At 41.9% G+C, this 72,089-nt stretch overlaps 1 protein-coding gene across 1 annotated transcript; it reads right to left on the reverse strand.

The window, feature by feature from the left end:
- Positions 1-25,311: 25,311 nt before the first annotated feature.
- Positions 25,312-46,556, reverse strand: LOC122812880. Its single transcript, XM_044084920.1, has 5 exons — positions 45,600-46,556; positions 42,321-42,563; positions 36,772-37,014; positions 33,069-33,199; positions 25,312-25,401 (listed from the first exon to the last, which is right to left on the reverse strand). The coding sequence occupies exons 1-4, from the start codon at positions 46,399-46,401 to the stop codon at positions 33,108-33,110; spliced, it is 1,380 nt and encodes a 459-aa protein (XP_043940855.1). The 5' UTR covers positions 46,402-46,556; the 3' UTR covers positions 25,312-25,401; positions 33,069-33,107.
- Positions 46,557-72,089: the final 25,533 nt, after the last annotated feature.

Below are 72,089 nucleotides of genomic sequence, written 5' to 3' on the forward strand. Positions count from 1 at the left end.
TGTGGGGTGTAGGCTCACCGTGTCCCGTTGCACACCATGGTTATAAGGATAATTGTTGCACAGCATCCCATGCAAGCCCACTCATCTAGACTTAGAGAGCCTGAAACCAGCATATTGGAGGTGTAGGGCTTTAAAAAGAAAACCCACACATCTGCAGTATGCTGGTCACCCATGGAGCCAAAGGGAATGAATAAGTTAAATGTGAGAGTGTTCGATCTCGCCGTTTGTTCTTACACCTGGGTTCAGAGCCGATCCTCGGCTCCGTGTCGGCCGCTTGCAAGTTCTGCATCGAGAAGAAGCTAACTCCCACAATCCCCCTCTGCCTTTACCTCAGATCTAGTTTGCCGCTGCAGCGTTCGCATCACTTGATCGAGCCCGAGCACCTAAAGCTAAGATTTAAAGATTTTTTCTTCTGTTCTTGAGAACTATATTTTTCTATATCATTGTTTGTTGACTGTGTGTCTGTGTGATACTGTCTTGAGGATATTCTCGGTACCAGTTAAAGTTGTTTAACTTGTTTAGAGTTTCTCTCAGGCCTATCCCACCCTTTACAGGAGTTGACTACCGGATTAGACTTTTCTTGCTGGATTTGACAATTTTATCAGATTTGACTTTCATAACTGGACTTGACCTTTTCTTGTTACTATCCCTATTGTTAGCTTTACAAATATGTCTGAGCAGGGGCGGCTCGTGGCATCGGGCTGCCGGACTGCAGCCCCCTCAGCTAGACAGCTGAGTAGTTTATTTTGTTTTTTTTTAAATATAAAAAAAAAAAAAATCTATTCTTCGTACCTTTTAATTTCGAGTCCGCAACCAAATTACGCGATGCGCATTGCGCCGCATCAATCGCAACCGCGTTTTCTAATTATTGCTGCAATATTTTCATTGCAGCCCGGAGGAGCCAAGAAGGCATCATTGTGATGCCCAGAACCTCCCAGAAGTCTATGCGATTGAGACACAAACCGCATAGACATGGAAGGGCTCGGACTGCGACGCTCGCAGGCACGCCATGACGTGCTTGCTGGGCAAATGCTGCTGATTGGTTTTCGCTCTTTTCCCGGGCTGTATGTGCTGGGATAAGAGCGAATCAGTCAGTCGTTTTCGTTGGATGATTGACTACACCTACACACCTGACCTATAACTGAGTTTAGTTACTAAAACATTTTTTTTTTTCTGTGAACTGAAGTCCAGTAATAATTTACTTTTAAAGTAGCGAGGGGAGGCAATCCGGACAGGAGGATTAGTCTGTGGTGGACCGTGGATTTATCATTTGCTGACAGTGCTTCTCATCAGTGGAATCGACGACAACAGGTGAGTAAGGACTAATAATGTGCTCCGTTTTTACCTTGCTCGTTCAATTTTCGTCTGCAACTCTTGCACTGTTTACACTCATTATGTTACTGTATTTTTTTATTGTATTTATTGCGCACTGATGTGTACGGCATATTTTTATTGGTATGTATTTGTGTGCTTGTCTGGTTCCCCTTTTGTCTGTTTCTCTATGTTGAGTGAGGAGGCTGCTTCAGATGGACCCTTTTCAGTCATGATGCAGATTTGTTCACATAGTGTGATAGTTAGTGGTTTAAAATGTTGTTGTGTACACGCGTTTGGTCATTATTCAATGACAGCATTATCTTATTCTTTTTCAGAGCATTGTCTTATTAATTTCACAGCAATCCACACCCTAGTTTTGCAAGCAACCTGTTTAAGATAGAGAAACAGTGTGCGGGACAAAAAAATCCACTCACACATGCACACCAGTGTGCATGGTATTGCCAGTTCACCTAACAACATGCCTTTAGGATATGGGAGGAAACTGCAGCTCCCAACAATATGATTAACTTTCTTTACTTTCAAGAAGAGATCTTATATGATGGATGATTGCTTTTTATTAGAAAAGAATGACTTTTTCAAATACAGTATTTTGTAAACTTAAAGGTGGTTCACTGGTGAATAGTCCAGGTCTTCTGTTACTGGTCTAAATTTTGTTGGATGCTTGGCAGATTAACTGCCTTATCCTAATTAGCATGGCTGCTAATGTTGACCAGTAGGTTGTTCTTATGCTGAAGGAACATCAGGCGGTCTATCTTTACCAAGGATGGGTTCTTTTTCTTGTCAGATTTGACTGAGGGAGACAAAATAGCTGGGAAGGCATCAGGTGTGCTTGTTGCAGACAAAGGCACTGATGTAGGAAGAATATGGTGAGTTCATGGTATTGAAGAAATTCTGGAAAACCAGGTTATGACCGGGGGGGGTGGGTAGGACATTGCACAGGTTGTTGTTAGCAAGGATGTACAAACCTAGAGAAGTCGTAGGGAAATTAAAGGAACTTTGTGAGTAACTACAGAACTCAATGACGTGCTTCCTTGTGGGGCAGTGCCAGTTACAGCTGTCAGAATTGAGCTCAAACCTGTAGTTGAGGCAATTGAATAATTTAAAATAATTTTTTTATGATTTGATTATTATATTTAGAGAGTTTTATTGATAACTGCTGGCACCTGGTCCTTTACTGTCAAAATGCTACTAAGTGCTACACCTAGATCTTTAGATGTGAAAAATGTTATTATTTCAAAGGAAGATAGAGTTGGGTAAGTAGTCTACAAAGGGTGAATGGTAGCACACACCAGTGTAGCCACTGAATTAACCATTACTTGACTATTAATCATGGCTAGCTCCTTTGGTGAAGAGAAATAAAGGCCTAACTGCAGTCCAGGTGATCAAAGTTTGACTACAGTAGAGAGTCGATTGTCTGAATGCTGATTATCTGAAACAATTATCCGAACACAGCCTTCAAAAGCTTTGTGGTAGGAAAAATCATAAAGTCCAAATATGTAAACATTATATGTATTTGCTTGTGTTTTTGAGCTTGTATCCCACTCGTGTGAAAACTATTCTTTACTGTCCACTAGAATTGCTGAATCGTTGAAAAGTGTATTCCCTGTGTGCAGAAAAAACAGGATTTTAGAAGTTTCATATCCAGTTCAGTGTATGTTTGATTATCTGAACAGTTTGATTATTCAAACTACCCTAGGTTCCAGTTAGCTTGGATAATTGACTCTCTATTGTAGTTCCCCTGATATCAGACAAAGCATGTTTGACTAGTAGCTTGAACCCCTTTGGAGTTGGAATGGGGGGTAGAATGGTGAAGCTCCCTTTACCAGGATGGCGACTGTGAGGAATACATTGGGGTCAAACAATTGATTTCCCATTGTGCCTGTTGTGCTGAAGTGTTATGTATTGCAGTTACCAGTACAAAGTGCAAATGCATTTAGTTTATTGACTAATCTTGTGTTACACCTGTTCTTGTTATTACATTTACTTGCTTGGGTAATAAGTGTTTCATTTTGATGCTTATAGTTATGTTGACGTGGTCGCTTGGGTGAATGTTTATGATTTTGGTGTTGTATTGTACTTTATGTTATTGAAGGAAAGGGCAAACTTTTCATTTTGGTGCTTGGGGATACCGCAGCATTTTTCTGAAGAGGTCACTTGGGTGAATGTTTCATTTTGGTGCTTGTATGTTATTGAAGGGGTCACATGGGCAAATGTTTAATTTTAGTGCTTTTGTATATTGTAATTGGACATTTTACTGAAGGGATCTTTTTTCTTTAGGGGAATGTTTCATTTCAGTGCTTGTGTATACCTGGACATAGTAATAGGTTCATAGGTTTATACTAGGCTATCTGCCCTAAGACATTTATAAGCCTAGCCTAAATTTTTGTGGCTTTACGCCCTTATATGAAAAATACTGTGCCCATTAGTTTGTTGTGCCTCTGTCCAGCAGTGACACAGAGATGATTCCAGTAAACCTACGATCTCCCATCCACAGGTCTAGATTTCTCTTGAACAGAGTCAGCGAGGTGCTCTGCCTCACATGGACCGGGATTTTATTCCACAGCATAGGAGTCCCTGAGTGATAAATCTATCCCTCCAGCACATCCTATTTATATCCGTGCTAAGGTTTAAGTCACTTGCTCTAGTGGTTTTGGTGGATTTGGATTTTTGAGGTGGAGCATGTCCATTAATTCGGTTGGACATGGCCTTGTATGTCAGGCACATGTCACCTCTGAGCAGACGGTATCGACTGAATAGAGCTGTAGTTTTGATTTTGCTTGTAATTGGACATTTTACTGAAGAGGTCTTTTTCTTTTAGGAAATGTTTCATTTCAGTGCTTGTGTATACCTGGACATAGTAATGAAGATTTTACTGAAGGGTCTTTTTCTTTAGGGAAATGTTTCATTTCAGTGCTTGTGTATACCTGGACATAGTAATGAAGATTATACTGAAGGGGTCTATTTTCTTTTTGGGAAATGTTTCATTTCAGTGCTTGTGTATACCTGGACATAGTAATGAAGATTTTGCGTAGGGAATTTGTGTATCAGGGAAGTGCTTGTGGTTACATGGTCAGACTGCTGAAGTGAAAACTGTGCAAAATAATTTATTGTGTCATTTTAGTGCTTGTGCATACAGAGTACAAACTAATGAAGGGTTACTTGGGAAAATTATTCATTACTGTGTTAGTATTTGTGAAGTGTTTAATTTTGGTGCTTGTGTATACCTGGACATAGTAATGAAGATTTTGCTTGGGGAAATTCATTCATGTATCAGGGAAGTGCTTGTGCATACATGGTCAGACAGCTGAAGTGACCACTGGGCAAAATAATTTGTGTCATTTCAGTGCTTGTGCATACACAATACAATACACAATACAAACTAATGAATGGGTTACTGGGGAAAATTATTCATTACTGTGTCAGTGTTTGGGAAATGTTTCATTTTGGTGCTTGTGTATACCTGGATATGTGTAACGTGTGTGTGTGTGTATGTATGTATATATATATATATATATATATATATATATATATATATATAGATAGATAGATAGATATACACTCCAGTGAATCATACTGGCTTCAGGCTACACCTGGCAAAACAATACTGTCTGAGGTAGTTAAACATTCATTTGGCCCTCCCCCAAGACCCACTTCAGATTGCACCAACTTTACAGAAAGGATGCAGATTAATTATATAGTGTGGAGAGACTCTTAACTTAAGAGCAGAATAACCCTTATTAGATTCTGGAAGATCAGAAGGCTAGGAATTCTATTCCCTCCCCAAAAATAGCAGCACAAAGTAAATGGCTTTAAGTTATAAAAATTTCACACTCTTAAATGAAGTTGAAGACCGAGTGTCTACAGGCTGAATAGATTGGTAGTTACAACATGCAGAAAATGCTGACTTTTATGGGTTTATGGCAGTCCAGGTGTTTACCCTGCCCCGAGGCCCTGAGGATTAATGTTTCATGTGTTTTAGTGTACTTGTGATCATATTCAGTGGTTAACTTGGCAACAGCAAGCAGTCCAGTGACACGTTTATCTAAGTTAGCTGATGTGCTTCCCTCTTAAACTTGCACTGCAGTGTTATAGTTTTCTTTGTTGTACTCTTAACATTTTCCCAGAACAAGACGTCTGAGTGTAAATAATTATTTTTTAGGGGGTGGGTCATTAGCACTACTACTACTGCACTTCTATATTGTCTGAGAGTAGCTATAATTATAAGAAAATGAAAAACATAACAACATTTTCAATTAGGGTAGAATGCTTGCATTAGAATAATCTAAATAAGCAGGCAGTTTGTATGTGTGTGGTGGTGGGGGGGTCAAGGAATTTTTGTTAAACCATGTTTTATTGTAGAAAGTCTGGTAAGTAAAATTAAATGTTACTTGGCTGATGCACACAAGCTGTGATAGTGAGTCTGTCAGCAAAATTAAAGTATGCAATGCAGTTGTTAGTATTTGTACTTTAATCCTGACCAGTAAAACGCAGCTACTTCATTAGGTAATGGGGGTGTTTGTGAATTCATTGAGGTGACTGCCCTTGTTTACTGTCAGTTATGGCTTTGCAAGATGACTGTTTGGGTAAAGTCTGCTGTTGGGCAAACCTGTAACTACCATTTCTGTGCAATGGACTAAATTAATGCAGCCATTTGCAGTTCATTACTGTTTGCTTTCTGATTTCAGAGGTTTTGAGCCAGGTACTTTGGTAGGCTGTTGGGATGGGGGACTCATGTCGCCAGTGTTGGAATGAAATAACCATTTAGTGTTGTAATTCTGGCTTTGCAAAACTCTGAGGGAGTAAGCAATATGCATACAGGCTGTGGGACTACAGTCTCTGTGCAGCAGATATGTTAATGCTGGAAGGATCAATGCAGAAAGTATAGTGGAGGCAATGGAATGACTGCCCATTTTAGTCCTGCAAAGACAATGTAAGCTGTGACAGTGTGTGCATCACAAATGCATTAGTAGTCTTTAATCCTGGCAAGGCCAAGCCAGATAGTTGGTAGATCATGGCTGTGGCACTGTCAATGAAATGAGTGCTGTTTCTGAAGCTGTAAATCATTACATGTATACAACAGTGGCACTTAAATAATTTCTGCAATATCTTCATTTCAGAGTTGCAACAACTCAACTACAACCAGAATGAGTGAACAGAGTGAGCAGAGTGTTACAGTGGCCTATCTGAAATCTATTAATTTTAAAGAGTTGACTCTTAATGAGAAGTTAAGAATCAAGAGGACTGGAAGACCCACACCTGATCTGAAGATAGAGTCTGCAGGTACAAGTAGGTCAAGAACATACACACGCAGCTTCAACAGGTCAGTGTATGACAAACACACCTGGATCTGTGGTTGTGAGGAAACAAACAGCTTGTACTGCTTCCCATGTTTGTTATTTGGTGGAGAGGAAGCCTGGACATCAAAGGGTATGGATGACCTGAAGAGACTGGAAGAAAAGTCCAGAAGGCATGAACAGTCTGCTAAACATCTAGACAATGAAATGAGTCTAGCAGTGTTGGGAACTGTGGATATCCGGTCTCAGTTAAGTAGTGGATACCAGTTATCAGTAGAAAGACACAACAAGAAAGTGGCTGACAACCGTCATGTTCTGTCTATTTTAATAGAATGCATGAAGACGTGTGGTGCACAAGAACTAGCTTTCAGAGGTCATGATGAGTCTGAAGAGTCAAGGAATCCAGGAAACTTCCGGCAATAGTAGAATTAGTCAGCCAGTTTGATAAGAAGTTGTTAGACCACATGACAGCTTCAACTGTTTTCAAAGGAACATCAAAAACTATTCAGAATGAACTCCTGGACTGCATGCTGACAGTATGCAGAGAAGAAATAAAAAAAGAGATTTGTACTGCAAAATTTATAGCAGTAATTGCAGATGAAACCACTGATTTTGCTGCGACGTGGCAGATAGCTATTGTGTTCCGTTACATTGTCAATGGACAGGTGGTGGAGCGTTTTTGGATACTTTACACCACTTGGACAGACAGCACAACATATTGCTGTTGTGATAGAACAACAGTTGAAGGAAGTAGTGGGAGACCAGCATGAAAAAGTGATTGCTCAGAGTTATGATGGTGCATCGGTTATGAGTGGTATTCAGCATGGGGTCCAGGCCATCATAAGAGAAAAGTTTAAATATGCCTACTATGTACACTGCTATGCCCACCAACTTAATCTGGTAATGCAAAGAGCCGCACAACAGAATACTGAGGCAAGGATATTTTTTGTAACACTTGGTGGAATTCCAGCCTTTTTCAGTCGTTCAGCTCAAAGACAAGCTGCTCTGGATAATATAGTATCACGACGCATGCCAAGAGTGTCAGGAACAGTGGAATTTTAACATCCGTACTGTAAATGCAGTGTACGAGAACTTGGAGTCGCTGGAAGAGTGCTTTGATTATTTGAGCAGGAATCCTACATCTGGTGCAGCAACAGTACTGGAAGCAAATGGGCTACTGCAATCAATTGAAGATGACCAATTTAAATTTTGGCTTGCTGTCTTCCATTGTATAATGCCCCATGTTGATGTTCTGTACAGGCAACTTCAGTGTCGTACCACAGATGCAACTGCTGTTGAAAAGGATGTTCGTACATTTTTGGATGCAATTGACATTGTCAGATCGGTATCGATGGTATTGCAGAACAGTACCTACATACAGAGAACATCCGGTCAAAGCGTGACGAGGGCCATCAGCTTCCCGACCACTGCATGAGACCTTGTCAATTGCTGCAAAGGAAGTGTGTGATGTCATAAGGTTCCAGGCAACATCACGATTTCAACAAACCAGCCATCTTCAAGCTTCTCAGTTACTTCTGCCTGGAAAGTTTTCAACATACATGAGAGAGTTTCCAGAAAATCTGTTCACAGGAACAATGGACAGCTATCCATTCCTGATGAGGGGACAACTTAGAACAGAACTTGGAGTGGTGTATCAACGTGAAGACTTTAAAGCAGCTGGCAGTGCAGTCAAGATGTTAAAATTCTTGTTGGACAACTCCTTAACCCGTGTGTTTTCACAGACTTACAGTGTTGTTAATTATAGCCACCACACCAATGTCAACTGCTGAGGCAGAAAGGTGTTTCTCAACACTGAAAAGGATTAAAACATTTCTTCATTCTACAATGGGGCAAGACAGATTAAATGCTTTGGCTATGCTTTCCATAGGAAAGGAGTTAATGCAGAGTATACCCAACTTCAACCAGAGGGTTATTGATTATTTTGCACAAAATAAAGAGAGCGAATGGACTTCATCTATAAGTAATGGAAGCGGAACACCATACAGGAAGCGGAACACCATACAGGAAGCGGAACACCATACAGAAGAACACAAGAGGCACTTATTTGGTACTATACTAGTGCTACAAGCACTTGTGTAACCAACCACTGGGGATGCACAAGCCAGTGCATTTCTTTGTGCGGTCCCAAGCCGGATAAATGGGGAGGGTTATATCAGGAAGCCTGGGCATCACCACATATAACCTCCCTGACAAAATTGTGGGCAATACAGATTTTGTTACAGGATTGGTCGAGGCCCAAAATAAAGAGACGAATGGACTTCATCTATAAGTAATGGAAGCGGAACACCATACAGGAAAAGGAACACCATACAGGAAGCGGAACGGGAAGCGGAACACCATACAGAAGAACACAAGAGGCACTTATTTGGTACTATACTAGTGCTACAAGCACTTGTGTAACCCAGCCACTGGGGATGCACAAGCCAGTGCATTTCTTTGTGCGGTCCCAAGCCCAGATAAATGGGGAGGGTTATATCAGGAAGCCTGGGCATCACCACATATAACCTCCTGACAAAATTGTGGGGCAATACAGATTTTGTTACAGGATTGGTCGAGCCCCAAGTTAACAATCACCACCACCAGTACTACTATTTTCCAAAAGGGTGCTGGCAGAAATTGGGGAGGTACTGTTGGCTCTAGAAGGGGAAGGCAGAAATTGCGGGGAGGCTACTGTTGGCTCTAGAAGAAGGGGAAGGCATGCCCAAAGGTAGTGTGATTTGGACATGTGCTGAGGAGGGATGCTACTAGGTATATGCTACTAGGTATATTGGGAGAAGGATGCTAAGGATGGAGCTGCCAGGGAAGAAAAAAGGAAGGACTTGTAATTAGATTTATGGATGTGGTACAGGTAGTGATGTGGTGACAGAGCAAGATGCAGAGGACAGGAACCAATGGAAACAGATCTGATGTGGCAAACCCCTAACTGGAACAACTGAAAGACTGCAAGCACCTATTTGGAACCAGCTGGGGGTCATGTGAATATTATTTGCTTTGGGAAACTTAAAACTGTCCCTTTTGAGCCTCCATGAAAAAGGGGGTAGGAGAAATCCAGTATGACCTGATGTGTTCCAGACCACAGCTTCTAAGGTGCACGACAGCTTCTCCTCAGGTGCAGAAACTGAGTATGAACTACTGTTTGCAGTATACCGCAGAGGTAAGTGTTCAAACCAATGTGTGTGTGTGTATGTAACAATGTGTGCTGTGTAGACTATTCAGCATGTGCCATACTGACTGAGCATTTATTTCATGTAAATAAGTATGTGAAGCATTGATCCCATTGCACCATAGCCACCCCGTCTTGTTGGCCACACCCCATCTTGTTGGCCACACCCCATCTTGTTGGCCACACCCATCCAGCTGTCTCCTGCAGCCCCCCTATGATTTGAAGTCACCAGCCGCCACTGTGTCTGAGAAAGCTAAATCGGGGTTTAAACGTTGCCAATGTGGGCAAAAGATGTCAGTTACTGACAATCATAGTTCCTGCGTCTACTGTCTTGGCCCTCTCCATCTGCAAGAAGACTGTTCAATTTGTCATTCTTTCAGTGGGAGGGTCATGACAGATAGGCGCAGGAAACTCATGGATAGGGGTTTGTTAAAACCTACTTTTCAAGAGGCTCTGGATGCTTCAGACCAGGCATCCAAATCCTCGAAGGAATCGAAGACGTCGGAGCCCAAGTCATCGGCTCCGAGCTCTTCAGCTAAGGTTCGATCACGGTTCCACAGACTTCGGGACCGAGTGTTCAACTGTTGTCAGTTTCTGAGCCTCGAGTCTTGGAACCGGTGACGGATCTCCCTCCCCCGACACTGTTGAGGTCGGCTCCGTCTTCGATTCCTTCGACCCGTTCTTCCAGACCCCTCTCCGACACCGATGTAGACCGTGGTGCAGAAGTTAATGGAGAATACGGCCTTATCCAAACTCATCTCGGTCTCCTCTCAATTGGTGTCGAGACTTGAAGGCCTTCCATTATCTCCATCTGTTCCTCCTCCAAGACCTGTCCAGTCTTTGGAGCCGGAAGAAGCTGATCTGCTGATTGTGGAGCCCTCGGTGCCAGAACCGTCCTTTTCGGTCGGCTCCGTTCACCTCGACTCCGTCGGATCCGTACCGAGTCTCGGGCGAAGATCCATCCTTGGTTCGGGACCGAGAGTCGGACCGATGTTTGGTTCCGACGCTCCCTCTCGGGGCCTCGGCTCGGATCGACTCGGTTCCGTCCTCGGGGTCGATGCCTTCGGTGCCTGTTTTGGGGATTCTTCCCATTTCTTCGGAACCGGGAGATACCTCGACTCGGGACCCTGGGGCCTTCGACCTCATGAGGAAGGTGTTGTCTACCCAGACAACCACATCAGTAGAAGCAGCCTCTCCTCCCCATAAAGGACCGTTATCCTCCTCTGCACCCACGGCTACATCTAAGCGTCGAGCACCTGTGTCTCAGCCACCCCTGGAGGTGCCCCTCTTCCTCGGAGGCTTTTGGATGCTCCCCGAAGAAGTCCCTAGGAAAAGATTGTGTAAGAGGAGACACTTAGATTCTCCACAAGAATCATTGACATCGGACACTGACTTGGATGAGTCAGAAGGGTCCCCAAAGTCACCTTCAGAGGATGTCTCTTTTCTGACATCTTGGAGATCCTAAAGCAGAGAGGTGATTGGCAATCCCTCCCCTTCTGAGGATGAGTCAGTCTTGCTGAAGGCATTTGGTGCTCGCCCTTCCTCCTCCTGGGTCACTCCGCCTTGATGAGTTAATGGAGCTGATTGCTCGAAGGGTGGGAGACACCTGACACGGTGGAACCAGTCCCTAGAAAGCCTAATAAGTATATTACTGCACCCCAAAACAAGGCTTATCTCACAAAGGAGTTCCAGTGGGCGCTATGGTGGTGGCAGCGGCCACGAAAAGGAGATGTCGGAATTTTCCTCATCTGTCCATCCGCCTAACAAAGATTCTAGGACTATGGACAGATGGGAGCGCATTTTAGTTCAGCGGCTTTTTCTATGCGATCCCTGAACTATTTGACCCACTTTACACAACTACAGAGGGATCTAATCAAAGAGTTGGGAGATACCCTCCAGGGTACTACAGATGCTGCTGTTTCAGAGAAAGTTACAGCACATCTCAATACCCTTACATCCATTGTTAACTCGTCCATGAGGCTGATCTCATACGCAGCCGAAGGATCGAGTAGGGCAGCAGCTTCAGCGATTGCTCTTCGTAGACAATCCTGGATGCGCTTATGTTCATTTGGAAGCCTTCAAGTCTTCCTTTACTAACGCCCCATTTGACGGTGCCACTCTCTTTGGCCCCAAAGTAAAGGAGACCCTTACCCGGTGTGAACAGGAGGGAAAGACTCTGTCTGCTGTCGGAGTCCGTTTTTCCACCCCATCCAGACCGTACCCCAAAGGGCAACGTGGTGGAAAAATGTGGTTTGAAAACCCCAAGGATCTTTCCCAGGCACACAGGGTGATGCCCCTCTAGAGGCAGAGGAGGGGCAGAGGTGGAAGACGCGCCCGGCAGAGAGGTCCGCAAAACCAAGGTGACAGGGATACACCCCCTGGAAAACCTTTCCAGCACTCCTGAGAGGAGGCCCGACTGTCCTGCTCTGGAGGCAGTCGGGGGTCACTTAGCTTTATACCCTCAGGCCTGGCAAAATCTTACATCAGACAACTGGGTAAAAAGCGTTGTTACCAGAGGCTACAGAATACCCTTCCTACTGCCCCCCATTCCAATAAAAGACTCCCAGATGTGCCCCATCTGCGAGATCCTGCAGCTATAGAAATTTCAAAGCTGCTAGAAAAAAGAGTCATCCAACCAGTCCCAGCGGACCAAAAAGGATTCTGAACTTACTCAAGGTTCTTTTTAGTTCCAAAGAAGACAGGGGACTGGAGGCCGATTCTGGACCTAAGCAACCTCAATACCTTCGTCAAGAAAGAAAAGTTCCAAATGGTCACGCTTCAATCGATCCTTCCATTTTTACAGAAGGACGACTGGATGTGCTCAATAGATCTAAAGGACGCGTACTACCATATCAAAATGGCCAGGGCGTCCAGGGATCACTTGCGCTTCCGGCTGGGAGCCAGCCACTTTCAGTTTCGAGCCCTGCCCTTTGGTCTGACCTCAGCCCCCAGGGTTTTCACCAAATGCATGGCAGTGGTGGCGTCTCACCTGAGACGTCTGGGATTCCAGGTGTTTCCGTATCTGGACGACTGGCTCCTATCTGCCACCACCCAGCGTCAACTGATACAGGCCAGGGATTACACACTACAGCTTTGTGTTCACCTCGGAATTTCCGTAAATTTCGAAAAATCTTCACTGCAGCCATCACAGCATATCTTATTCATAGGAGCAGAATTGGATATGCATCATTTAATTCTAAGACTTCCTCCAGAAAGGATAGCCTCACTACAAAGCCACATATCTCTTCTTCTGTCATCCAGAAAATCCCCAGCAAAACTGGTTCTGAAGGTTTTGGGTCTCATGGCAGCTTCCCTCATTGCGATGCCATTGGGAAGACTGCACATGAGAGTTCTGCAATGGCTACTGTTTGCACAATGGTCGTTCCAACAACTTCCTCTGACACACAAAATTCTGATCACGAACACATGCAAATCACACCTAGCCTGGTAGCTTCAAACTTGCAACCTTTCCAGCGGAAGACCATTTGTGCTACCCACGCCGACAGCTACGGTGACCACGGACGCTTCCCTGATAGGGTGGGGGGGCATCTTTCAGGGACAGACAATCCAAGGCGAATGGACCGAGTTACAGTACAATCTGCACATCAATGTTCTAGAGTTGAGGGCAGTGTTTCTAGCGTTGCAACACTTTGCTCCCCTTCTTCCTCTAGGGACTATTGCAGTACAGACGGACAACATGTCCGTAGTCTGGTACATAAACAAGCAAGGGGGAACCAAGTCTTATCAACTATGCAGAGAGGCCATGAGAATCTGGCAATGGGTGGAGTCCACAGGTCGCTTTCTGATCGCAACGCATATCCCGGGGTCGTCCAACGTCATAGCCGACAGGCTGAGCAGAGCAATCCTGTTGCCTCACGAGTGGTCCCTCAAACAGTCAGTTGCGAAGAGAATTTTTCGCAAGTGGGGCCAGCCTTCCTGCGATCTTTCGCGTCTCCAATGAACGCCAAATGCAGGAGCTACTTTGCCCTATTACCCCCTCCAGGGGAAGTCCCCAGGGACGCGCTGGTTCACGATTGGCCCCCGGGTCTCCTGTACGCTTTTCCTCCCTTTCCCCTGATTGCAAAGTTTCTGCAGAAAGCCAACAACTTGCAAAGGACGATAATCCTCATTGCCCCATTCTGGCCTCGTCAAATTTGGTTTCCCTTTCTTCTGGCACATCGCATTCGGGGACCCTGGATGCTGGACCCGGAACCAGATCTACTGACCCATTCGTCAGGGGCTCCCCACCCCTCGCTCTTGTCACTCCACCTAGCAGCTTGGCTGCTCCGCTTCCCTACTTAGCCAGGTCTGACCTTCTCTCACCTGCAGTTCAGAATATACTAGTGGCTTCTCATAAAGCATCCACTACAAAGACCTACACTAGTAAATGGAAGCGTTTTGTGTTCTGGGCAAATACACACCATTTGGACCCTGTTATAGCTCCTTTAAACAAGATCTTGGAGTTTTTGACAGAATTGTTTCACCAAGGAGCTTCTCCAGCCACTTTAAGGGTGCAATTGGCTGCCATTTCCAACTTTCATGTGGAAGAATGTGGGGCACCTGTTATGGCTCACAGACTTTGTAAGGCCTTTTTGAAAGGATCTTTCCATATTAGACCACCAGTTAGAACTCCTACATCTCCTTGGAATCTAAATCTCTTATTATCTAAGTTGATGTTACCTCCATTTGAGCCAGCCTCCTCTTGTTCATTGAAGTATTTGTCGTGGAAGACCCTCTTTTGGTAGCCATTACATCCGCTAGGCGAGTGTCTGAGCTTCAGGCTCTTTCCATTAAACACCCTTATCTGATCTTTCATTCTGACAGAGTATCTCTTCGCACTAATCCATCCTTTCTCCCCAAAGTCTGCTCTATTAATAACATTAATCAATCCATTGAACTGCCTACCTTTTTCAAAAATCACTCCAATAAGTTGGAGTATATGTTACACAAGTTGGATATTCATAGACAACTTAGATTTTACTTGGATAGAACAAAGGATCACAGGAAATCTGATCAACTTTTTGTAGCTTTCGCTGATAGCAGGAAAGGTGTAGCAGTTACTAAACGAACCCTTTCCAAATGGCTAACTGATTGCATTATATTTGTTTATGATTCTTCAGAACAAACTTTACCTGTCAAACCCAAGGGGCACTCTACAAGATCAGTTTCTACATCCCTGGCTCATGCAGCTCGCCTACCATTAGACACTATTTGTGCAGCTGCCACTTGGTCTAAACCACATACGTTCATTTCTCATTACAAGGTAGACAGGGTTTCTAGGGACAGGGCAACCTTTGGTTCCACTGTGCTCAAGAACGTTCTCCCGTGAGTTCCTCAGGAACATGGAGCTAGGGACGCTACCCAGGTGTAAGAACAAACGGCGAGATCGAACACTCTCACATTTAGAAGTTATGTCCTTACCATAACGTTCCATGTGGAGTGTTCATCTCGCCTTTGTTCTTACATTCCCACCCTCCACCCTCAGGAAGAATGTACAGTTTGGTGCCTGGTCTGGATTATTTGGCTTCTGCTTTGCAGTGGTTGTATATATATGTATATCTTGTATATATATATGGATAAATGCTTGTACAGTATGTTGTTTGTTTTTGCATGAATATGCTCTCTCTCTGACTCCTGGTTTGCTTGCAAACTAGATCTGAGGTAAAGGCAGAGGGGGATTGTGGGAGTTAGGTTAGTCTCGAGCTTCTTCTCGATGCAGAGCTTGCAAGCGGCCGACACGGAGCCGAGGATCGGCTCCGAACCCAGGTGTAAGAACAAAGGCGAGATGAACACTCCACATGGAACGTTATGGTAAGGACATAACTTCTAATTAGGGTGTCCCAGGGAGTACAGTTAATAGTCAGTAGAGGGAGGAAAAAATACCCTGCTGTTTAGCATAACTAAGTAAGATAGTATCTTATTGTAACTCCATTGCCACTGACCATAGTAGCCAAAACAAGGCCACTCATTTAGTGCATCTTATGGTCAGAATCATGTGGATGATCCTAATGCTCTTCGACAAGAAATTGTCTGACTCATCACGATCTACATTTCACAGCTAGGAGTTTGGCTGTGCTATATTTTCTGGAATCAGTACTGGAAGTGAAGTTGCAGTTTTAAATAATCCTGAAGAACTTCATGCTTATAAAACACACTTATATAAAAGGAAAAAAATAATATGACACTATTAACAAAAAACATTTAATGCATATAAAAGAAATAAGTGCTTTTGTCTCTGTCAGACATCTTCAGAATAAATTCTGTCATTCAGCTAACCATTTTAAAAGCTTAACAACGTTACGTGAGCAATGAGAGGATAACGGTGAGCTGCCTATTGGGGGCTAGGATTCGACACATAACACACGCACTCAGGTCACTCAAGAGCACGTACAAATATGACTCTGTCATTGTCCATGCCGGCGTGAATGACCTGAGATGTACCTCCTTGGACTAAATGAAAAGAGACATAGAGGAGCTCTCTGATTATGTAGCCCAGGCTGATATGACCCTGACCCTGAGCAGCATCTTGCCCTCACCAAGAATGATGCCACAATACAAAGACAAGATGATCAGCTTTAATAATCAACTCAATTACTGGTGTCATTCTAGGGGGATCCAATGTCTGTCTGCTTGGGATGACATGCTGGACAAGCCACGCTGCTTCACAAGGGACGGCTTGCACCTGTCACCACTGGGCTTCCGGATATTGGCTAAGGCTCTTGCCACCCCCATAGTGCCTTTTTTAGGCAAGGCTCAAAAGATGAGCCCACCTCCTTAGAAAACAAAAATGGAAAAAAATTAAGGGTAATGCTGCTCAACGCCAGAAGTCTAAATCTCAAGATGCAGGCTCTCGAAGCACTCCTCAGTATGGAGAACATCGATGTCTGCGCAGTAACTGAGACCTGGTTCAAGACTCCAGAGAGCACCCCAGCGCTACCAGGCTTTACCTCGTATCATGCTTTTTGGCCCCAAAACCCAGGCCAAACCACAAAGGGAGGGGAAGTGTCCATATTCATCAAGGATACCCACACCTCCAGGTTAGTGGCAACTCAAGAAGCATCGGAGACCATCCAGGTGCAGCTAACCGTAGGCAAAACTGCTATACAACTGGTTGCATGTTACAGACCTCCCTCCCAATCTCAAGAACCCCACTCAGCCTTCCTGAAGACATTGGAAGATATGAATGTCTCACCAAATACCATCATATTGGGAGACTTCAACTACCCTAACATAGACTGGGTGCACTATTCTAGCCCTAACACCCTAGACAAAGATTCCTGGAATTCATAAACTCAAATGCAATGGAACAGCTAGTCACCTCTCCCACAAGGGGGGATAAGATACTAGACCTGATCATCACAAACATGGGGACAAAATGCTCCACACCGGAAGTATTCCCCTCACTGGCGAGATGTGACCACAAACTAATCACCCTGGATATACATTTACCACCTCCACCCCCAGCACAAAAGACTACAGTGAGAAACTTCTCAAAAGCCGACTTTACACTTCTTAAGACTGAGATGGTATCATTTAAGCCCACAGGACCAATGGAAACCACATCCCACAATGCTGAATCCTACATAAATGCTTTCTACGGACATCTCCAAGAATGCATGGATCGAGCAATCCCAAATAAAACCAAGACCCTCTCCACCAAAGGAAAGCATCCTGTCTGGTGGACCCCAGCCATAAACAAATTGTATAACAAGAGAAGGAAGCTACTGCAAGACAGAGCAAAATCCCATAAAGGGAAGGCATCTCTGATCAGCAATAGTAGAAAGCTACGTTCTCTCATAAAAACATCCAAGGCCAACTTTGAGAGAAAAATCGCCAAGGACACTAAAGATAACCACAAGGCATTCTTCAGTTATGTTAGAAACCTGGGCGGAAACCCTCAGATATGCTCAGAGTTAGTACGCAACGACAAAAAATTTACCAAACCCACAGTTATTGCCAACATTCTGGCAGACAGGTTCAGTGCAAATTTCTCCCCTCCCTCACCTCCAAAAGAAGAAATACTTATCCCAACTGAATGTAACCTCCCTGTCATCTCTGATATCCAGGTGAGAACCGCCCTCAGCAAAGCAAAAAACACAGCATCAATGGGACCTGATGGTATCCCCGGCTGCGTGATACGTGAACTCCAAGAGGAGCTAAACCAGCATATAAAAATGCTATTTAACCTTAGCCTTACTACAGGATATGTACCTGAACACTGGCGTACAGCAACAGTGGTCCCACTCCACAAGGGAGGCTCTACTACAGACCCTGAGAACTACCGCCCCATAAGCTTAACCAGCCTGGTCTGCAAAGCTATGGAAAGAATTATTATGGAACTCATAATCAACGACATTGGGGACCTACAGACACTTGATCCCACCCAGTTCGTCTTTGTAAAGGGCAGATCCTGCCTTTTGAACCTGGTTGACTTTTTCGAAACAGTCACTAGAGCCATTGATGAGGGCAAGGCAGTCCATACAGCCTACCTGGACTTGGCTAAAGCCTTCGACACAATACCCCACTCAGGCATCATAGACAAGTTAAACAGCTTAAATGTAAATCCATATGTCACAAGATGGGTTGCAAACTGGCTAAAGAACAGAACCCATAAAGTCAAAATTGCGGGAGCCATGTCAGACTCAAAGCCAGTCACAAGTGGTGTCCCACAGGGCTCTGTCCTAGGACCCCTCTTGTTCGGCATTTACTTCTCAGATGTGAAAGCAAACATGGGAGGGTTGTGGCTGACAAAGTTCACAGATGACTGCAAACTAGGCGCCATAGTCGATATACCAGCTGACACATACATCCTACAGAAAGGCCTCACCGAAATGGACAACTGGTGCTGGAATCATGGCCTTAAGCTGAATGCCAAGAAATGTATAGTCATCCCCTTTGGGAAAACAAAGTACCCACAAATTATCACACAGACAGTAACCCACTGAGTACAGAAAAAGTAATCAGAGACCTGGGGACCCAAGTTGATAGTGACCTCTCATTTGACACCCATGTTGCCAAAGTGGTTAAAAAGACTTTCTACCTTGCCCACCTTATCATGAAGGGGTTCACATCCAGATCAAAGGAGGTCATCGTACCCCTATACTCCTCCCTTATCAGGCCCATGATTGAGTACAATGCCCCATTTGGTATGTACCTCACCCGGCACTTACAACAGCTGGAGAGACCCCAGAAGTACCTCACCAAGAGGATCAAGGGTCTCCAACATATGTCATATGCTACCAGGCTAAAGAAACTCCAGCTCTATTCAGTAGCATACCGCCTGCTCAGAGGTGATCTGTGCCTGACGTATAAGGCCATGTCCAACCAGGAATTGATGGACATGCTCCACCTCAAAAAATCCAAATCCATTAGAACCACGAGAGCCAAAGATTTAAACCTCAGTACATATATGAATAGAACATGCTGGAGGGACAGATTCATAACTCAGAGGCTTCCCATACTCTGGAACAGAATCCCAGTTCATGTTAGGCAGAGCCCCTCACTGACTCTCTTTAAGAGAAATCTTGACGAGTGGATGGGATATCGTAGGTTTACCCCGGGGGTCACCCCTGTGCTGCTACTTGACAGAGGCACAGTAAACTAATTTTAATAAGTATGGGGGTCTTCAATGTGTCACTACTAGACAAAGGCACAGTATTCTAATTTATTCTGTACACCTTAGTACCACTACATGGGGTGGTGAAAGCCACATCTCTAGGGCTAGGCTTACAAATGCCCCAGGGCAGATAGCCTAGTACTAAACTATGAAACTATGAAACTAATTAAACAATTCCTAACAGTGTTAAAGGAACAAAAGCCTTTTTTCATAAAATAAATGTTCCTAAATATACTAAAAGATAACCACAGACTAGCAAAATCCTAAAAAAAGCCTTTTATCTGTCATCTCTTTTAAAACATTTAATAAGGCTAACAAATCTATACAACAGTAGTTTTCAAAATAACATATTGTCTTGCATAAGCCTTTAATTTAAGTAGGCAAGCAAATAATGAAACTTCATTTAAGCCTGGCTACCTGCCTGCATCGAAATAAAATTGCCAGCATAATTCTCTTTTTTCCAGAAATAAGGACCATGGTCCCCTCACCTCGGGTTCTGGGCTACCTTTTCTAGAACAGAAAATTTAAAATCATGCCCTGGATAATCTTGGATATGTTTAAACAATGCATTGGTGAATTTCTTTTTCCTGATTGTATATATATATATATATATATATATATATATATATATATATATATATATGTGTGTGTGTGTGTGTGTGTGTGTGTGTGTGTGTGTGTTCATATATCATTGCATTTTTGCCATAAGGCCACATATACTCTTCCATTGTATCTCAATTAAACCTACCCTTTACCTTAAATAATCTATTATTAATCATAAAGCTTTCTCCTATGTTAATACATTTGTACTATTTGCAGAAGCCACATTTATGCATTCTGCAATTATTCAAACCTGGATATTTATTTAAATTTTCAAAGATGTTTTTAAAATTAGATCCTTTTTTAAAAACAACCATCGTTTTTTCTCCCATCTTCTCTCTGATTGTTCCATCCTCTAACAAAATAGGCCAACTTTTATGTATAGCATTCTTAATAATTTCACTAGGGAAAAAAGTTGTAATTAAAGCGCTCTTAATATAGGTAGAGTGTTCTTTTTTATTACCCCCTAATATGAGGAAGATGGTGAATCCAAATTCATATTAATATCACTCTTCAAAATAGGAAGAAAATAATTTCTATTTTTTTAATTACTTCATTCATAACATCATGAATTAGGTTTTCCTGTTACACTCTCATTTGAGACATACTCTAAATGTTCATTTTAAGTAATCATTCGTGCAGCTCTAAAAAATTGGCCCTTAATGACAACCTGTTTTGTGATTCATGAGATGACAGATAGACAAATGTAAAAGTGAATTTGAATAGGTGGGTTTTCTAAAGATCTTCGAACTGTATCTCTGTTGAACCTCATCCTTTTCCAAAAAGGACATCCAAATTTGCAATATTTTCCCTGAGTTCATGGGTAAATTTTAAAAAATTAATAGTTGAATTAATGTAACTCAAAAAATGTAGAATTTTTTCTAAAGCACCTTTCCAGATGATAAAAATATCATCCAGATGCGTAACATATATTATACAATCAAGAAAAAAGTAACAAAAACTTATTCTCCCATACTAACTACAATATTAGCCACTAGGGACCCCCATGGGGAATCCATAGCAATCCCGTCCCATTTCAAGAAATACTGTCCATCAAAGTGTATGTAGTTATTTTTAAGTATAATTTCTAGCATTTTTTTCAAATACGTTAATTTTATCTTGTTGGACCTCTTTGGACTGGATGTACTGTATGAACCATTCTAATCCTAAATCATGTGGACTGACAGTATAAAGGTCCTTCACATCAATAGTAAGTAAAATATCATTGCTGTCATATTCTAACTGTTGCATTTATTTAAGAAAATCTCAGCAGGTCCTACAAATGTGTTGTTCTTCCTGAACAAAGAACTTCAAGTTTTTATCTAAATATTTTGTATTGGGTATGTTATTGAACCCTGGGCATCCAGAATTTGTCTCATCTGAGGGTTATTAATGTCTTTATGCATTTTAGGAACCCCAAAAATCCTTCCCGTTAGATATCTGGCTTCTGAGTCACATTCAGGCTCAGAGTCAGTCTTCACCATTTGTATGTCTGTGCTTACACTTTCAGTGCTTCAGGTACCTAGCTCTGCTGCACATTCAGGCTCAGAGTCAGTCTTCACCATTTGTATGTCTGTGCTTACACTTTCAGTGCTTCAGGTACCTAGCTCTGCTGCACATTCAGGCTCAGAGTCAGTCTTCACCATTTGTATGTCTGTGTTTATATGTTCAGTGCTTCAGGTACCTAGCTCTGCTGCACATTCAGGCTCAGAGTCAGTCTTCACCATTTGTATGTCTGTGCTTACACTTTCAGTGCTTAAGGTACCTAGCTCTGCTGTGCATTCAGGCTCAGAGTCAGTCTTCACCATTTGTATGTCTGTTGCTTACACTTTCAGTGCTTCAGGTATCTAGCTCTGCTGCACATTCAGGCTCAGTCAGTCAACCATTTGTATGTCTATCCTTACATTCTCACTGCTTTTTATACCTAGCTGTAATTCACATCAAAGCTCAGAGTTAGTCTTCACTTTTTGTATGCCTGTCCTTACACTCTAAGTGCTTCAGGTATGTAGCTGCAAATTTACATCCAAGCTCGGAGTTAGCCATAACCATGTGCATGCATGTGTTTGCACACTCAATGCTTCACGTACCTGTCTCTGATTCACATTCAGGCTCAGAGTTAGTCTTCACCATGTGCATTCTTGAGCTTACACTCTCACTGCTTCACATACCTGTCTGTGATTCTTATTAAGGCTAGAATCAGTCTTCACCATTTGTATTCCTGTCCTTCCGAGCTCACGGTTTCCTGTGATCCACATCCAAGCTCAGAGTCAGTCAGCACCATGTGCATGCTTGTGCTTGCACACTCAGTGCTTCATGTACCTGTTTCTGATTCACATTCAGGCTCAGAGTCAGTCATCACCATGTGCATGCTTGTGCTTGCACACTCAGTGCTTCACGTACCTGTCTCTGATTCACATTCAGGCTCAGAGTCAGTCATCACCATGTGCATGCTTGTGCTTGCACTCTCACTGTTTCATGTCCCTGTCTGATTCACGTTCAGGCTTAGAGTCAGTCATCACCATGTGCATGCTTGTGCTTGCACACTCAGTGCTTCACGTACCTGTCCCTGAGTCACATTCAGGCTCAGTGTCAGTCATCATTTACTTGTATGACCTGACATGCTCAGTGGTCCCACTAAGTCTAGGCATTTTCAGTCCTCTGATGATGAACAGCCAGTGTTTAGAAAGAAAAGACATACACATTCGTTGATTGCAAATCATGATGTATAAGTGGTGCAAAGTATAAGACAAATCAGAAAGACTTAATGCTTCTTCAGAAAAAGCAAATTAAGATTTTCATGCCTGTGTCTGGGCTGCACAAGGATGGAACCCTGACTATGTAGAAGCCCTGGCACTGGAAGAGCCAGGCAGGGGTAGGAGGAGTGATGGGGCATGGGCCACTCCCCTCTGCTGGGTGTTAGGAAGGTCTGTGTGCACTCAGAGACGCACTGGATTCTGCAGTTTCACAAGTGGATACCAAGAAAGCCACTGTTCATGCTTTGGGTAGAGAAGGCAGGGAGGTGTGGAGGGAATGTCCCTTCTGGGAGTGAGATGGTATCCTACGTGGTCAGTCCATTGCATCTCTCCTTCCATGGTGCTTTGCCAGGTGAGTGAAGGGAGTAGGACTTGCACAAAAAATCTCAACCAACCGCTGAAGGCTGTCGAATTGATAATCTGAGCCAGTCAGCCAAATAACCCTTTCTGATGGGGAACAAATAGGCTGTTTGACTGATTGGGGGCAAATAATACGATCAGCAGACAGCAAGGTCAAAAAGTGCAAAATAAAAAAGATTTTCAGGAGGGATCAGTGATACACAAAGTTTCTAAAAATGTGTTTATTGCCCATGATTTAACACCTCCTCTGTTGATGAACAACCATTAATAACACTTATCCAAAAAGTAAAATAAAAACAATTGAAATAATTGCAGTCCTTTTAAAAAAAACAGCATTAGATTTTGCTAAAAACTTCTCTATACAGTCTCAAAAGCTGAAGTAAGCCAACTGAGGACTGAGAGCAAACGGAGCATCACTGAGCAAAACCCGCTCTAATGAGAAATGAAGAAGAATCTTTTCATCACTTATAGGGATAAGATGAATGAACTTGTCTCCATGTTCAAATCGCAGGAAAGATGAATGAACTTGTCTCCATGTTCAAATCGCAGGAAAGATGAAGGAACTTGTCTCCATGTTCAAATCGCAGGAAAGATGAATGAACTCGTCTCTGTTCAAATCGCAGGAAAGATGAATGAACTCGTCTCTGTTCAAATCGCAGGAAAGATGAATGAACTCGTCTCTGTTCAAATCGCAGGAAAGATGAATGAACTCGTCTCTGTTCAAATCGCAGGAAAGATGAAGGAACTTGTCTCCATGTTCAAATCGCAGGAAAGATGAAGGAACTTGTCTCCATGTTCAAATCGCAGGAAAGATGAAGGAACTTGTCTCCATGTTCAAATCGCAGGAAAGATGAATGAACTTGTCTCCATGTTCAAATCGCAGGAAAGATGAAGGAACTTGTCTCCATGTTCAAATCGCAGGAAAGATGAAGGAACTTGTCTCCATGTTCAAATCGCAGGAAAGATGAAGGAACTTGTCTCCATGTTCAAATCGCAGGAAAGATGAAGGAACTTGTCTCTATGTTCAAATCGCAGGAATACTGCTCCATCTTGGGAGATGCTTTAGAAAATGGTATGCCCAGAACTAAATTTATAGGTGATTACTTGGCTAACAACCTCAGGGGACCATTTTAAGGCCTAACAATGCTTCTCAAAGGTGAGTATCAAACCCTGTACCTTTGTGCCTGTAAGGTAACTACCTTAACCATTATGCCAAACCCCAACCATTTGTACCAACGAGGTAGATGTAGAAAATATTTCAATAACATTAGTAATTATGATAGAAAATGACTGCAAATCCCTTGATGTTGTTTGTTGTTTTGATGGGGCCTGAGTCATGTTACAAAACAGAATAGGAGGAGTCACAAGACTGAAAGAAGAAGCTGGTCTTGTGTTACACACAGACTCGAGTTAGTCATGGAGTCTGAGACTAAGGGAACAGCAATGCCCTGTGGTGTGGAAGATGTGCTTTCCATCCACCATGCTTTCAGCAAACATTGTAGTTAAGCCAGTTTGGTGTGCAACTTGGGGGTCCTTCCTGGAAATAGAGGATGAATAAGGCAGTCAAAACATCATGAAGTATCGGTGAAACTGCTTGTAACACAGTATACTACCAGTCTTAGATATACGAAAGATGTGTGCGCAGATGGTACAAGAGACAAAATAACTGCAATTCATCTCTAGTTAAAAATGACCAGAGGTGATGTACTTTTAACAGCATTTGTGATGTGCAAAGTCAAGCTGATATTCCAGCACAACAGTCTTAGCAGTAGAAGCAGAGGTGTCTCCCAAAAAGTATCAGGTAGTGAGGGACTTCATTCCAATTAGAAATATTTCATTTCTAATGGCTGTTACAGACACACTGATGGTTGGTACAATTGTTCATGTTCATATTGTTCAGTAACTACCCATGCTTCTATGAGAATCTGAGGTTCTGGTACCCACCAAAGTGCTGACCGGTCTTTTATCACTGTGTTCTGTCCCTGGAAATACATCAGGATGTTAAATATACTTAAAACACAGATTACATACACTGCTTCTGTCCTTGTATTTTGGATAAACAGAATTTTTAATTATTTTTATATTTTAAGTAATAACTGAAAAATAATTACAAGCCAGAATACAAGTTTGATTTTTTATTTATTTAATTAATTATATTTTACAGGGATAATTTATATCAAACTCTGTCTTAATTCTGTGTCACAAATCAAGACGTTTATGATTAACGATCTTGATGTTCTTAGCAGTCAGTCTTCTGTCCTGTCAAAATAAACAATGATATGTAGTTAGTGCACTTTTATGGAAACATTAAATTATAATACTCATCTTTTTCCTGGTTATCTGGTAAATTAGTGTCCACAGCACAATTAAAATGCAACTGCAGAACAAAACAACTGCAACAATGAAAGTACACTCAGGAGCTGTATTAGTTGAATACCATACACTGTATGATAAAAGACTTGCGTTATGATCAACATTCAGGTTCTACTCCCTCTGGTGACGGCTCCTTGTTCATTATCACAGTAACTATTGTTATATATTGCATATCTGCTGTGTTCCTTTGTTCTGAGACTTATCCCAGTCTGTCAGGAGCAAAGGAAGCTTGGCGACATTTATTTTTATGCATTTCCCTTGTTGCTTGCAGATCTTCAGCCCCTCATCACTCTAAGCTTGTGTTTTGCCCCACCCTGCCCTCATGGTAAGAACATACTGGAGGGGACTATTATACAGCACCCACTGAGGAGCTTTTGCTCTTGCCTGCCTCTGAGGAGGGTGTTTCTGCTTTGACCCTAACAATGTCTCTGAGTAGGAGATGTTAATGTTCAGGTCAACCCGAGGGGTTCCCTTGTAATTTCATGTCCCCACTCACGCAGTCAGTGAGACCTCTTATCAGCTACTTGGTCCAGCAAGCCTAGATCATCTGTCTGGTGCCTTTTGGCACCGAAGGGACTTCACTTAGTTCTGGGGATTGCAGCAGACTGGAGACCATCCTGGAACAGGTAAAAGCCAGTACCAGCCACTCACTACCTCCCACCTGCACCTTGTTCCCCCAGTTCCTGAGATGCTGCTTGACCTCAGCTTATCTGGACTGTAATAGACTTCTATTTCTCATCCATATAAACCTCCTTTATTTCTCCCTACCAATACTGACATTGGTTTGATCTTTATATGACTTAAAGTACACCTCTATAGTTACAACTTCTACTCTCCCAATCGGTTTATTTATCACACTGAGCATTTGACCAGCATTTCTTTTCTCATCTCCCTTAAATCTTCCCAATTTCATGCTGATCTACTGTTGAATATTCCTTAATAGCCAAGCACCCCCACTTCTGACCATGACAACCCTTCCATCTTTTGCACCCCCATTATGCCTACTGCCAGTGATTTTCTTCAGGTAATACACCAGCACCGATTTTTTTCCAAATTCCTCAAATAATCTTTAATAGCTGAGGCAGCATCTCTTCCACGTCCTTCCACAGTAACATACAGTCATCGGCAAATAAAGTTATACCCTCAAGTTATACCCTCACTCAGCCACTTTCTGTCAGCCAGCCTATTTATTTTGTGAATGATTTTTTCCCATAACCCATATAGGTAGCTGTATAGAGTGAGTCAAGCCCCCTCGTATTAAAAAAAAGATAAACTCAAAGGCAAGTCACCCTGGTGGAATCATAATATCAACTGGTTATACAACAGAAGAAAAAAGCTTGGTCAAGCGTAGGAGGAACAAAGCCATACATATTAAATTCCACCCGACCAATCTAAACAGGCTGCTAAGAGTCTTAATACTTCAAAGACTACATTTGAAGAAAAATAGCTTCTCAGGCAATGGACAACCACGGAGCTTTCTACAGTTATGTCCGTAACCTCAGGGGAAATGCACAACAATGTGCAGAACTTGTTGTAAATGGCATCACCCACACTGAACCCGAGGCCATTGCCAACCTTTTGGCTGACAGGTTCAGCTCAGATTTTTTCCTCCACTTCCTTACTGATAGTCCAAAGAAAACACAGCATACCACATTCCCCCCAACCATTACTAGGGAACAGGTCATCAAGACATTCTACAAGGCAAAAAACACTGCATCAATGGGTCCCGATAACATCCTGGGATGTTTAATAAATAGCATGAAACATGACCTCTCTGGTTCCTTTGAATCACTTTTCAGCTGGAGCCTTCCGTCAGGTTTTGTACCCAAGGAATGGAAGATGGCTACAGTCATTCCCCTACACAAAGGAGTTCCAACCACTGATCCGGTAACTACAGGCCCATAAGTCTTACCAACCTCATATGTAAGGCTGTGGAAGTAATCGTTATGGACATGATAAATGAGGACATAGGTAACCTGCAAATGCTGGACCCATCACAGTTCATCTTTGTTAAAGGAAGGTCATGCCTATTAAATCTGGTGGATGTTTTTGAGAGGCTCACCAAAGCATTGGATGAAGGTAAGACTGTGCACACAGCTCACTGTGACTTGGCTAAGGCTTTTGAAACAATACCTAACTCAAGCATTACAGACAAGCTCACTAATTTAGGTACAAACCCTTTGATCACCCACTGGATAGCCATCTGGCTCACTGATATGACCCAGGAGGTCAAAATAGGAGAGACTACCTCTACCAAGAAGCCAGTCAATAGTGGAGTCCCTCAGGTCTTTGTATTGGGTCTGCTCCTTTTTGGCATCTATTTCTCTGAAATGGAAGCAAATGTTGGAGATTTATGGCTGGCTCAGTTTGCAGATGATTGCAAACTGGGGGTTTTCACTGACTCCACTGCAGAAACTAGCATCCTTCAAGAAAGTCTATCTCAGACTGAGAAATGGTGCCAAAGACTTGGTCTTTAACTCAGTGCTAAGAAACATATAATTGTACCTTTGAGGAGTCAACCATCCCAGCTAATTACCATGTTAATAATACTCCCCTAAGAGTCGACCCAGTGGTCAAGGATCTGGGTATGCACAAAGACAGTAGCTTTATCTTCGACCACCTCATGTCCACAGTGGTGAGGAAATCATTTTATGTTGCACGGCTAGGTCCAAAGAGGTCATTATCCAACTGTGCTCCACCTTTATCAGACCAGTCATAGAGTACAATGCTCCCTTTGGTAAGTACCTGACCAGGCATATGCAGCAACTAGAGTGACCTCAGAGATTCCTTACAAAAAGAATACAAGGTGTAACAAACCTGCCTTATGCAGAATGCCTTAAAGCTTTTTCCCTCTGCTCAGCTCCTATAGATTGCTGATGTGTGACCTATGCTTGGCTTACAAGGTATCCGAAAACCCAATGAATCTCCTACATATCCGTAAGTCAGAGTGTACCAGAAACATAAGGTTTAGGGAACAGAATTTTGTTTGTGACTTAAACAGAACATATGTGTCCCAGAGATTGCCTCTCCTATGGAATAGGCTTCCCATCCATGTGAAGCTGAGTTTGTCTGTTACCCAGTTTAGGACCAGTCCTGACCACTGGATGAGGAATAGAAAATTTACACTGGGCCTGGCACCCATGTCTCTTATGGACAGAGGTAGCTTATAAATGTCTGGCTCTCATGTGTCCTATTCGATACATGACATCATAGGATCACAGGAGTTTACTAGGCTATCGACCTGGAAATTATTTCAAGCCTAGCTGTTTCATCCCAATGTAATACCATAGATAGTCTAGTCAATACCCGGGATTGTATTTAGTAATAACTGCTCATGTCCAGGAGGGTTGTGGGCACTATCCCCAGTAAGAATTTACGGTGCCCCATCTACTCGTTCAGGTTCCTTTTAAACAGTGTCATGGAGTTGCTCTGTTTCACATGAACGGGTAGCCTATTGCAAAGACACAGCAGTCCACTGGGAGACAAATCTGTCCCTACAGCATGCCCTATTCAAATCACAGGCCATATTTAGGTCCCTGGAACAGTAGCTCTAGTCCCATTTGATTTACAAATGTGCAGCAAATTCATTAGGTTTGGGACTGAGATTGCTCTGCAAGCCAGGCATAAGTCTAAGAAGTCAATATGATTGTATCAAACTCTTGCTTGCACAGATTTGAATGATGGGCTGCTTGTACAGACCTCTAATACTTTGCATAGTCCTTCCTTACTTACCCCAGTACTCACCTCATGGTCTTCATCATAAAGTCCCAATTCACTGACTTTGAAGTCTTCTGAATGTCCATAGGTACCATCCTATTGACTTTCATATTTCCCCTTCCACACCAACTCATAAAGTTTAACATATGATCTTTAGTGCTGTGTAGATGACCGATGTTTTACAAGTCCCACTTGTGATTCCTTCAATACGTTTCAGAATATGACCACTAACCTTTTGCTGCATATACTCTGCTCCTTATTTTCACATCACGGTTCCATAAAGGAATTGATTTATAATTTGCTGGGTCTTCTTTTCCCCATTTCTCCTGATTTTGCACCACCATCTCTGCCTGACATATTGACTCCAGCATCTTCCTTTCCTCATCTGTCTTACTGAACAGGCTTGCCATGTATCCCCCCACCTACACGTCTACCAGTTTGCACTAATCAGCTTGGTGCCATGTATCCCCCCACCTACACTTCTACCAGTTTGCACTAATCAGCTTGGAAGCCATCCAGACTTCCAACTTGACCTTTTCTCATTTGTCTGAGCATTGTTTCAGCACCTCTTGCTGGAGTTCATTTTGTAGTCTATCCCTGTCCTCCTCTCCTAATATTGGCCGTTCCCATTCCTCAGTCTTCTTCCTGCTTTCACTTAGTTTCTCGTAACATTTCCTAAATTCTTGCTTTATCTCTGTTTTGAGTTTTTACAGAAAGTCCAGATTTTTGCCTCATATTTTTGCTCTGTTGCTTATAACATTTGTGGTTTTCTGGTAAAGCATTGAGGATTGAAGTAACTAAACAATGGAAGGTATTTGAGTTTCATATTTCATATCCTTCAGAAAATGTAAGTTAATGCAAAACTTGATATTCTAGCGACTTTATAAGTTTATAAGAGCAATACTTAAAATATCTCCCTATTTTTGGGCCATTATCCCCCATTATTGTAAACTTTGTCCTGATTTCTTGTGCTTGTAGGTTGAGAGGTGTGTCCCTACCTCTCTCCATGATAGCTTTATTTCCTATTGACTGACTATAACCAGTCTTTCCCTCATGCTTACACAAAACACACTTCACTTTATTAGTTTATTCAGCCCCCCCACACACATACTAATACTACCCACTTTCCATTCCTTTTTCCCAACCTATTCTCTTTTCCTCAGGAGCTGGACGCCAAGTGTCTTTTATGTAACTCACTGGATTGCCAGCTGACTCACAGACAGGACCCAGGAAGTCAGGACAGATGAGACCACCTCCACTAAGAGGCTGATCACCAGCGGGGTACTTCACTGCTTCATTCTGGGAGCCCTCCTATTTGGCATCTACTTCTCAGAGTCAAAGGCTAATGTCAAGGACCTTTGGCTGACCATGTTCGCAGATGACTGAAAACTGGGAGCTATTATAAACTACCCCTGTAATACAAACATCTTACAAGAGGGTCTAAACACAGACAAATGAGTGTTACCAAAGCCAGAGATTAAAACTCAATGCCAAAAAATACATTATAATACCTTTTGGGAAAAAGACTGCCCAGGCTAATTACTCCATCAATAAGACACCCCTAAGAGCTGATCAGATAATCAATGTCTGGGAACATATGTAGATAGCAATCTTGCCTTTGACCAACATATTGCCAAGGTAGCAAGAAAATGACTCTATGTTGCCCAATTTACAAGTAAGGGCATGGCATTCAGGTCCAAGATAGTCATAGTGCCACTTTATTCAGCTCATATCAGACCCATCATTGAGTATAATGCTGCCTTCAGCATGTACCTGTCCAAACATATGCAACAGTTGGAACGTCCACAAAGATTCCTTGCAGGAGAATCCAAGGTATAAACCCATTGTCCTATATGGATTGCCTTAAAGCCCTTTCTCTATACTTGGTCTCTTACAGGTTATCGAGTGGCAGTCTATACCTGGCATACCCATATCCAGCTCTGATGGCCCTTTTGTATAGTACTGGGTCTCCTACAGGTTATCGAGAGGCGGTCTATGCCTGTCATACTCATATCCAGCTCTGATGGACCTTTTGTATAGTACTTGGTCTCCTACAGGTTATCGAGAGGCGGTCTATGCCTGTCATACTCATATCCAGCTCTGATGGACCTTTTGTATAGTACTTGGTCTCCTACAGGTTATCAAGAGGCGGTCTATGCCTGGCATACCCATATCCAGCTCTGATGGACCTTTTGTATAGTACTTGGTCTCCTACAGGTTATCAAGAGGCGGTCTATACCTGACATACCCATATCCAGCTCTGATGGACCTTTTGTATAGTACTTGGTCTCCTACAGGTTATCGAGAGGCGGTCTATGCCTGGCATACCCATATCCAGCTCTGATGGACCTTTTGTATAGTACTTGGTCTCCTACAGGTTATCGAGAGGCAGTCTATGCCTGTCATACTCATATCCAGCTCTGATGGACCTTTTGTATAGTACTTGGTCTCCTACAGGTTATCGAGAGGCGGTCTATGCCTGTCATACTCATATCCAGCTCTGATGGACCTTTTGTATAGTACTTGGTCTCCTACAGGTTATCGAGAGGCGGTCTATGCCTGGCATACCCATATCCAGCTCTGATGGACCTTTTGTATAGTACTTGGTCTCCTACAGGTTATTGAGAGGTGGTCTATGCCTGTCATACTCATATCCAGCTCTGATGGACTTTTTGTATAGTACTTGGTCTCCTACAGGTTATTGAGAGGTGGTCTATGCCTGTCATACTCATATCCAGCTCTGATGGACCTTTTGTATAGTACTTGGTCTCCTACAGGTTATCGAGAGGCGGTCTATGCCTGGCATACCCATATCCAGCTCTGATGGACCTTTTGTATAGTACTTGGTCTCCTACAGGTTATCGAGAGGCGGTCTATGCCTGACATACCTATATCCAGCTCTGATGGACCTTTCGTGTAGCCATACAATAAGCATCATCAAAACCACTAGATCCAAGGATTTAAATGTTTCTTGTGACATAAATAGGACATGTTGGTGACTGAGATACTTGTCTCAGAGGATCCCCCTTGACCAATGGATGGCAAATTGGAAATTTACAGCAGGTCTGGCCCCATGTCTCTGATGGACAGAGGCAGACAGTAACTATGCCCAAACCAACATACCCTTCACAAGTAACCATTGCAAACTTCCCAACTATCATACCCCCTCCTAATAAATGCCCATGATACACAATCCCTTCCCATCCCCAGGTGGCTCATGTAGGTTTCCTTTTTCCTGCCTCCTCAATCCTCAGCCCCCTACCTCATATATATTCAGTATTATCTCATTCCTAAAGTTTGTTATCTAACAGCTGTTTCACCTTCCCTTCCCAAGCATATATTCTTACCTTGATATCATCATACAGTTTGGCCTTACTGGAGTGGCATTAGTTTATATGCCTTTGAAATTACAATTTGATTTTCTAAAACAGTAGATTCAATAATACATACCTGTTATCCATATATTGCCAGGTAATGGACTAAATGTAGTCCCCACTCTAAATACCTTGGCTGGCTTCCTGTATTTTATAAACATCTTTTTACAAACTCAACTCATATTGAGCTGGGACAAACTCCTTTGATATATAGCATATCGCTGTGACTGATTAGCAAAGAAATGTTTATACTGATCATAGCATTGGTCTGTGAACCGACATTTATCAAGCCTAAGGGTTATCACCTCCACCATGCTTACTTTTGTTAAGTGCTCTCATAGAGAACATGCACTGGTCATGCAATTTGGCCATATGGGAAATGGCCTTCATTTGTTTTCAATAGGCTCATGTCCATACTGTGTCTTACACACTCTTTTTCATGAAAGAGCAGAAAAGTCTTACCTCAATCTTCGGTCTGAGTTTTGGTTGTGTCTTCTGCTTCTAACTTCTCATTCCTCTTTGTTTCCTCTTCGCTGCCTTCTTCTTCCACCTCATCTTCCTCGTCTTCTTTCTTGGCAAGTTCGTCTTATCACCTGGTGCACATATAAAGACAAGACAAACACACATAATGAAACACCTTTTGTTGTGGACCTCCTGCTTATTTATGGTCCTGCACTTACTGGACTCTGTTTCCATGCCTTGCCTGCCTGAGCCTGGCACCTTTATTTTTTTTTTAGAAACCATCTGTTTACTAGTGCCATATTTATTACGTGTCCAAATCTGGATCTTAGAAAAGCCCCTCCCTCTGTTTCCTCCATTCCAGCTCCTCCATATCTCTCTGTTCTTCCGTCATGTCCTCCCCCCTGAGGTCACCAGTAGTGGCCTACACAGTAATCTTCTCCTTGTTTCAGGGATATTTAGTGCTGATCTTGGCCTGTATTCCTCTCTCCTGCCCCTCTCTGTCTTCTTTGGCAAGGGTGCTGTGTGATTCTTACACATCCCTATCAGGACACAATATGGTAACTTGACCTTCTCTACCTCACAAAGGAAACAGCACACAATTGGTGGCCAGCCAGGTGCAGCAATAAAATACAAAGGTGAAGAAGTGTAGCTTGGGTGGGGCAAATAGAGCAGCTACATCCCAGCGCAGGTGACGATGAAGGCCTCGTAGTCACCTGTGCCGGCTGCGGTGACTAGGAGGCCATCATCTCAGAACACTTGAATGTAAGGAAGGAGTGTGAGAGAGAACACAGTGAGGCTGGAAAAACATACACTTATACAAGCAGCAGTATAACCAGTAAAAAGAAGAGAAATGCACCCCCTAAACAGACAGTAGGCAGTTGTACAGACCATTTGTTTGTAATGAGTGAAAATGTTTAAGTGAGGGAACCAAACAGGGTGCAAACAGCATTAGAGGTCGTGTAAGTGAAGGTGAGATAACATACATGTATGTAGTATTGAAGGAATGAGAGTGATATAGCATGAGAGAACATACATGCATGTAGGTGTGAAGGAATGAGAGTGATATAGCATGAGAGAACGTACATGTATGTAGTTGTGAAGGAATGAGAGTGATATAGCTGTGAAAGAACGTACATGTATGTAGTTGTGAAGGAATGAGAGTGATATAGCAGTGAGAGAATGTACATGTATGTAGTTGTGAAGGAATGAGAGTGATATAGTGGTGAGAGAACATACATGTATGTAGTTGTGAAGGAATGAGAGTGATATAGTGTGAGAGAACGTACATGTATGTAGTTGTGAAGGAATGAGAGTGATATAGCAGTGACAGAATGTACATGTATGTAGTTGTGAAGGAATGAGAGTGATATAGCATGAGAGAACATACATGTATGTAGTTGTGAAGGAAAGAGAGTGATATAGCGGTGAGGGAACGTACATGTATGTAGCTGTGAAAGAATGAGAGTGATATAGCGTGAGAGAACGTACATGTATGTAGTTGTGAAGGAATGAGAGTGATATAGCGTGAGAGAACATACATGTATGTAGTTGTGAAGGAATGAGAGTGATATAGCTGTGAAAGAACATACATGTATGTAGTTGTGAAGGAATGAGAGTGATATAGCGTGAGAGAACATACATGTATGTAGTTGTGAAGGAATGAGAGTGATATAGCGGTGAGAGAATGTACATGTATGTAGTTGTGAAGGAATGAGAGTGATATAGTGGTGAGAGAACATACATGTATGTAGTTGTGAAGGAATGAGAGTGATATAGCGTGAGAGAACGTACATGTATGTAGTTGTGAAGGAATGAGAGTGATATAGTGGTGAGAGAACATACATGTATGTAGGTGTGAAGGAATGAGAGTGATATAGCGTGAGAGAACATACATGTATGTAGTTGTGAAGGAATGAGAGTGATATAGCGGTGAGAGAATGTACATGTATGTAGTTGTGAAGGAATGAGAGTGATATAGCGGTGAGAGAACGTACATGTATGTAGTTGTGAAGGAATGAGAGTGATATAGCGGTGAGAGAACATACATGTATGTAGTTGTGAAGGAATGAGAGTGTTATAGCTCTGCGGTACTGAAGGCTAACACAGTCACTACAACATAAATGTCCCATGATGATCTGGTGTCCTTTGGATAGGATCAGCTGGGTTGGGAAGGTGAGAGGAATATCTTTTATAGACTTGCTCATCCTAAGGGATGGAGAAGATGCTAGACCATTCACATTAGTAGCTGCTTCCAGAACGAGGTTACACTGTATCAGGAGTATGCAGTGGACTGTTAAATGGTAGATGCTACTGCTAGAAGGGATATAACAGGCTCAGCCTCTTACTGTTCCATTAAATGGCATGTCGCACATCAGCCACAGAGAAATGACCACGTGTGGAATAAGAGGGTTCAGGCTAGGAGGCAATGAGATGTTTCCCTACAGTACATTTACTTGGGGACATTGCTGAAGTCCAGAGACATATGGCTGTTGCAATTTTTGTGTGAACACAGAGAAGCATACAGTGTTATGCCCACAGTTTCGATAAACAAGTGCATGTGAGCAAGGGAAGTATTGTGTGTTCTGCTTGGTGCACAGTACATGTTTATTTAAGTACAACATGTAGAAGGGTACTGCAGCAAGGAGGAAACCCTGCATGCTACATTAGTCACACTTATGGCCCAGAATGTGTTTTACATAATGTTCCCTAGACACTGTGAAGGGGTAATGGTTCACACACACCAATAATAAAAGGCACTGTCCATTGTGGACTGCATTTTTACTGCCACTGACATGCCCATTGGGCAGTCTGCCGCTGATGCCTACAATTTTGTGTGATACATCTTGCTGTGTTGGGGGTCTTTAAACATTATCCCCTCCCCCCGGTGCATTTTGTTATTGAAGCTGTAGGCATGGCACTGTATGCTTGTATTTGTCCACAGTGAATTTGCAACATCCATATGTCTCTGCAGCTAAATGTCACTTCAGACACGTCACCTCCCAAACGTAACACAGGGAAATGTTTTGCCACCTAGGAGCCTGAACCTGGAACATTGACATATGGGATACACACACACATACATACACACACACACTGGATGAACATATGAAGCAGGGGATGTTATAAACTATTGCTTACCTAGGTGCTGCAGTTCATCCGACAACTAGGGAAATGGGCAGAACATGTTTTTCCAAGTGGTACTCTCCTGTATAAGAAATCTAATTCTGTGTTTCACTACAGGTAGGAAGAGCACGTCTTTGTGGCTGCATGTTGGTGTTGAAAATGAGCAATGGTGTTTTTTTCTTTGTAAAATAAGGATGTCAGAGTATAAAGTAATCTTTGGTAAAGGAGGGTGATTACTATGGCTCTGAAATACACATACCAGATCGGTGCCAGCCTGGGGACTGACTGGTGCTTTAGCTTTGCCTCTTTATCTAATGCCTGGATAGAGATACAAACTTTATTTATTTGGGCATGTGTAACTAAACAGTTCACTGGGATGAAAAGCTCAATGTTGCATTCATTAGCTGAAATGATCACCACCAAAGGCTGAAAGCAAGTCCTCTGTTTAAAAAGTCTGACTTTTCTTATAAAGGTACAAGCATACATTTCTGTATAAAGAAGTGTCAAACAGTAAATATTTACTTTAAATTTTGAACCCAAATGACCTCTAGTATCTGACAAATGTAACATGAAAATATACCTGGCTTTTTGCTGCCTTCCATTTCTAGGATTCTGTTTCTTTTCTCTTGCTCACTGATTTGCCAATGCAATTCAACATTTCTGAGATCTTGCCAGTAGTACGTGGCCGTGTCAACAGTATCCTGACAGTGCACGTTTTTCTGTTGCTGTGAAGGGACGTCTAAATCCTGGCAATCTTTATTGTCAGCTTTGCAACTGGTAGAGCTCTCTGAACATGATGGCAGGTACACAGATTCTGTTTCTTCTGCAATAAATGAAAACAGACATAATCGAATGCAGATGGATGCCTGTCAGCTGCTAAATCACTGGCAAAAATATGGACAAGATATGCTACAGCTATTGTATTTATTTATTCCACTTAGTTAATTGCATTAGTCACAATTAGTGAACAGGTGTTTAAGAAGGTGAAGCCTAGTACCGTTACAAACAAGTCCATGCATTCAGTCATTGTATCAAACACAGTCATAATGCAGTGTGTGTGTGTGTGTGTGTGTGTGTGTGTGTGTGTGTGTGTGTGTGTGTGTGTGTGTGTGTGTTTGAGGATGTGCTGGGAGCATACCTCTCAACCTCTTAGTGCAAGACGTCTGGACGAAGCCTAAAATAAAGGGGGGGCAAAGGCCCAAAAATAGGGACAGATTTTAAATATTGCTCTTATAAACTTAGAAAATTGTGCCAAAAAGCAGATTTTGTGTTAACATGAATTTTCTGAAGAAAATGATGTCTGAAACTGAAATGTATGTCATTATTTACTGACTTCAAACCTCATTGATTTACCAGAAAACCACAAATGTTATGAGGAACAGACCAAAAATATGAGGCAAAAATCTGGACAGTTGAGAGGTCGGCTACGCCAGTAGTGCTTCTTTTGAAAACTAATGGCTGATGAAGATAAAATGACCTTCAGTAAGGATGATGAATTCCTATGAACGTGAAACATGGAAAGCAGATGAGTGGTGGGTTTAGTAGTGACAGATGTTTCTCTTACATTTTTGCTTCAGGTGTGCGTTGTCACCTACTGTCTGGCCACTGTTCTATTTTTAAACAGTAGGATAGGGATTGCTAAAAAGTGTGAAGGCAAGTCCTCCTTCTAAAAGCCTGACTTTTCTACTAAAGGCATTGTATACCTTTATTCAGAAATCTCTTATTTGCAAGACTTACTTTAAATTTTTTAAGAGAAAGAATTATAACTCACAAATGCAACATAAGCTATACCTGGATCTTTGCTAACTTTCATTTCTAGACTTCTGTTTCTCTTCTCTTGCTCAATAATTTGCCAAAACAATTCAACATTTCTCAGATCATGCCAGTAATATGTTGCAGTGTCAACAGTATCCTGATGTATGTTTTCCTCTTGAGTTGGATTGGTATCTAAATCCAGGCCTTCTTTATCTGGAGTTTTGCGAGTGTTACTGCTGTCTGAGGTTGGTGGTACGCACACAACGCTACTTTCTCCTGCAATAAATAACAGCAGAGACATGACCCAATGTAGATGGTTGTCTGTCTAATGCTGAGACAATAAATAAACAAAATATGCAGTCGGTTGCGGATATTTTATTTATTCCATTTAGTAATCTGTAATCTGTATTAATTAGAATTAGGAAAGGACTGCTTAGACAGGTAAAAGCATAATTCCATTACAAACAAGTCTATGCATTTAGTTTTTATACGATTCACTACATGAAATGCACTAACAATACAGAGAGTGAGGAGAACTTTAATAGGTTCATATGTTCATAGGTTGGTACTAGGCTATCAGCCCTAGGGCCTATACAAGCCTAGCCATAACAATTCCCTGGCTATATCTTCCCACATTATTTACTTTCCTGGACCCCTGTCTAGCAGGGCGACTGACATGATCCCTGGGGTGAATTTCCTTTCTCCCATCTAATCGTCAAGGTTCCTCTTGAAGAGGTCCAAAGAGGCACTCTGCTTGACATGTATGGGCAATCTATTCCAGAGTCTGGGGAGTCTCTGGGTCAGGAACCTATCCCTCCAGCATGTTTTGTTTATTGTGATGACAAGGTTTAGATCCCTGGAGCATGTAGCTCTGAGGGATTGGGATTTCTTTAAGTGTAGCATGTCCAACAGCTCTGGGTTTGACATGGCCTTGTATGTTAAGCAGAGATCGCCTCTGAGTAGACGATATGTGACAGAGTATAGCTGGAGTTTTTTACGGCGGTCAGCGTAGGGCATCTGCTTTAGGCCTGTGATTCTTTTAGTGAGGTATTTCTGAGGCCTTTCCAGTTGTTGCAGATGTCTTGAGAGGTACATACCAAATGGGGCGTTGTATTCTATAATGGGTCTAATGAGGGATGAGTACAGTGGGACAATGACCTCCTTTTTTCTGGATGAAAAGCCCTTCGTGATGAGGTGTGCCACACAGAAGGATTTCCTGACTGTTGTGGCGATGTGGTTATCGAAGGTGAGACCACTGTCCACCTGTGTCCCTAAGTCTCTTATCACACTTTCTGTGTTTAGTGTACTGCCATCTATATGGTAATTCATGGATACATGTTTTTTCCCAAAGGGGATAACAATACATTTCTTGGCATTGAGTTTGAGCCCATGGCTCTGGCACCAAGCATCTGTTTCTGTAAGGCCCTTTTGTAGAGTATCCACATCATTTGGGGATTCAATAATGGCTCCTAGTTTGCAGTCATCTGCAAACTTTGTTAGCCGGAGTCCCTTAGTGTTGACCTGTACTTCAGAGAAGTAGATGCCAAATGAGAGCAGCCCCAAGACTGAACCCTGAGGTACTCCACTTGTCACTTGTCTGGAGCTGGATTTGGAGTCGGCTACTTTTACAGTGTGGGTTCTATCAGTAAGCCATTTAGCAACCCATTGGGTGACATAGGGATTAATACCCAACTTAGTAAGTTTATCTATGATTCCAGAGTGGGGGATGGTGTCAAAGGCCTTGGCAAGGTCTAGATAGGCTGTGTGGACCACCTTACCCTTGTCCATGGCTCCGGAGACTGATTCAAAGAAGTCAATCAGGTTCAGGAGACAAGATCAGCCCTTCACAAACCCAAACTGGGTGAGGTCCAGTGTTTGAAGGTTGCCAATGTCTTTGTTTATAAGTTCCATGATAATACGCTCCATGGCCTTGCAGATAAGGCTTGTCAGACTGATGGGACGGTAGTTTCCGGGATCCAAGGTGGATCCCCCTTGTGGATTGGGATAACTGTAGCTCTGCGCCACTCAGTGGGCACGAAACCTGAGGTGAGGCTATGATTAAACAAGACACTTAGGTGAGGTGCCAGTTCATATTGTAGTTCATGTAGTACACAGCCCGGGATGTCATCTGGTCCCATGGATGCTGTATTCTTGGCTTTAGAGAGTGCGTTTTGTACCTGTGTGGCCGTTATTACTGGAATTTGGCAATCTTCCGGTATTGAGATGGGCCATTTAGGGGTGAGAGGGGTGAAGTTGGCACTGAATCGATCTGCCAGGATATTGGCAATATCCTTCGGATCAGTATATTTAATGCCATTCTGTTTTAGCTCAGAGCAGATCTGAGCATTGCCATTTAGATTCTTGACATAGTTATAGAATGCTTTGTGGTTGTCTTTGGAATCTTTGGCAATTTTATTTTCGTAACTAGCTTTGGAGGATTTTATGAGGCATCTCAGTTTCTTACTGAGGCTAGTAAGGGAGTTTTTTGCATCCTGGAATTTTCCTCTTTTCTGCAAAAGTTTCTTCCTTTTGTTGTAAAGTTTGTTTATGGCAGGGGACCACCAGATTGGCTTCCTTTTTTGGATGAGAGCATTTTGGTTCTATTTGGGATGGCACGATTCATGCATGAGTGGATGTGCTCGTACAGTGCCTTAGTGTAGGATTCAGCAGTTGAACTTTCAGTTCCCGTCTGCATGGGTGTCATGAAGTTTGTCACTTCTGACTTGAGTAGCATGAAGTTGGCTTTGGAGAAGTTTTTATGGTGGTTTCTTTACTGGGGGGTGGGGGTGGGATGTGGATGCTAAGGGTGATTAGCTTATGGTCAGACCTGACTAACGAGGGGGTGACCATAGGTATGGAGCATTGATTTCCCATGTTGGTAATGACCAGGTCTAGGATATTGGAGCCCCTGGTGGGACTATGGATTAGTTGATCCAGGGCGTTGGAATTTATGAATTCCAAGAACCATTGCGCAAAGGTGTTGGGACATGAGTAGTTTTCCCAGTTAATGGCAGGGTAGTTAAAATTACCCAGTATTAGGGTGTTTGGTTCTATCTTAATATTTTCCAGTATGTTTAGAAAGGTGTAGTGAGAATCTTGGGGTATGGTGGGGGATCTGTAGCAAGCTACAATTTGGATTGCAGTCTTACCTAGTGTTTAATTGCTGCAATTTAACTAGTGACTGAAGTGAAGTGACTGAGTAAGAAGTGCATAGAGGAACTTCAGTAAGAGAAAACATAAAGGTAATACCTTAATGATGGTTTTGGATTAGACAATGAAGGAGGTGAGGATTAATTACTTATGCATAACACAGTGGATGCTATATATTCCATTTGCAGCTACAGAGTAGGAAGAGAAGAACACCCTTCTGTGCTCTGAATAAAGGACAGCCTGTATAGCCCCTTCCAACAGCAAAATTTTGGACTGGTTTAAGATCTCTGGTAAGACAGATTGGTCTGTTTGGAGCTCTTTATGAGGGCATAGCTAAGAACTCCAAGACACAGTGTAATGATATTAACAACTTGTTGGTCTTTTGTGAGGGTTTCAGGTTTGAGGGTAAACTTGGAAAACTGACTCTCCATGGCAGCCTTTGTCCATAGTCATGGCTACTGTGGTCAAAGCAGATGGGCTGTCTTTTTTGGAGAGGTGGCCATCACATATATGTGTGAGACAGTCTATCAATTGAGAACATTCTTTGAATATTGTGAGTATTTTTCCTACTATGGGTTTAGCAATATTTGGATGAGAGAAAGAGGATAGAGGTGCAGGGAAATGTAAAGGCCTTGCACCATGGAGATGGATGAAAATGTAAAAGTCTTGCACTATGTGTGTTCATGTTTCCCCCCTGAATTACCATTACAAGGTCCTGAAATGGCTAGTGAAAAAGACTTTCCCAATTGCACTGGGCACTCAGAATGTTATAATTGTATTTAGTTCATCTGCAAAAACATTCTGAGTACTGCAAATGGATATCATCTCAGATACTAACATAATTTGAAAAATGAACGAAAGATGCCATTTAGAAATAAGAGGAAATGTTAATTCATTGAAAGAGCGGTGGATCAATTGGGAAACTTCCTTTAGTGGTAGTTGTACCAAAAACAATAGCAGGTGATGGAATAAGAAAACATGGGTGATGCAAGGGATGTTCTTTTGAGGTGTGATGTAGGTTTAAACATTCAAGTAGGGATTGCTAAACAGTTTGCATGGGTGAAAGCTATGGATCACATTCCTTAATTGAACTGATGAAGCACAAACTGCGAAACTAACTTAAAAAAGCCTGACTTTTCTCCTAAAGGCATTGTATACATTTATGTAAACAGAAACTTCGTAAAGACAAGACACTAAATTTTACACATGCAACAGAAAATGTACCTGGCTCTTTGCTGTCTTCCATTTCTAGGTTTCTGTTTTTCTTCTCTTTCTCACTGATTTGCCAAACTGATTCAACATTACTTGGATGGTACCAACAATATTTGGCAGTGTCAACAGTGTCCTGATGTTCGGGGTTTTTCTGTTGTTGTGAATGAACATCTAAATCCTGGCCCTCTTTGTCCCGAGTTTTGCAGTTGTTAGAACTCTTTGGATTTGTTGGTGCATAAACAATCCCTCTTTCTTCTGCAATAAATGAAAACAAAGACATAATCTAATGCAGATGATTGACTCTAATGCAGAGAGTGTGAAAATTCACAAAAGATGCAATCAGCTGCATGTATTTTGTTTATTCCGTTAACATATCTGCATTAATTAGAATTAGGTGATGATTGTTTAGAAAGGTAAAGCATAACTGCATTATAGTCATGTCTATACAGTCATTATTTATACCTTTCAAAATATCAATCCCATCGATAATGTACAGAGTAACACCAGTGGATGCATTATACCTACCTTTATAGTGAATATGGGCATCGATAAAGAGAAGTAGGCTGCATGCAGGTGCTTCACCAGTATATTTTGACATTGCTTCTGTGTTTTTGATGCCTTTGTGTTTGTTTCTGTTTTAATTTTCATATGAATTGCTGCTTACCATTTTATTTTTAATAGCTGTCAGAATGTTATGGTAGCAGTGTAATATGACTGAAAAAGCATTCTGATAGTGTTCTTGTAAATCGAAGGAAAGTAGTGAGTTCTGGTACTGGCTGTTATCTGTCTGTCTTGTCTGCCTACATTTTGTCTCTTTCCTTCTCTCTCTGTGCATTTCTTCTTTTGGGTTAATTTTCATTCCAGTGGGGTACCCTCCACACTATCTCTGCACCTCTCCATATGTTAAAACAATACGTACATAAAAAAAAGTAGTTGTGAGTTGCACTGTATGGGGGTTATGGGTTGGCAGCCCCTCCTACAAACAAAATTAATACATTTTCACTTTGAGAAGGTTTCAGTCTAAAATAGTTTTCACTTTGAAAAGTTTTATAATTTTTGAATGTTTAAGGACATCATATCTGTTTTATTTCAGGACTATTTCCCCAATGATAGCCAAAGCAGTACAGTGTGTAACAGTATTTGTTCTGGCCCTGTTACAGAGAGCACAGAACCTTAACCCGAATGTGACAGATGGCAGTTATGGAGAACAGTAAGGCACTGTGTTTAGTTAGGGGATGTTGATCTGAAAGGGCTGTAACCATGCCAAGCTACGTTTAAAACTTTTTAAAAATTTCCTTGTTAATTGGGTGTGGGAGAGATAGTGCATCAGTAGGGATGTAAAGATGCTGAGGTGTATTTAAAGCCACATTTCCTCTGAAAGTAGCACTTCTGAAGCATTTTCCTGGCATAAATCACTTGAGTGCAGCTTGTACAGAAAGTTAAGAGACTGTACCTTGTTCATATGAGAAGAATCGGCAGTAAATGAGAACACAACGTCTTACATTAGATCATGGCTCAGTATTCTGGACTCAAACTTATGTGGGATCCAGTGGCTTGTTTTCCATTCTTGCCCAGATTTGTTATGCCTCCCCCAAAATAGTCCATGATACCACAGTTTTCAGTGGTGTACATAAGCAAAGATGTTTTTTATCCACCAAAAACATTAGGAGCTCTAATTCAATTTTCATATATGCTAGCTTGCATATCTCTAAATGTGTGAGCGCAGTGCCTTCCTGATTTTGCATATGTCTTCCTCCAATTTCCGTTAACCATGTGCAAAAATGGGTACATGTAAAAGCACTAGTGTAAGACCCTACCTACAGTTCCATTACCATACGTGATTATACCAATGCAGGCAGTGTATGAGTTAATGTTCCAGCTTCTACAATCTGCAGCATAAAACAAGAGTGACTGAAGTAGTTCTGAATTCCATTTTGTTTACTGCTTAAATGTTTTAGCCAGACACCTTTACAGTGGTAACGCATGGACCAATTTCTGCAATACAAAACTAAGGAGAATTTTTGGATAGATAACAAATTTTAGATTGATGTCTTTGGAGGAAAATGTAGTTTCCAGAAGGAGCCCACACAGGCATTGGAAGAACATTCGAAGAGAGAAGAGAGAATAACAGGATGCTAAACCTTGGTTTTCTCAGTTGTGCCACAGCAGGATGAACCATCTTGCCACTGTACCACACCAGCTACTGCTTAGGTACCGTACCACACCAGCTACTGCTTAGGTACCGTACCACACCAGCTACTGCTTAGTTACGGTACCACACCAGCTACTGCTTAGGTACCATACCACACCACAAACTGCTAAGGTAGTGTACCACACCACGTACTGTTGAGGTAGTGTACCATACCATGTACTGCTGAGGTAGTGTACCATGCCACGTACTGCTGAGGTAGTGTACCACACCATGTACTGCTTAGGTACAGTACCACACCAAGTACTGCTTAGGTACCGTATCACATGAAGTACTGCTTAGGTACTGTACCTCACCAAGTACTGCTTAGGTACTGTACCACACCAGCTACTGCTTAGGTACCGTACCACACCAGCTACTGCTTAGGTACCGTACCACACCAGCTACTGCTTAGGTACCATACCACACCAACTACTGCTGATGTACCGTACCATACCACGTACTGCTGAGGTAGTGTACCACACCACGTACTGCTTAGGTACCGTACCACACCACCTACTACTAATGTACTGTACCACAACAGCTACTGCTTAGGTACCGGATCACACCAGCTACTGCTTAGGTACCGTACCACACCAGCTATTGCTGAGGTACCGTATGACACCAAGTACTGCTTAGGTACTGTACCACACCACCTACTGCTTAGGTACCGTACCACACCACCTACTGCTTAGGTAGCGTACCACACGAAGTACTGCTTAGGTGCATATAGACTCATTTGCTAGAAGTTTTAGTGCTGCTGTAGTCTCTAACTTTGCTTTCTCTTATAAGGAAATAAAATGTCAAGACAGTGAAATAACAGCAAACTTTTGTCGATTTTGCTTGTTGTAGCAGTTAGCTACTGTCTGCATGATGCAGACAGAGTTATGAATTGCAGATTGAGCTTTCAGTATATTTTTTCAACTTTCTTCTTCTCATCACCTCCCTGCCATTATATACCTGCTGCTAATTGGTCTAGGCAGAATCTGCAATGCCCATGTTACCAGTCTGTCCTGGGTCACCTGTGTTGCAGTCAGGGCTCTGTCCCTCTGTGCCATACTATTAAACAAAACTGTATGTGAAATTACAATTACATTTCTTACCTGTCTGAGCATGAGAGGAAGACGTACTCTGCTCTGAAGGAATTGCCTCAGTAGGCCGTGGTCTTGCTCGCAAGGAAGGAGTGTCCTCCATTAGAGACATGATCTCCACGGACTCTTCTGTTGCAGTGACATTAACAGCAGAGGCAGACAGATATTGTGCAGTGCCAATTAGCTGGGACACTGGGTCTAATGGGTCAGCACCAGTTTCAGAAGCCACTGCAGTTAGAGAAAGATTTGTAGCTGGTTCCGTGGTTGAAAATCTATCCCCTGCTAGATCGATCCTTGAAGGAATATCTACTGTGTGAAGATGAGAGAGACACTCAGCGGTGGAAGTGTTTGGTACATCTTCTGCTTGCCCTTGAGATGGCTGTGAAGGAACTTCCGCGGTGCTTGAAAAAGAGCATTTTGCCTTTCTGGGTGGGCTCTTCATTACATCTTCTGTTTGTTCATTCGGCATTTCATGAGGGTCGGTCATGCAAGGAGCAGGAAGAGAGTTCTCTATCTGACACCGCCGAAGGAAGTAGGATACCGCGCGGAGAAATGATCCTTTAATGAAGACTGCACAATGAGAACAAACATGAGAAAATGCTAAAGCTATGCCAGTAAAACATGTTGCGTTCTGTATATCATCATCTTCATCATTGTTAAATGCTTCACATCCTGGGGACTGAAAAACTGATGCATTAACTGTATCTTCAGGTAGAGCTTGTTGAACTATGGGGAATACTTCATCAGCGACAGGGCTGCTTTTCTCGTCTTCGTAACAGCAAAAGGGGTAGCTGCAACTGAAGTTTTCTGGCATGCCAGCTGGTGCCTCTAAACAAGGTGTGGTCACTGCTGTTTCAGGACGGTCAGTTTGTTGAAGTATGGCTGTAAGCGACTGTGTTTCTTTAACAGGTGAGGAAGTCACTGCTTAAAACGATTGTCATTGTTATTCAATGTAGTACATTGCTGCAATTTAACTTCCATCTGTAATTATGTTTAAAAATACTGGCAAAGTTGTTACAATTTAATTTCCCTCTACACACACACATCTATAAATTTGTACTTTGGTTTAAATATGTGTGCCACATCTATAACTGCTAAAATAAGTCTTATGAAATTAGAAGAACGCCTGAAAAGATACAACATGGATACAACAGACCTGAATTTTACTCTTCTTTCATCGCATTAAGCCCTTTGTTCAGTTAGTTAATGACATGTTATAGTCCTGACTGCTACATTAATCCCTTTGTTCAGTTAGTTAATGACATGTTATAGTCCTGACTGCTACAAAGTTGGACAACAATAGCCTGGAAGCTAGAATTCACAGTAAAAAGAAAACAGATGTGAGAAAACCATCTCAGTTGAGCAAAAAAATAAATATCTATATCTATATATTTTTTTCCTTTTCTTGTTCAGTTAAAGTCATCTTCTGTCATTAAATGTATGTAACTTAATCACAGTATGGGATACCACAAACTCACTAACTCAGTTATGTTACATGTGAGGTTGTGTGCCGTCTGCCTTTCAAACATTGTAGAAGGCATGAATGGGAAAAGGCAACTGCCCAGCTGGCTACGACTGCATTAATTATGTAATAATCTGTGAATACTTGTATGGTTAGAAGTATAAAACAAAATAACAGAGCAAAGCATGATACCAAGCAATAGGAAAACAAAATTCCAGTGAAAAAATGAGTCATAAGAGCATTTCATGGCTTTTGAAGTAATTTTATTAAGAACTTGGGCAGATGAGTGCTGTTGATTAAAAATACAACCAGAATTTCAGTCTTTACATACAATTATGTGCTTTTAATTTTTTATTCTGTCAACATACATAAAGTGATAGTTCGAACTTAGTCAGAATTCAAAACGATAAGTTCAGATTTGAAATGCAAAGCTGTAATAGGACAGGTGTTTAGGCCAATGATCAGTAGACATCTGGGGGCTGTGTGATTCATCATCTAGAACTCTTGGTGGGAGCTTTCTGGTTGGTCCACTATTTATGAATTATAGGTTCATAGGTTCATAGGTTCATACTAGGCTATCTGCCCTGGGGCAATTATAAGCCTAGCCCGATTCTGTATGGCTTACGCCACCCCTTGATTTGAGTATACTGTGCCCTTTTTAAGGTTTAGTTTACTGTGCCTCTGTCTAATAGTGACACGGGAGTAATCCCTGGGACAAACCTACAATCCCCCATCCACCTATCGAGATTCTTCTTGAAGAGATTCAGTGAGGTGCTCTGCCTCACATGAACTGGAATTCTATTCCAGAGCGAAGGGAGCCTCTGGGTTATGAACCTGTCCCTCCAGCAAGTTCTATTTATTTCTGTGCTGAGGTTCAAGTCCCTCGAGCGTGTGGCCCTAAGGGATTTAGATTTACTGAGGTGGAGCATGTCCATTAATTCTGGATTTGACATAGCTTTGTATGTCAGGCATAGATCGCCTCAAGTAGGCGGTATGCAACTGAGTAGAGCTGGAGTTTTTAACCGAGCAGCATATGGCATCTGTTTGAGACCCTTGATCCTCTTGGTGAGATACTTTTGGGGTCTTTCTAATTGCTGCAGGTGTCGGGTAAGGTACATCCCAAAAGGGGCATTGTATTCTATGATGGGCCTGATGAGGGATGAATAAAGGGGCACGATTACCTCTCTTGATCTAGATGTGAAACCCTTTGTGATGAGGTGGGCTATGTAGAAGGTCTTTCTAACCACTTTGGCAATGTGGTTTTCAAAGGAGAGATTGCTATCAACTTGGGTCCCCAGGTCCCTAATAACTTTCTCTGTACTTAATGGGTTACCGCCTATGTGGTAATTTGTGGGCACATTGTTTTTGCCAAAGGGTATGACTATACATTTTTTGGCATTTAGCTTTAAACCATGGCGCTGGCATCAGTTATCTGTCTCTGAGAGACCTTTTTGAAGGATGTTTGTGTCAGCTGGAGAGTTGATTATGGCGCCCAGTTTGCAGTTGTCTGCAAACTTGGTGAGCCATAGTCCTCCCACGTTTGCCTGTACCTCGGAAAAGTATATACCGAACAAGAGTGGTCCCAGGACAGAACCCTGTGGGACGCCACTTGTGACCGGTTTCAAGTCTGACATGGCTCCAGCAACTCTCACTCTGTGGGTTCTGTCTTTGAGCCATTTTGCGACCCATCTTGTGACATAGGGGTTTATATTTAAGCTGGATAGCTTATCTATGATGCCCGAGTGGGGTATTGTGTCAAATGCCTTTGCAAGGTCCAGATAGGCTGTGTGGACTACCTTCCCTTCATCTATGGCTTTGGTGACTGTTTCAAGAAGTCAACCAGGTTCAAAAGGCAGGATCTGCCCTTGACAAAGCCGAACTGGGTAGGATCTAGTGTCTGTAGGTCCCCAATGTCTTTGTTTATGAGCTCCATGATGATCCTCTCCATAGCCTTGCAGACTAAGCTAGTCAGGCTTATGGGGCGATAGTTTCCAGGGTCCGTAGAGGCTCCACCTTTGTGGAGTGGGACCACTGTTGCTGTACACCATTCTGTGGGCACATATCCTGTAGTGAGGCTGAGATTGTATAGCTGTTTTATTTGAGGGATTAGTTCCTCTTGGAGTTCATGTAGGACGCAACCTGGGACGCCATCTGGTCCCATGGAAGCAGTGTTTTTTGCTTTGGAGAGGGCAGCCTTCACCTGAGCATCAGAGATGTTTGGGAGGCAGCCCTCTGCCGGGATAGATACTTGCTCTTTTGGGGGGGAGAAGTTTGCACTGAACCTGTCTGCCAGGATATTGGCGATGTCTGTGGGTTCAGTGTATTTTTTGTCATTTAGAATCAACTCAGAACAAGTCTGGGAGTTGCATCCCAGGTTTCTAACATAACTGAAAAAAGCCTTATGATTGTCTTTGGTGTCCTGTGCAATTTTTCTCTCGAAGCTGGCCTTGGAGGATTTTATGAGGGATCGTAATTTTTTGCTAGTACTGATCAGAGATGCCTTCCCTATTAGGGATTTTGCTCTATCATGTAGTAGCTTCCTCCTTCTGTTGTACAGTTTATTTATGGCAGGGGTCCACCAGACTGGACGCCTGCCTTTGGATGATTGGGTCTTGGTTTTGTTTGGGATAGCATGATCCATGCATTCCTGGAGATGTCCGTAGAATGCGTTTATATAGGATTCTGCAGTTTGGGCCTCCAACAAGGACATCCTTATTGGTGGTTATACCCAAGCACTGTACGCCAGAGACTCCTCAATACTGTCCAAGAACTTATTTCAAAAGCCTATCAGGGTTAACCTACTACACAGAGACAGCATGCATCCTATCAAGAGCAAAACAAACATAGTAACATCTCAAGGTTTAAGGATGGCACATATTTCAAAGGAACTCTGAGACTTTGCAATCAACATGGCTAACTTAGAAAGGGACTTTCTGGCCCGTGGATACAGCAAAACGTTCATCTTTGGAATTCTGGAACCCATCACCTCTCAGAAAAACATAAACCTGGATTTCCCTACAACCAGAATCAGGAAAAGAAGAAAGAACTTTCCCAATGGTCCCAAAAACATTTCCATGAAAATAACCTATTCCACAGACTACAGAAACATTGTCATAATAAAAGACAACTGGGTCATTATCGACAACAACCCCATGATTAATGACACCCTCTCAGTCAGACACAGCTTCTCTGGAGGAACAAGAATATCCATGACTTTGTCAAAATGACAGAAAAAGGGCCTGAATTTACAACAGATCTTCCTAGAAGCACCTAAGCTTGTGGACCCGCCTAATTGCAGATACTGTTGCTTTATGAGCAACAGCCCTGATTTTGTGAACCCCACTGACAACTGTTTTTACCACAGCTGAGAGCCCAGTAACTGCAATACTATAAACATAGTCTACAGGGCACAATGGTCACACTGTCTAGCCTTTTATATAGGCAGAACCATGAAAAAACAAACTCAGGATCGCCTACCAGCTTATGGACATCCGATACAATAACCAGAACAATGCTCTTAACAAACACAGCTGTAGTAAACCAGGTCATAACATTGTTTTATTTCACGTGCTTGACTGATTTCCAAAAGGAGATTTCCTGGGCTCACTGATAAAAAAGAGAACTCAAGTGGGAGATTAGATTGGAAGTGTGTAGGCCACAGGGCTTTAACACACAGATGTTGATCAACAGTGTACTAAACCTTAGATAACTTCACCACCACACGTACTACTAGATTTCCTAGAAGCATATCTGGTTATCTGTTTTCTAAAAGTTATAGGCGCCCTCAATGTGTTCCCAAAAGATTCTATTTTGGATTGCATACTGTTCTAAGTATGGTTTTACATGTATCCGGCTTACTCATTTTCTTTCACTACTGTTCCTGTCCTCAATGTTCTCATTTTAATAAAGGTTCCTAACGAGCTCTTTAATCCGAAGATCCTCGCACGGCAAACAGTCTAAGTCTTATACATATGAAACTGTTCCCACCTTTAGTCCCAATCATTTCTTATGATTTGGCACTTACAGATCTCTACTTGGTATCTTATTGTTTAGTATATATTTTTATTTTTGTGTCTTACAATTAGCCCTCTGGTTATCAGTTGTCACTAATCTTGGCAGATCTGATGAAGTGAGGGCGAAAGCACTGGTCACGTGGCATCACCACAGACATCTTCCACATATTTTAACTTTTTGGTTACTTGATTATCCATTTAATTTTGTACTAGGTTACAAATGCTTGTTCCTAGTTAATAAACTGTTGTCACTACATTAACTAGCCCCATATTAATACTGTGGTCTTTCTCCTAGCCAAAGTAAGTGCGCTAGTCTTAAAGCCTACTAGTATTCACAATCACCCCACTTGCTAGCCGCCCCTTGCTACTTTTACATTTATTCTCAATATTCACTCTATAACACTTACAGGGCTTGGTATAACCACCAATCAGGATGTCCTTGGAGGCAAGGGACTCATTGGCCCTAATTTAAAAATAGTGGACTAAACAGAAAGCTCCTGACAAAAGTTCTAAATGACCAAGAACACAGTCCCTAGATGTCTGCTGATCACTGGCCTAAAAACTTGTCCTATTACAGCTTTGCATTTCAAATCTGAACCTGTCATTTTGAATTCTGGCTAAATTTCGAACTATCACTTTATGTATGTTAACAAAATAAAAATCACGAGCACATAATTGTATATAAAAACTGAGATTTTGGTTGTATTTTTAATCAACAGTAGTCATCTGCTCAAGTTCTTAAAACTACTTAAGAAGCCAAGAGATGCTCTTATGACTTGTTTTACACAGGAATTTTGTTCACCTAATGCTTGCTATCACGCTCTGCTCTGTTATTTTGTTTTATAGTTCTGACCTTTGTAGCAGGCCCTTGGGTTGATGTGCACTGGTTCTCAGAGTGGGCTACATAATAGAGTAGTTTATCTGGTTTGTTTTTTTGTGATTTAATACTGGTATGGCTGGCATGATTACTAGATGTCCACTGGGAATTAGCCAAACATCTATTAGTATGCATGTGCCATTTGGTGTGGGCTGCAAGGGGGGAGGTTTCACTGCTGTTTACTTTGAGGTGTTGTGTTTGCTTGACACAATTTTACATACTGGACAGCTGAATGCAGACGTTTATTAAATGTAATGCAGGTCTTTCATTCAGGCACACGAGGTTGTGACACCTGGTGAATCTGCAGAATTGAAGGTTCGGCTACATTGAGGTGATAGTCCTTTTATTTGCCTGTCCAGCTTGATTTAGATTATTCAGAACTGTTTCAAGTAGATGCATCATCTTTATGTCCTTACAGAACGGGATGTTTGGGGAATTCAGAGGGTCAGCACCCATCAGGATAAAAGCACTCTCATCAACAAAGAACTCAGAGGACAAATAAAGTCTGCCAAAGCCAATTTTGAGGTAAATTTGGCCTCCCGGGCCAAAGATTATGAGAAGGCATTCTTTAGCTATATCTGTAACCCCAAGGGCAATACACAATTATGTGCAGAGCTCATTAATGGAGCCACCTATACTGAGCCAGAAGATATAGCAAACATTGCCAACAAATTCAGCTCCAACTCCCCCCTTTTTCTCCCTCAACCTTCCCTCAGGAGATACCATCAAATATAATTCCCCATGCTATCACTAGGGAACAGGTCCTTTGCTCTCTCTAAAGCTAAGAACAGTGCATCAATGGGTCCAGACAGTAATCCAGGATGCCTTCTAAATAGCATGAAATGACCTATCAGGCCCTCTGGAATTGCTATTTAACTGTAACATCCAAACAGGCATCACAGTTCATGAATGGAGAACAGCAACAGTCATCCCTCTGCACAAAGATGGGCCATTTACAGACCTTGGAAACTAGAGACCCATAAGTCTCACTAGTCTTACATGCAAAGCCATGAAACGAATGGTCATGGAAATGATCAATAATGACACAGGAAATCTTCAGACACTGGACCTAACCCATTTAGGTTTTGTCAAGGGCAGATCATGCTTACTCAACCTGGTGGAATTCTTTGAGAAGCAATGGATCAGGGTAAAATGGTTCACACTGCCTACCTTGACCTGGCCAAGCATTTGACACAATACCCTAACTTGGGCATTGCTGATAAACTCAAGAAGTTAGGTACAAGCTCTTATGTTACCAAGTGGGTAGCTAGCTGGCTCACAAACAGGACCCAGGAAATTAGAATTGGGGAGTCCACCTCTACAAAGAGGCCAATCACAAGTGGAGTCCCTCAGAGATCGGTCTTGGAACCGCTCCTTTTTGGCATTTACTTCTCTGAAGTCAAGGCCAATGTCAGTGGTCTCCGGATGACTAAATCTGCAGATGACTGCAAATTAGGAGCTGTCATTGAATCTCACACTGACATAAATGTTCTCCAGGAAGGGCTGACACAGACAAACACAACCGGGGTCAGAACCATGGACTAAAACTAAATGCCAAGAAATGCAAAATGGCATCACCCACCCCTGGTAACTATCATATTGAAAACACACCCCTAAGAGTTGACCCAGTAGTCAGGGACTTGGGGATACACATATACAGTAAGCTAACCTTTGACTATCACATGTACTAATGAAAGCATTCTATGTTGTGCAACTTACTAACAAAGGTATGGCATCTAGATCCAAGGAAGTCATTGTTCCACTGCATTCAGTATTCATTAGCTCTATCATTGAGTACAATGCCCCCTTTGGTATGCATTTAAACAGGCATATCCAACAACTGGAACATCCACAGAGGTTCCTTACTAAAGGAATACAGGGCAGAAGTAACATGTCCTATGCGGATCACCACAAGGCCATATCCCTGTATTCTGCCTCCTACAGGCTGTTGAGGAGAGATCTATGCCTGGCATACAAGGCATTGCCAGACCCCATTTTGATGGATCTCCTGCTTATTCACAAAACAAACAGCACCAGAATTATCCTTTGTAAAGATTTAAACCTTGTCTGTGATATAAATCAGGCTCCCATCCATGTGAAACAGAGGTCCCCTTAACCCAATTCAAGTGCAACTTGGACAATTGGATGGGGAGCAGGACATTCATCCCTGCTTTGGCACCCATTTCTGTAATAGATACACAGCCAGCCTGCAAATGGTTCATAAAATGGTTTCATAAAGATCCAAGAAGAGCTACCTCACATATAATGCCTTCAGAACCGCAGAGCAGGAACAGAGAGTTAGCTGCCATGAAGTTATATTTTGACCAGCTCCCAAGTAATGTGTTTCAGACTGGTGGACTTTTGGGAACAGATTAGAAGGTGGTGTACAATTCTAGCTGTCATTGTTACATCTGTGGTTATATGTACCAATGAATGCCACCTTGACTACACAAGGATGTGGCTAAATGACCTTTCTTCTTGTAACCGTAATGTGATACTGCGATCCATAAAATAGCATAGCCTACAATAGGCATTTTTTGACCCTTCTGAAACAGAACAAACTGATATGGTAGTTTAAGAGACAATAGTTTCCAGAACAGAAAGAATAACCTACCTTTCTTTGGAGTACTTTTTGATAATGGCATTCCTACTTCTGGAATGGCACTTGAAGAGTTTACTCCTTTATGGTCCATTCTCTGATTTATCTTTGATCAAACGCTTTATCTGTTACTGGATGCACACTTCTCATTAGACTGATATGTATTTATGACTGAAATGTTCTCCTTATTTCATTCTTAGGACCTTCATAGTTCATTCTAGAATAAATGGTGCCACTATGATGCAGTTTACTGATGGAACAGTGGGAGGGGCAACCTGCACCATTAATTGTTACTAGGGAAACAGCATTTTGATGTCATGATGCAGTCCAGTGTTAAGCTTTAATCACCAGGTTAAATGTTTATCTAATGGGATGCCTTTTTCTAACTAGTGGATGTGTTTTTCCCATCAATTCAAAAGGGTATGAGTGTGCTAAAAACACAAATGCAAACTAGAGTACAGTTTAGTTTGCTTATTATGAATTTGACAGCATCATCACTAATTTATAACCACTCTTCCAACACCATCTTCAATAATTAAATTTAGAGCAACACTAGTTTTATTTTCAGACACTATACCAGTTCTTACCATATTCAAATCATGTAACTTTAAAACTGACATGGGTACATTTGTGCTGTAAGCGCACTTATTCTGATCAAGCAGCTATACACACACACACATACATACACACACTATCTCGGGGATGAACACATTTACACGTTTTGTGTAAGTTTTTTTTCCTTCAGACACTTATCTAACCATTTCTGTTGCAGACAGAAAAAAAATAAAGAGCATCTTTGATAACATAATTAGGGGACAAAAGTACTGTAAGTGCCTCAATTAGAACCTGAAAGGGCTGAACGGTACATCATCTCCAAAAAAACCCAAAAGGACCCTGTGAAACATCGGATATAAACTCTTACTGAGAGTGAGGAAAACCCTCAGCAATCACTGCTCATCCAAAGTATATAGATTTAGTAGGTTTGTAGTGATAAAGGGCAACCACAAGTCATTGGCAGAAAACAGGAGATTTAATTTTCCTGCAAAAACATTCCTCATGGGAGCAGAAGGGTTTGCAATAATAATGACAGCTATAGTCAGCATTTGTAACCTATAGGTTGGCTACCTGCTCAAATGCTCTTCACGTAAAGTGAAGCAAAACAAATTTCTGGTAACTGGAGTACAAGGGTGCGCTAGCAAAAACAAGTGTTGCAGTGCCATTGTGGTTTGCTGTTGTCAAGGCTTTACTGCTGGTGGAGTAGAAACCAGAGAAGAGCTGTTGCTCTGTGTAATAAAAGATGTAGATGAGGTGCCAGTTCATTGCTTAACTTTACTGTAACATCACATACATGTATCTATCAGAATTTGGCATTTCCTTTACAGCAGGAATTCATTGTGTATGTATGTGCTTCTGCTATTTTGTTGGTTGGCAGTCATGATGACCACAAAGATATTTATTTCAAAGTATTGAAGGGGTGAGCGTCAGTTGCATTATCACAAGCAGAGAATGTAGAGGAATAGACAGCAGAAGCGTTGTTCTGTGCCACGGCGGAATGATTTTTCATTGTCTATCAAACAGATGTCATACCGACTGATACCTGCTGCTGTGTCCAATGTGCACCCTCCTCACCTGAAGTATTAGTGGTCTGTGAATTATAACTCCGTTTGTAGCTACAACACTAGACATTTCCTGTTCTTGGTCAGACAGATAAACTTGTCCACCATATTCTCTTCAGTCCAGTGAATATTATGTATACCTTTTCCACTGTCTGTGCAACTGGAACTAGAACATTTTCTTTTAGACACAGATTACATCTCATGCTGTTATTGGCAGAGAGAGAGAATAAGTCTATCCAGCCTGTCATTAAAATGTACCCCCCACTTATGTTTCCTTCACTTCGATCCCTCCTCTCTCATGTCCTGTATAATGCCTCTGTGGATTCTCTGCCCCTTCACCCAAGACTGCTTTGAGCTCCTGTGGTCCTCAGTCTTCCTTGTCATAAAATAACTTTCACAAATTCCCACTTTTGCCTCTTCATCCCCCTCTATCCTTCCTCCCTTGGATGATGCCCTTACATCTTCATTGCCTGAGATGCTTCGTCAGCAGGTGTATCATCTTCCCCCATTTCTTTCAGAAAAATGGTGCTCCTTTAGTCTCTAATCAAACCCTTTGCTTTCCATCCCATGCGACCGTCTGTTGACTTTTCTGTGGACTTCAGCCACCAGCCTGACATTCCTGTCCTTTTATGGCCTCCAAAGGAAAGTGTGGTCTTTCTAGCTTCTAGTGTGGTATATTGTAAATGTGAAACAGTGCGTCTTTGGAGAGGTCATCATTCCCCCATTTTGTGGTCCCACAGACAACTTGAATGCTTTCTCTCTCTCTTGACCCCTTCTGGCAGCTTGCATTTCAGTTTATGCCTTTATCCTCCTCACCTTGTTGTATCGTCTCTCTGCCAACTCCTCCCACCCCCCTTTTCTAGTGTCAGTCTGTGGTATGTGTCATTAGCTCGCTCTTTCTTACTCTGGTATACCTCACCTGAAGAATGATTCCCCACAACATTACCACCTCCTCTATTGCATGTGTCAGAATTCTACACACTACAGACCTTTCAGCTACTGTAGTAGAAAGACGACTAGAGAAGTATTTCAGCACTCTCTTGGCTGGTAAAGGACTTACTTAGAGTAATGGCAAAGAAAAAAAAAACAATGCCATGCTATCTGGGGGACTAAAAAGCTAAACAAAGAAAAATCTTTAAAGCTGCCAACAGTGTCCTTATAATTTAACAAACCAAAGGTCTTGCTCTAATCCCAAATCCTAACTTAACTTTTAAAACTCGCACAGATGTTACAACCTCAAATGTTAACAGTCAGCTAAAAGTTCCTGTGTCATCTGTAATCAACCTGCATACAAAGCATGTAGGGCTTTGTTATAAATGTATAAATTCTGAGTAGAACATGACCTTCCTAAAGTCTCACTCTGTTCGACACACTCGGTAACGTCAGAAAGCAGTTGTCCCTTTCGACAGATCCTTCCATAATCCTGCAAAAAGCAAAGTGCCTACGAATAACTGCTTGCTGTACTTTCCTTTCTTCTATCACCCTCATCTTTAAAATCTTTAACAAAAACTTCTGTTTCCTTGCATCAGAACATGCATTTATTTACTGAAAAAACAAGATCATAGCATCCTCACACTTCAATGCAACTCTTTCATCTTTTCAGAATGTGGAAAAAACCCATTCATTCATTTAATATTTACTTAACAGGGTGAGAGCACTGATCACAGAATAACTAACTACAGGTGTCGCCCAGGTTGCAGAATAACTAACTACAGGTGTCGCCCAGGTTGCAGAATAACTAACTACAGGTGTCGCCCAGGTTGCATAGTAACAGACTAAACAAAGCAACATCATTGTGCAAAAAGTATTGTGTACATCATAACAGAATTTAGCAAAGGCAGTTGCAATTTAGTGCAAAATTCTAATACTATATACATATGTAAATGAAATTATCGTAGGTTACGGTGAAATAATCAAAGGTTGCAATGATGCTGATGCATTCCATACAACTAGAACCATCTCTCGCCAGAAATCAGTGAAATCACAACTTATAAATAATTCAGGAAAATGTATAAAAATACCTAGCAGAAATATACAAATGGTCTTATTTCACACACAATAGCCAACATCTACATTTTTCTACCAGACAAAACAGTACAAAAGTGGTAACTCAAGGATTCCCATTGCCGGCCTAGACTTTTCCATCTTTTGTAAATATGAAAATAGTTCTAGTGCATTACTTCAGTAACATTGTTAAATTAACCACATTTTTTACTTCCCACCTCTGCCATGTCCTTTATATCTCCCCTGTCTATTGGTAGTTCATACTATTGTTAGCTGTCTACCTTGTTAGTTACCTTTAGGAAACAAATTCTGACAGCAATATCACTGCTGTTTCTTATATAACAATATGCCTTGAAAATACATAACTACAGAACCGAGTATATGTCATATACCCTATGAAGAGTGGGTGAGGAGCTTTACCCATTTGTTTGTATACAACAAGATTTGAGTAGGTTTGTAAAAAGAACTAAACAAATATCTATCTTTCTGTGCTTTGCAAAAATTGAAAAGAAAAAAAGGACTAAGTTATATAATTTGTAATATAACTGTCTAATCTGTATTAAAAAAGCTGATCAACTGAATATTGTTTCTACTTCAGTGGAAGCACAGGGATTCAGAAAAAACTCTACTGTGGGCTGTAAGAGCTGAAGCCAAAAGCAATTGTGGAAAATGTGATTCAAAGACATGTAAACCGCAATGAGGAAAACCTCATTATCAGCTAATCAGCATGAACCAATTTGTGTTTGGGTACACAATTAACAGCTTTTGCCTCTGTTTTATCTTTATTAATTTTATATTACGAAAAGATTTGAAACAATCTGAAAATGTCCCCTAACAACTAAGATGCCCTTTTCTGGAGTTATCAGGTACAAAATATTATCATCTGCAAATAAAGCAAACTTTTCTTGATTACCATATCAATTATATCCTTGCATTTCTGAGTCCCTTATTTTCTTTGCCAATGGCTCCAAATATAATGCAAGTAACAAAGGGGGAAAGAGGATGCCCCTGCCTGTTTCCTCTGTTTAAACAATTTATCAGTAGGGAACCTTCCCACTTTAATTCTTTCCTGTAACCCTTCATATATCCCCTTAATTAACCTTATTATTATATCAGAGAATGCAAACGCTTCCATTGCCCTATTTATAAAGTCCCAGCTTACTCTGTCAAATGCTTTCTCTGTATCAAGACCCACCAACATCAGGATTTTCTTACATTCTGCTTCCCTCTGGATCATCATTGTTCTATTAATGTTATCAAATGGTGCCTCCCCTGCACAAAACCACATTGATCCAGATCTATCAATTTTGGCATTGCCTTCGCCATTCTTTTAGCTAGTATAGACAAACACTTTATAATCATTGTTTAAGATTAAAATGGGCCTATATGAAACTGGGTCTGATGGGTCTTTAACCCTCTTTGGGTAATACAGCCACCACAGCTTTCCTCCTTTTAAAAATCCTGTGAATTAAATCATTTCTCTATATCTGCTGCAGTAGGAAATTATTGTTACTGGCCTGTTTTTTTACACTGTCCATGACTTATGTAGGGACAGCACTGCTCGCCCCAGACACTTTAAGCTGCAAAGACAGTCCTATCTAGGATGGATGCACTCAAGAGAAGACTCTCTGAAGTGTGAATTAAATTACTGAACAGAGCAGCACACAGTATTTACTTTTTTTTGTCATGACTACTCATTTTCTGTGCAGTAGTTAGTCCAGGGAAGGCTTTGGCTTTACTGACTGAAACACTTTAAGGTTACCCTAGGCCAACTACTACTAATTTGCTGCTCACTTTACATCACAGCATATTTTGTGGCATAATTATTAAAACAAGTCATACATCTTATTATGGCTGCACTGACACCAGCCATGACAGTAAACAAGGCTACTCATTCAATGCTTTGTCATTGTCAGGATCAGGGGCATCATCACAAATCATCTCTGTTTCACATTGTGTTCAGAGTTTTGCAGAAAGTAGTTAGTCTCCATTATGTTTTCTTGCAGTGAGTAAGGAAGTGAAACTACAGTATTAAATAAAATCCTTCCAGTCATGATTCACATTCAGGCTCAGAGTCAGTTTTCACCATTTGTATGCCTGCTTTTATACTCTTACTGCTTCAGGTACCTATGTCTGCTGCACATTCAGGCTCAGAGTCGTCTCCACAATTTGTAGGTCTGTACTTACACCTTCAGTGCTTTAGGTAGCGAGCTCTGCTGCACATTCAGGCTCTCAGTCTTCACCATCTGTATGCCTGTGCTTACACTTTCACTGCTTCAGGTAGCTAGCTCTGGAGTACATTCAGGCTCACTCAGTCTTCACCATTTGTGTCTGTGCATACACTTTCAGTGATTCAGGTACCTAGCTTTGCTGCACATTCAGGCTCAGAGTCGGTCTTCACCATCTATATGCCTGTGTTTAGACTCTGTTTTCCTCAAGCGTGAGCTTTCCCAGTCCTCTAATGAAGAGCAACCAATGTTTAAAAAGAAAAGACATGTGGATTCATCAATTCCAGCCAACAGAATTCAGCATCATAGTATGAGACATGTACAGTGTGTAAGAATAACCAGGAAAGCCAAATGCATATTTAGGAAAGCAAATTCTGAGTTTCCAATATGAGTTGCCCAAAAGGTAACACATACTGCTTTCTTGTTGGAAGGTGAAAAGCATTGTGGTTCCATTCTCAAGCAAGGTGATTGACCGAGTGCTGACACTGCAGTATAGATTAAAGGGGATGCTGCCCCACTGAACAAAAGTACAGTTTTGTACCTACCATAAATGTAGATGTCCGAGAGACATGCAACTGCAGTCATAACATGTGGGTTGTCCTGCCTCAGGCAGCCCTCGGTCGGCCGGATTCCAAAGTCTGGGTCCGACGTCGGCTGATGTCGCATTTCTCTCTGACGTCAGAGCGGCTGGAGTATATAAGCATCAGCCGACGCCATTTTCTTCAGTGTTTCTTGCCCCAGATGCCAGGTGCCCTCCAAGGAAGGCTGTAATCAAATTGGAAGACAAAAACAGGATTCCAAATACATGAGCAATACAACAAATACACCATAACAGATATCCCCAGCTAAGAGAGAGAGGGATAGGAGTAGACCCTAAGCATAGAGGGGTATGGAGGGAGGGAAAACCCGACTGCAGTTGCATGTCTCTCGGACATCTACATTTATGGTAGGTACAAAACTGTACTATGTCCTTCAAGAATGCAACTGCAGTCATAACATGTGGGTAGAATACCATAGCTTAGCTGGGGGAGGAGGTATGCTCTAGGAAAGAGATGGTGTGGCAATCAAACCCTGCAGGACTGCCGAAGCAAAGCCTGCTCTGGATCTGGAGTATAGGGGGAGATTGTAGTGTTTTGAGAATGTATGCACGGAGCTCCATGTAGCAGCTTCTAGAATGTCCTTTGTAGGCACCCCTCTTAAAAATGCTGTAGAGGTGGCTGTAGCTCTGGTGGAATGTGGTCTGACATAGGCTGGAACAGTCTTTCCATGAACAGAATAACAGAATCTGATGCAATGTCCAATCCATTTAGAAATAGCCTGTTTTGAAATTGCTTTTCCTTGGACTGCAGGGGCGTAAGCTACAAAAAGCTGTTCAGACTTCCTACTGGCCTTGGTTCTGTCCAGGTAGTATCGAAGTTGTCTATGAATGTCCAAGGTATGTAAAATCCTTTCCCCCTTATTCTCAGGATTGGGGAAGAAGGCAGGCAGATGGATGGCTTGATTTAGAGAAACCCTAGATACCACCTTTGGCATAAAGGTAGGGTTGGTCCTTAATGAAACCCTGTCTCTGTGGAAAATAATAAAGGGTGGTATTGCCATTAGGGCCTGTAGTTCAAACCCTTCTTGCTGAGGTAATTGCCAACAGGAAGGCTGTTTTCCATGAGAGAAATTGCAAGTCAACTGAAGCTGCTGGCTCAAAAGGAGGAAGAGTCAGTTTTTCTAAGACAAAATTGAGGTCCCAGGCTGGCACTGGGGCCTTTCTTGGTGGCTTAATGTTCTTGATTCCCCTGAGGAATTGCCTTAGTAAGGGGTGAGAAAAAACAGGAGGATCAGTGTTGTATCTGGCTGAAATAGCAGATGCATGTATTTTTATTGACGAATATGATAGGCCACTCTGTAACATATCTGCCAAATATTCCAAGATAAGTGGGATGTTCAACAATGATGCATCATGCCCTTTGCTGGTATTCCAATTGCTGAATCTTTTCCACTTTGCTAAGTAGACCTTTCTGGTGGATGGTCTTTGAGACTCTGTTAGTATCCTCTGGACTTCCTTGGAGAGAGGTAAGTTGAATGTATTTATGGGATCTCCCAGGCTGTTAGCTGCAGAGTTTGAAGGTTTGGATGCAGTGTTTCGAAATTGTGCTGAGTCAAAAGTAGAGGCCACTGAGGGAGGGCCCACCTCCTGGTGTGACATATGCTCCGTAGTAGTGTGTACCAGTGTTGTCTTGGCCAATCCGGAGCTATTATAATTCCCTTGGGCTTCTCTGCTTTGATCTTTAGTAATACTGAGGTCATCAGTGGCAGAGGTGGGAATGCATAGATTGCTAGGGAGCTCCAGTTGAATGAAAGAGCATCTATTTTCCAAGCCTTCGGATGGTATGTCCTTGTGCAAAATTTGGGTAGTAGATGATTGAGGTGAGAGACAAATAGGTCCACTTCTGGCTTGCCCCATGTCGAAGTGAGTTGTCTGAAAGCCTTCCGATGCAACTTCCACTCGTGTGGATCTGTGAAATTCCTGCTTAGGCTGTCTGCCAACACATTGTCTTTTCCTGGAACAAACTGTGATTGCAACTGGATGTTTAGACTCAGTGATTTCTCCCAAAGCTGCATTGTCAGTCTGCAAAGGGGATAAGAGTGAGTGCCCCCCTGCTTGTTTATGTACCACATCACTGTGGTGTTGTCTGTCCGTATCATTAAGTGACCTTGCTGGAGTTGGTTTTGAAAAGCCTCAATAGCATGCATTACTGCCAGCATTTCCTTTTGATTTATATGCAGATGTGTTTCCTTTGGAGACCATTGTCCTTGTATACATCTGCCTTCCATGTGCGCCCCCCATCCGAGGTCTGAGGCGTCTGTAGTCATGGTCTGTGTTATCTGTGGTTTTTTGAATGACAAACCTGTGTTTTCCTGGCTCACCGAAGCCCACCATAGGAATTCCTTTTGTAAGCATGGGATGAGTGGTATGATTGTCTCCAAGTTGTTGCTGTGCTGAGACCAAACGCTTTTTAGGTACCATTGAAGCTTTCGCATGTGTAGTTTTGCTAATGGAACCAGTAGGATGCAGGATGCCATGTAGTGGCTGTGTCTAGTTTGGCTCCTAAGAAGATTATTTGCTGGGATGGCTGCAGTCTTGACTTTTGGAAGTTGACTGTGTATCCCAGAGCTTGAAGTAATCGTATGACATATTCCAGATTTTTTGTCAACATCAATTTGTCGTCCGCTTGTATGAGGCAGTCGTCCAGGTACGTGTAAATTTGTATACCCTGGAGCCTGCAATGAGCAATTACTGAAGCCAGGCATTTTGTAAACACTCTGGGCGCAGTAGATAAGCCAAATGGCAATGCTGAGAATTGATAATGCTCTGGCCCTGCAAGAAATCTGAGGTATCTTCTGCAACTGTGTCTGATAGGGACATGCAGGTATGCCTCCTTGAGGTCCAGAGTAATCAGCCACGACTCCTTGCCCAGCATGGGAAGGAGTTGCTGTAGAGTCAGCATTTTGAACTTTGGTACTATGAGAAAGGTGTTTAATGCGGACAAGTCCAGTATTGGTCTCCATTGAGTTTCTTTTCTTGGAACAAGGAACAGTCTTGAGTAAAATCCCTGTTCTTGTTCTTGTTGTGGAACTCTTTCTATTGCTTTCATTTGAGTTAGCAGAGATTTGCTTGATAGCCTCTGCCCTTTGATGTTGTGGTAGATTTGGCATGCCTTGTTTTCTTGGTAAGGTATGAAAATGAAACCTGTACCCTCGGTCTATAATGTCCAAAATCCATTTGTCCTTTGTCAATCTGTGCCAGTTTTCTGCAAACAGAGATAATTTCCCGCCCAAGGGAGCTTCCAGTTGTTCCCTGGTAGGCGGTAGTAGAGGAAAGTCATTGAGATTGTGGTTGTTGGGCAGGAGAAACCCCTGCGTCACCTCTGGTTTCCTGGCTGCCATTGACGTCCCCTGTAAGGGCCTCTGTATTGGCCTCTTCCTCGGCCACGTCTGTTCTTACCCCTTTGAAACTTTTCTGGATTAGGAAAGGACCAGTTTTTTGAAGGCCAATTCCTACTGAATCTGGGGGGTTGAACCTGGAGGAAATCCTTTACAGTTTGAACTGATTTTGCTTTTTCTTCGATGGTCTTTAGTACATCCTTAGCATTTGCACCAAAAAGCTTGTTCTTTTCCAAAGGTGCATCCAGAAGCTTTGCTTTTACATGATCTGGTAGAGGTTGATCTTTTAACCAAGCATGTCTTCGCATCACTGCCCCTGTCATAGCTGCCCTACATGAAGCTTCCAGTGCATCATATCCACACTGCAGGAAGTGATTGCTTACTTGCTGAGTGTTATGTACAGCTTCCTGCAAAGTCTTCCTGTCTAAAGGATCAGGAGAAGCTAGTGTTTTTTGTAAATCTTCTAAAAGATAATCCTGATATTGGAACATATGAAAAAGGCAATTTAAAGCTCTCATAGATAAGGTAGTGGAAGTGTAAACCTTTTTACCCCATCTCTCTAATGACCTTGCTTCCCTGTTGGAGGGTAAAGGATTTTTTTGAGGTGGAGGCTGAAACTCCTTTAGGCCCCTGTGAAATAGTTTCCAAATCAACAGTATGGGCCCTGAATAAATGGGAATGAGTTTCAGGGACCCTGTAATACCTGTCTGGCTTGGCTGGTGCAGGAGGGAGAGTATCAGGGGTAGCACTAGAATCAGAATACAAATCATCCAGAACATCAAGTACAGGAGGAATAGCTAAGGGCCTGTGCTGAGGCTTCTTAAGGAAAGTCCTAAGGCGTTTCCTGGAATCAGAATATTCCTGGCCCTGCCACTTGAAATGTTCCCTCATGGTGTGCAGAACTTCCCCAAAGGAAATATCCTCAGGTGGGGAGGCCGAAGGTATGGAATCTTCTGCATCTGAGTCCTCATAGGTCTGGAAGAGCTCTTCCTGGCTATCAGAGTGGACAGAGCCCTCAGAGTCTTCATCTGAAGGAGTAGGGTCAGAGGGTTCAACCCGGGGCCTTTTATCAGGAGGAGGCTGGGATGCTCTCTCTGGATGGGTCTGCGAACCTCTAATCATGGAAATTAAATCAGCAGCCATGGACATAATTTGTGTCTCTGGAGTCGGCTGAGGTAAAGATCTAGAAGTAATATGCTTTGTTTTGCTGGCTGCCTTAGCCCTAGTGTAGGCCTTAATAGACATGGCCATAGGAGGCCTGGCAGCTCCACGTGCAGGAGTGGCCTTGTCTACAGCAATGGTCTCGGGCATTTCCTCGGTTTCGGTATCCAGAGAAAAATCTATAACTGGCGTCGGAGAAATGTCTGGAATCGGAGTCGTCGGTAATGCGGTGTCTTCGGTTCGGAGCGGTGGAGAGACCGTCTCAGAGGGAACCGAAGCACTCGTGCTAGATTTTGGCGTGGAGTCGGTAGTAGACGCGGGCCGAGGATGTCGGTCCCGGTCTTTTCGCTTTTTGGGAGTTTGCGATGTCGGAAGATCCGACGGCATGGTATAAGCAAATTTATCGCCGAAAAAGTCTTCAGCGAACTCCGCCCGGCGCCTGAGTGCGCTTGTTGAAGCGAGCACAGGCTACACAGGCCGAGACGTCGTGGTCTGGGCCCAGGCAAGGGAGGCAGTAAGAGTGGAAATCCTTATGAGGTATTTGTTTACCACAAAAAAGACAATTGTTAACTTTTTCAGTAATTTCTGACATCGGCTGAGGCAAGAAAAGGTCCCCAACGGGGTACTTAGCTTTTTTGATGACTTCGGTATCGTAGAATACAGGAGCTGACCGACCGGCACTTGCGAACTGCTTCTGCTTCGGGCACCGCACGGCAAGAAAGACTGGAGAAAATGGCGTCGGCTGATGCTTATATACTCCAGCCGCTCTGACGTCGGAGAGAAATGCGACATCAGCCGACGTCGGACCCAGACTTTGGAATCCGGCCGACCGAGGGCTGCCTGAGGCAGGACAACCCACATGTTATGACTGCAGTTGCATTCTTGAAGGGCATCCACATTTCAGATGAGACTTTAAAACACGGCACCATATGTCAGAGTGTGTTTATTTATTGCTATTTGTTAACTGGGTAACTGAGATGGTCTGCTGATCCTTTTAAGTCATGACCCAGGCACAAGGCACAGTCATTACAGAGTAACAAAGCACAAGTAGAGAGAATATACATTAATCACACAACTAATTACCAGTCATGACCCAGACACAAGGCACAGTGATTACAGAGTAACAAAGCACAAGTAGAGAGAATATACGTTAATCACACAACTAATTACCAGTTATGACCCAGGCACAAGGCACAGTGATTACAGAGTAACACAGCACAAGTACAGGGAATATACATTAATCACACAACTAATTACCAGTCATGACCCAGGCACAAGGCACAGTGATTACAGAGTAACAAAGCACAAGTACAGAAAATATACGTTAATCACACAACTAATTACCAGTCATGACCCAGGCACAAGGCACAGTGATTACAGAGTAACAAAGCACAAGTACAGAGAATGTAAGTTAATCACACAACTAATTACCAGTCATGACCAGGCACAAGGCACAGTGATTACAGAGTAACAAAGCACAAGTACAGAGAATGTAAGTTAATCACACAACTAATTACCAGTCATGACCAGGCACAAGGCACAGTGATTACAGAGTAACAAAGCACAAGTACAGGGAATATACGTTAATCACACAACTAATTACCAGTCATGACCCAGGCACAAGGCACAGTGATTACAGAGTAACAAAGCACAAGTACAGAGAATGTAAGTTAATCACACAACTAATTACCAGTCATGACCAGGCACAAGACACAGTGATTACAGAGTAACAAAGCACAAGTACAGAGAATATACGTTAATCACACAACTAATTACACAGAATAGCAATTGGTTTCATGAAGTACAATGAGACATTTCATAACTGAGGTCAGGATGTAACACAGCTAGTTTGACTCCATCCACTGAGCGAGGATGTAATATGGCTGAAACGTGAGAGATACCCATTATCTTGATAATAGTTGCATATGGATTCAGCAATGAGATGTTTTCTTAAGAATGCTCAAAGTTCTTTAAAAAGTTTTTTTTTTTTTTTTTTTTTTAATTATGTTTGACTTCAGCAGGCAGGTGGTTTCATGTAGCTGGTCCAAGTCTGGAGAATGCCCTCTCTCCCAAAGTAGTTTGAACAAGGGTGAAATAGCTGTCCTGTGGGCTTCTGAGATAAGTGCTGCCCTGTCTAGGCAGTTTTGCTTTCAAATGGGGGACAAGTAACCTTGTAAATAAGAGCAGCTAGTAGCAGTGTAGTCCTGGCAGAAAGAGCAAGTCAGTTTTTCTGAAGTAGTTTGCAGTGATGGAAAAAGGAGTCAATCAGAAGCATAAATCTACAAATTTTGTCTTCAACTGTTTGCAACCTATGAGCATTATAAGAAGAATGCAGGACAAGAAATGGGAAACCATGTTCTTGTTTTTAGAAATAATACAATTTTGGCAAGTGCTGATTAAGCTTTAGGGGACAGAATATAACTAATTTTATAGCACATTTTACTTGTGTAAAGAAAGTACTTCATTAGTTATACAATCAGCATGTGGAGTGAAGGGGAGGGCAAGGTCAAGAGTTAGATCCACGCATTTCTGGTCACTGACATTGGGACGAACATTCCCTTTAAGTCCTAGGCATTTCTGGTCACTGACATTGGGACGAACATTCCCTTTAAGACCTAGGCATTTCTGGTCACTGACATTGGGGACGAATATCCCCTTTAAGGCCTAGGCATTTCTGGTCACTGATATTGGGACAAATATGCTATTTAAGACCTAGGCATTTCTGGTCATTGACATTGGGATGAATATTCCCTTTAAGACCTTGGTATTTCTGGTCACTGACATTGGGATAACTATTCCCTTTAGTATCCTTTGTGAGGATGGGAGGGACAGTACATAGATTTTTGGTGTAGAGAAGATCATTGACATTTTTTGATGGGGTGGGGATTTAATAAGTTTGGTTTTAGCTGACCAGTTGCATAGTGGGTGAAGCTATTCTGCAATTTGTTTTGTAGATCTATGTGCGACTTACTGGATTGTAAGATACGTGATATGTATGTCATCAGCATACAAAACTAGTTTTAATTCTGGAAGGTCTAGGGGAGGTCATTAATAAACCGGGAGAAAATAAGAGGACCCAAAACCTGCTCCCTGTGGAACATGTGTTGATTAAACCAATGGAGGAGATGGCTAGGTTATAATGCACTTGGATGGATCTGTTTTGTAGAAAACTCCTAAACCAACGAATGGCATTTTCTCCCAAATTCAATGAATTTGGGTTGTCGAGTAGCATTGTGTGCTAAACCATTCCAAAGGTTCTGGTTACACCTACAGAGTGATTTGTCCTTCATTAAGGTCGCAAATTAATCGGTAGCAGTTAGGAGGGCCGTAAAAGTAGTAAAAGAATTGTGGAAACTGTGTTAAGCACCACATAGTAAGCCATAAATGCTGATGTGGTTTAATATTTGCTTGTACAGAAGTTTTATACACATCTTGGCAATGGGGCAGAGATTAGAGATAGATCTGTAATTTGTTCAATCCTTTGGCGATGCAATTTTTAGGAAGGGTATTATGAAGGCATATTTATATACAAAGGAGATAGCAGCATTGGAAAGAAAGAGGTTATACAAGCGAGTAACAGGTCTTGCTGTTTGCTAAGCAGCAAGCTTTAAGGAAGGATGGAACATGGAGACAGCTAGCTTTAAGGAAGGATGAAAGATGGAAATCTGGCAACTGAATTGTTCAGATTTTTAACATGGCCTTTGTCTGCCTGGGAGTTGATGTTAGTGCAAGTGGATGTGAAAAATCCTGCAGCATTTGTTAAAGACAGTAGAAGCATTTCATACATCTTTATACACCGACATATGTACATATACATATAATTAAATCTACAACAAAATGAGGTCTTACTTAGTTGTGATACTTGCAAAATATATTACTCTATTCCCACATTCTAGATGCCACAACCATCTCATTAATTGTTCAAAATATAATTTAATTCCTACCTTTTTTTTGTATTAAATCTGCACTTCTTCACTCATGGCCTTTCAGATAAACACACTTGCCAAGACAATTTTATTCCATCACAAATTCCCACATATTACCTTAGATTTACCATATACTAAGTAACTGAGTTTTTCAGATATCTTTTACTAGAACCTACCAAGAATTCATTGTCCTCACACTTTCTAGGAAAACATGCCAGGAAGGTTGCAGAAGGTCTCCTCTAATTCTTTATATAATGTGGATCAATTTACTGACAATTTAACAATAAATGTTATGGAAATTCCTGACTTACATACTCAGATATTTTCTTTCTTTGCTTTATAGCTATTTCAATCAACTCAAAACATTCCTTGGATGATTTTCATGATATTTTTTAATTTATTCAAACTATTTTTCTTTCTACTAACACCATCTGTATTTAGTTTTCACGCCAAGGTCTTTCTTTGATAATCTATTATGCCTGCTGGAGATTTTTTGTCATTCTTTCTCAAATGCTAATGCTTTGCCAAAACATTCTATATTTTTTGGAACCACTGTCTAACCAAACTAATTTTTAAATTAAAAATAATGCAGATCCACTGCCAAAATCCACCTTTTACTTTTGTCTTCTAGAATTTCAACCAATTACTTGTGCAATATGACTCTGTTTTCCAAACTTTATCTGTAGTGCTTCTGTTTATAAGAAATTTGCCAGCACTTTTCATTTTCTTTCCAATACCTGTCACCTTTCTTTATTCATTTAAGCCTACATATTTAAAAATCTTTAATAAACTATAGTTGTTTAAGAACTTACCATAAAAATAGTTGCTTGAATTAATTTCAGTTGCAGTATTGCTGACACATGAGAACATCTTGCCAAGGATAATATATATCTAACCAGTATACCACCTCATTTCGCACATCTGCCTTATGACTTGGGCATGAGAGGACAGAATGGTACATAAATAACATATGGGCACAAAGCTGCTCACAGACCTTTCTTGTCCCAGGCAGACAAAAGATAAAGGAACAGGACTCGTATCAGCAAGGAGAGAGAGGTCCACCTCAACCAATAAGGGCGGGAAGGTGGGTGAATACGTTCAACACTGATCAATTCAGATACAACTGTTATGGGAAGTCCTTGCACAGCTGCACTATGTCCTTCATATGATCAATGCTGAAGTATTGCTGATTTATGGGAAAATTCCCAAAGCTTTTAGATTACCTGAGAGGACTGAGGCCACTAAATGGGAGTATAGGGCAGACTAGGAATCCCTTCACATATTTAATATTGTATTTTATACATTCCTTTCTGTATTTTTTTAGGGAATTAGTAAATTGTTTATATCTTATTTATTTATGAGGGTAACAGATGATAATTACTCATGATTAATATGCATGCAGCACTACAGGTCTTTTAACATCTAATAGTTTTTTTTTCTATCATCAAACACGGTTTTCTGATTTTTGCTGGGTTTAAATGCATGTGTTTTAGGGCATTTTCTTACATCAACATACATATTTATATTTTTTAAATTTCCTTATGACTTCTTAGTATTTTGTTTTAAAGCATACATTTTATAATGGAAAGTGGTGCTCTTAAGAATACTTTTGTAATGATCAGGGTGTTTGTACCTAGTATTTAACTGTATTATAGGTAATTAATGGAGTGCTAATTACTATGTATATTGAAGAATGTGTGCTTGGCTTTTTTTTGTGTCTGAAGAAGTCCCAATGCAGGAGAGGGAAAATGCGGTTATTTGTTAATGATTTAATTTATTTGTATTTTATTCAAGGTGTACTTTCCTTGTTCGTATTAAAGTGCTTGACTGGTTCACCTATTTCATCTTTGTTTAGGTTGTATGAGACTATACCCCTAAAGTGTCTACAATTCAGGATTTATTGGTTGGCAAGGTAGCACTTCTGACACTGCGTTTTGTTGGTTTGGACACATGGGAAGATTCCAAAAGCTTTTAGATTACCTAAGGAGGACTGAGACATGGAACTGGAGTGCAGCATTCCATGGAGAATGGACCTGCCAAAACCAGTTATGGTCATGACCGCTATTGTATAGTGCTTTTTAAAGGCATGAACACAAAACTAAGCGGCTACTTCTAAATGTTGTTTTTAAACCAAATTTTTGAAAAAGCACCAGAGGAGAAAGAACTTTTATATGGTTTTGAAGGGATTTGCCAGGAAAGAAATGACAGGAGATCACTATCCCTAATAAGCTAATACGATTTTCTGATAGCCTTACTTTTGTCTTCATAGACTCTAGCGTGAAGTCAGAAAATGCATTTTGTCTTGAGGAGGAAGTACCATCATGGAGACCGTGCTCAGGTCTGTCAGTGTCCAGCAAATTCTCTCCCTCATTTTGAGTATCAGGGAAGAAGGCAAGCAAGTAGATAGCCCTGTTGAGGAACATTCCATTGACAACCGTTGACAGAAAAGAAAGGTTAGTCCTTAGAGATGACCTAATTTTGTGAAAACTCAAAGGGAGAAGAGTGCAGAAACTCTTTTTGCCGAACTAAGAGCAACAAGCAAAACAGTATTCTTCATACACAACTTTATAGGGGTGGAAGAACTTCTCTAGGACATAATTCATATCCCAAGGATGTGGAACTTTTTTGTGTTGTTGCCTGATGTGATGGATGCCTTATAAAATGCTTGACCTCAAAACCT

This window comes from Protopterus annectens, chromosome 10.part0, assembly GCF_019279795.1.
Source record: "Protopterus annectens isolate FY-2018-M chromosome 10.part0, PAN1.0, whole genome shotgun sequence".
In the NCBI taxonomy this organism is placed as follows: Eukaryota; Metazoa; Chordata; order Ceratodontiformes; family Protopteridae; genus Protopterus; species Protopterus annectens.

Coding starts and splice junctions, on each gene's coding strand:
- LOC122812880 (XM_044084920.1), bottom strand. CDS start 46,401: ATGCCAGAAAACTTCAGTTGCAGCTACCCCTTTTGCTGTTACGAAGAC. Junction 42,564..45,599: donor TTCCTCTCATGCTCAGACAG/GTAAGAAATGTA, acceptor CATTTATTGCAG/AAGAAAGAGGGATTGTTTAT. Junction 33,200..36,771: donor GGAAGGCAGCAAAAAGCCAG/GTATATTTTCAT, acceptor TATGTGCACCAG/GTGATAAGACGAACTTGCCA.